This window comes from Hibiscus syriacus, unplaced genomic scaffold, assembly GCF_006381635.1.
Source record: "Hibiscus syriacus cultivar Baekdansim isolate YM2019G1 unplaced genomic scaffold, ASM638163v2 tig00002942_pilon, whole genome shotgun sequence".
Lineage (NCBI taxonomy): Eukaryota > Viridiplantae > Streptophyta > Magnoliopsida > Malvales > Malvaceae > Hibiscus > Hibiscus syriacus.
This window is the reverse complement of record NW_024061958.1, coordinates 134,045-206,133: the sequence shown is the minus strand read 5'-3', so window position 1 is coordinate 206,133 and position 72,089 is coordinate 134,045. Positions and strand designations below refer to the sequence as shown.

At 33.7% G+C, this 72,089-nt stretch overlaps 7 protein-coding genes across 8 annotated transcripts in view; 4 read left to right on the top strand and 3 right to left on the bottom strand.

Moving 5' to 3' along the window:
- Positions 1–4,698: 4,698 nt before the first annotated feature.
- Positions 4,699–5,760, bottom strand: LOC120166070 (dof zinc finger protein DOF5.1-like). 2 transcript variants are annotated; one of them, XM_039175455.1, is made up of 2 exons: positions 4,917–5,760; positions 4,699–4,883 (listed from the first exon to the last, which is right to left on the bottom strand). In XM_039175455.1, the coding sequence occupies exons 1-2, from the start codon at positions 5,752–5,754 to the stop codon at positions 4,723–4,725; spliced, it is 999 nt and encodes a 332-aa protein (XP_039031386.1). In that variant the 5' UTR covers positions 5,755–5,760; the 3' UTR covers positions 4,699–4,722. The 2 variants fall into 2 exon arrangements, with proteins under 2 accessions (XP_039031386.1, XP_039031381.1); XM_039175450.1 differs by having other exon boundaries at positions 4,699–5,760.
- A 24,358-nt stretch (positions 5,761–30,118) lies between these two features.
- Positions 30,119–31,927, top strand: LOC120166299. The gene has a single exon (XM_039175591.1). It carries the CDS (start codon positions 30,178–30,180, stop codon positions 31,642–31,644), a length of 1,467 nt encoding a protein of 488 aa, XP_039031522.1. The 5' UTR covers positions 30,119–30,177; the 3' UTR covers positions 31,645–31,927.
- A 6,444-nt stretch (positions 31,928–38,371) lies between these two features.
- LOC120166308 lies at positions 38,372–38,858 on the bottom strand. The gene has a single exon (XM_039175594.1). The coding sequence runs from the start codon at positions 38,761–38,763 to the stop codon at positions 38,401–38,403; it is 363 nt and encodes a 120-aa protein (XP_039031525.1). The 5' UTR covers positions 38,764–38,858; the 3' UTR covers positions 38,372–38,400.
- A 3,561-nt stretch (positions 38,859–42,419) lies between these two features.
- LOC120166290 (actin-depolymerizing factor 2-like) lies at positions 42,420–44,352 on the bottom strand. Its single transcript, XM_039175585.1, has 3 exons — positions 44,205–44,352; positions 42,950–43,215; positions 42,420–42,859 (listed from the first exon to the last, which is right to left on the bottom strand). Exons 1-3 carry the CDS (start codon positions 44,343–44,345, stop codon positions 42,709–42,711), a joined length of 558 nt encoding a protein of 185 aa, XP_039031516.1. The 5' UTR covers positions 44,346–44,352; the 3' UTR covers positions 42,420–42,708.
- A 15,324-nt stretch (positions 44,353–59,676) lies between these two features.
- Positions 59,677–63,223, top strand: LOC120166280 (ras-related protein RABE1a). The gene is made up of 9 exons (XM_039175580.1): positions 59,677–59,722; positions 60,328–60,437; positions 61,054–61,126; positions 61,241–61,341; positions 61,996–62,061; positions 62,275–62,372; positions 62,519–62,581; positions 62,668–62,760; positions 62,901–63,223. The coding sequence occupies exons 2-9, from the start codon at positions 60,365–60,367 to the stop codon at positions 62,982–62,984; spliced, it is 651 nt and encodes a 216-aa protein (XP_039031511.1). The 5' UTR covers positions 59,677–59,722; positions 60,328–60,364; the 3' UTR covers positions 62,985–63,223.
- A 3,497-nt stretch (positions 63,224–66,720) lies between these two features.
- On the top strand, positions 66,721–68,637 carry LOC120166059 (WAT1-related protein At2g37460-like). The gene is made up of 7 exons (XM_039175447.1): positions 66,721–67,015; positions 67,111–67,173; positions 67,261–67,377; positions 67,465–67,708; positions 67,784–67,945; positions 68,101–68,252; positions 68,360–68,637. Exons 1-7 carry the CDS (start codon positions 66,816–66,818, stop codon positions 68,550–68,552), a joined length of 1,131 nt encoding a protein of 376 aa, XP_039031378.1. The 5' UTR covers positions 66,721–66,815; the 3' UTR covers positions 68,553–68,637.
- Positions 68,638–71,753: 3,116 nt separating this feature from the next.
- Positions 71,754–72,089, top strand: part of LOC120166106 — a 2,726-nt gene continuing 2,390 nt past the window's right edge. Inside the window, exon 1 of the mRNA XM_039175471.1 lies at positions 71,754–72,089. This exon is cut by the window's right edge and continues 257 nt beyond it. Coding sequence (XP_039031402.1) covers positions 71,754–72,089 — 336 coding nt within the window.

The following is a 72,089-nucleotide window of genomic DNA, read 5'->3' as shown; positions in this document are numbered from 1 at the left end:
TTGAAAGTGGATCTCTGAGGCTTTTTTGAAATGGTTTCTTTTTTCTATTGATTTCTGGTTGATTTCCGTTTTTCCTATTTGCTGTTCTTCCCTGTTGCCGATGACTGAGAGTCCCCTCTCCTCCCATTTTCTTTCCTTATTTCTAGTTGATCTCCTCCTCTCTAGTTTTGTTTTCGTCTGTTTCTGCTCTCGTTTGGTGTGTTTGCAGGGTCACATGGAGGGAGCAGGTCACGGGCGGCAGCAGTGGGTAGCTGAGCCATTGCTCGGTTGGTCGTGCGCGATCTGGAAACGCGGTGGTGGCTTCACGTGAGTCTGCAGTTGGCTCGGGAATCACAGAGGGCTGGGAACCGTTGGATCGTGGAGCCAGATCCAACGGCCTTCCCGCTGCGGCGCTAGAGGCTGGTGACAAGGAAACCCTAATGGGTTAGGGTTTCTTCAGTTGGGCTGAAGAACTGGGTTGTTGGGAACTGGGCTCGTTTGGTCCAGCCTGTTGTAATCTTAGTTTAATTAGAATCTGTAAAAGACCAAAATAAAACATTAATTAGTATTTAGTTACTTACTTATTTATATATATAAATACTATAATATTTATAAGTACCCAATGTATATACTCGTATGCATCACTAATATAGAACACGTAACCACTATGAAATCCCACATATCATTAATGATAACCCTAACTAATGTGTCCTACGAACTTAGTAATAACCAGAAATTAATCATAAGGATACACATAAGACGTCCCGGACAAAATGAACATCTACATCATTAATCATTGAGGTCACTTGGTTCCTGCCTAAAATTATACTTTACATATAAATCAGACGATTTTGATGAGTAAAGAAATGATAGTTAACTCTAGGAAGATCAACATTCCCTTTTATTAATGACTTGATAAGTTCAATTTATATAAGAAATTGAGAATAAAAAATATGACATTTTATAATTGAGTATACTTAATGTATCAGAGGTAGTATTTAATCCTTTTAAATTTAATGTATAATTTTGTAATGTAATACATAATCTTTGTTTTTTTAAACAATATGTAAACTTTAATTTGGTGTAATTAGGCACATAAATTTTTTATTTTTGTTTAATTGTACACGTAAATTTTTATTTTGATTTAATTATACATATGTTTTTATATTATATGAAAATAATTATTTATATTTGTAATAAGTATTCATAAAATGTAAGCTCATCTCAAAAGATGTATAGACTACGTACTACTTTTTAAAATGAGGTTTCTAAAATATTTCGTAATAAAATAAAATTGTGAAATATCAAAATTTATCATATTACGATTGTGTCTTACGAAATAAAAATAATCAAACATATCAAACTAAAACAATGTCACAAAATAAATCTATAATCATAACGTTTTATTTAAAAAATGTCATCCTTCGAACGTTCTTAGAAGTAAAATCGTGACATTTTTTCAAAATGTGGAGACCTAAATTTTGGTTTCATATGTGTATCTCATATCACACTTATAGATAGACTATGCTGATAAATTGATAGTAATTTATGAAAATTAATTCAAATTAAAATTTCATTCATACAATTGCACAAAATTAAAGTACATGTATAACATTGCACATTCAACAAAAGTTAATGTATAATTTTAAAATTTATTTCTTATTTGGTAAATTTATATTTATTAACATTGTATAAATAAAAACATTGTAGTAAATAAAATGATAATAAATTATAAAAATATAAAACAAAAAACTTAATTTTCTATAAATGCCATCTAATTCGTTATTAGTTTATAATTTCGTACGTCATTAGTATATCAATTGTATTTTTATAATTTTAAATTTTGTTATTTGGCCTAGTGGCTAACAAGAGCTGACCTCTCAACTTAAGGTCTTGAGTATGTGGACGTATGAGTTTGTAAAAAAAATTTATTGGTAAATTAGTTTTGATTTTTTTTATAAATAAATACTAATTAAATCCATTATTTTTCATATTTAATTAAGTTATTGAATAGCTATCAATCTATTTCGTCTCGTTTATATTCCTAGCTCACAAATATAAGAAGCTTTTAAATTTTAAACAAAAAGTTAACTAAATTTTTATTTTGTTTACACTTAATTAAATTTTCATTTACTTAAAGTTTAGGTTCGAGTTTAAGTTTCAATCGAGCTATACCTAATAATATTTTGAGTATTTAATTTTTTATTTCAAGTCAAGTTTCATTTTTTTTTTCATCAGCCTAGTGAGAGCCGACGAATATGTAATTTTGTTTCTTTCTACTTATTAATATATGAGATAGGATTCAGTTACATAATATTTTTTTAATTTTACATATATATAAGACTGTTTGATGAGTGAAAACATGTAGTTGATATTAAAAATTGAAAATATGAAGATATCTACCGTTTTATATGTTACTTTTAACAAAGTGTCGATCAACATGTTCATAAGAACTGGTGAGATAAACATTGGATTCTTGAGGTTGAAGCTAAGGATACAGCCGTATTTGGTAAAAGGGGAAGTCAAGCTCAAGCTCAAGCCAAGCCCTAGAATAAGGATACTCTCACGTGGGCATCCTTAATATACGACTAAAGAAAAATATTATCGATTTTATTATTATTTTTAACAAAACTGATAAAAAATTATCAGAAACATTATTATTTCTATCGGTTTTTATTATTGAGAGCTTTACCGATTTTGTTAATATATCCGTTAAAACGTTATCAGTTTTATTATTTTTTCTAACAATTTTATTATTATAGAACACTTTATCGGATATGTTAAAAACATTAAAGAACTTCCCCTAGAATAATAAAACTAGTATTCTAGTGAGTGAGGGTATTTGTTGTGTCAGTAAACTGATCAAATGGGAACAGCACATGAATAGAAGTCATAGGTTTTCTTTTAAGGAAAAATAGCCATGAAGCGCGTGCTTTTTAAGATCCAATCACGGACACCAAGACAAAGCACTCAGGTCCACAAGCTGACAACTCCCCCCCCCTCTCCCCCAAAAAAAAACACTACCTTGTTGTCTCACGCGCATCAGTTTTAGGAATTGGGTCGGACATTCCATTCTCTTGTCCTAATCCCACTCCTACAATGCTTGATCTTTTGGTTGTATAGATTTGAGTGAGATTTTGGAGTCTTTTGAGACGGGGAAATGGTTGAAATAATGTATCTGAAAAAACAATTATTAAAGTAATCCACTTCTAACATTCTTTCCTAGATTAGGCCAAACGATATAGTATTTTAGAAGATTTTAAGACTGCATGGAGCCTTCACATTAAGACTAGTGTTGGCAAAATTGAAAATGCATAAATTATTATGCGTTTTTAGCTTTGATAAAATTGAAAACGCATATTTATTATTATGCGTCTTTCACTTAAAAATTAAAATCGCACGATGTTCCTGACGTCCTCCACTGTTCTACACGAGCAAGGAAGCCCTTTTGAGACTCTTGTCTTTGCATTCATTTAAACCCATTATTTACAACCAACACCCAGTTATTTTAGTGGGATAAACCACTAGATTTCTTAAATAATGTCAAGAGGTCGAATTCACGTATGAAACAAACTTGGTTAGAAGAGTCATCCCTATATAGGCCTCTATAAAATCCAACCTGGATTAATCAGTTAATAGTTCATATATAATGATTAATTTAAAAAACCCATTATTTACAAATTATTAACTTCAAATCTTGCTTCTCTCACCTATGATTTCGTTTCTCTCTCTTTTTTTCTAATCATCATCATGCCTCAAATTATTACGTATTTACAATGGAACCTAATTCATAGTGGGGTCTTCCTCTTCTAGATATCATCATTACATATGGAATAAAATTTGATTACATGTTGTCAACTTTTCAAAAATTTAATACAAATTTAAGATCGTCGAATGAGTGGGAATAATTGAGATTAACAGTGAAAAATTGAAATATAACGAGTTAATCTCAAACTTTTATTTTCACTCATCCAACTGTCTTAAATGTATGTAAAACTAAGAAGCTTTTACACTATATAAGTAAATGTTAATCATATGTAAACACAAGAAGAAAATATAAGACTAAGCTTTTCCTTTATATGAGAGGGAAAGATTCGAATGAAAAAAAAACCCCAGAAGATTGCAATAACATCAAAGACATTGTAAATGAAAAATCATGGTGTAAGTAATCATTGAAAGAAAATTTCTTCTTTCGTTCATCGGTCAAAAAACCAATAGTACGTTATTATATAAAGAGATTCTACTTTTGATGAAGTAGAAGGATGTGGTCATATATGGAAATAATCAGATAAGAACCTTCTTCTCTCATAAAATAAGTGAAAAAAGGACTGTAAATGATATCCAAATCAACTGAAAGAGATTTGAATTCATTGCGAAGAGGACGAAATAATACTTTGGATATTGGTGCAATAAGTAAAGTTACACTGTATAATAAAAACAATATTCCTTAATAAAGCTCCACTCCCTTTAACTTGAGAACAAAGCCAAAGTTTTAAAAGGTAAAACAAGTCCTTACAGGTTTTGATGTGCTCAAATTGTTGATTTCAAATGATTAATAATCCAAATGCGAAATTATACAACTAAGAACACTCTCTATGGAAAACGAACTCATACATTGAAAATCTACCAATTTTAGTGGGGGGAAAAGCCTACCAAATTCTAGGGTTTGATCATATTGGTGGCATTTGGAGTTGGGAAGTAAGTAAAACCGTGTTCATGATGGATGTAGATGAAGAGCTGAAGCTATGCAGTTCCACCCCAGTAATTATCATACCCTTGAAGCCCCAAATATTGCCTTGACAAATTGATGAGTTCTTGCTGATTATTATTATTATTGTTACTATGGTCCTCCATTTTCACTGAAGCCATTTGCGTCGCTATTGAGCTCGATATCTTTGGCCTAACTTGATGATGATGATGATGAAGGCCAGCAGCAACTTCACTTCCATAGCCCGATGGCTCGACACCGGATCCACTTTCGTAATGGTACATCGACGAAGAAGATTCCAGGCCACTTAAGTAAGGGAACTGCGGCGGTTGTTGCAGCCGCCATTGATCCAAACCGGCCATTGCCAAGAGAGAATTACCGGGAGTAGCACCGCTACCGCCGCTGCCTATAGCTAAAGCACTTCCCATTTCAAAGCTTAAGTCGCTCACTCCACGGAGTGGGGCGGACATAGTCCCATAATTCAACCCAATATGATCACTGCCGCCGAATTCAGTAAGATGATGCAAAGGAGTCAAGAACCTCGGCGGACGAACTTGAGGTCCGAGGCCTAAAATATCGGTGTTCCCGGTACTGTTCGAAGAAATCGTACTCGAAGAACCCGATGCTGTTTGCCGGTCACCTCTTACCGAGGATTTCGAGCCGCTTCCTTTGCTTCTATTGTTCCTACGATATCCGCCTCCGACCGGAACATTCCTCAAGGCACCCCCTCTGGTCCAGTACCTTCTACAAGTCTTGCAAAAGTGTCGAGGCTGAGTGAGATTGTAGTTGTTGAAGTAACAAAACTTGGTGTTTGTGGAGTCACATCTTGGGCATTTTAATGCTGCCTCCGGCATCGGTATGTTGGCCAATCGAGCTCGATCGGACATCGAACCCGGCCGGATCGAGCCCGCTCCTCCACCACCATTAGACTGTGGAGCCGGCACTGCTGGTGGAGGAGGAGAAAGCTGCTGGGCGTTTCTGCCACTACCATCACCACCTTGATGATTTGGATTCTGCGGAAAACGCAAAGAAACAAACAACAACAATGAAAGAAAATAACAATGCATGGTATATTCAACAAAAGTAATAGGAATATAACAGAAGTAATTGGAACAAATTCGAACAAAACAAAAGAAGAAGAAAAGAAAAGAAAAGAGAAAAAACCCGTACTTGTTGCCAGTTGGGTGGATCAAGATAAGCTGGGGTGGAGGGAAAAACCATGGTTTGGTGAAGTTTCTTTTCCTTTTGTAAAGATCCAAGTAATAATGGAGAGAATCACGTAAAAGAAACCAAGTGATTATTAGTGATGTGGGTGGAAATGAAGGAGAGAAGCAAAAAACAAATTAAAAGGAAGGTCCTTTATATATACCTATATTTAATTTATATGCTAATTAACTTCTTGTTCCTTCTCTCTTAGTTCCCTTTTGTTTTACTGCTTTTTAGGGTTTGGAGAAGATGACGTTTCTTAACCTATAAGCTTCTCTTTTTTTAATCATTTCTTTTCCTATGCTCCACATAGCGAAGTGTAGTGAATCCACAGTACTTAGGAAGGACGAAATGAGATCATTTTTTTTCTCGAGAAAATTGTTGTAGATTGATCGTAAACAGTGACAGATGCATCTGGCTCTCTAGGCAACCACTTGTATACCCATTATTTTGAATTTGTTTTTAAATTTATTTCATTTGTTAATAGAAATAGGAAAAATAAGTAAATTTGCACACTCAAAATTTTTTAGAAGAGAGTATTATAATTTTGGATACTCATCTTTTAATTTCTAGATCCGTCATTGATCGTAAATATTAAAAATAAACGATTAAATTTAAAATATTATCATTTAATTTATTGACATTAAAATTTTTAACGGTATAAAAGAATGAATATTATTTCTTTTTTAAAAAATATTCAATCTTTTATACCATTAAAAATCTTAATGTCAATAAATTAAAATATTAGCATTTTATACAATATTTAAATATTATATTTGGAATTAAAATACTCTATTAATAACGCATCAAATATTATTTCTTTTAAAAAATAATATTCATTCTTTTATTAGTTTGTGCAGAGATTTATTGGTCGATGTGTTAAGAGAGTCATGGAGGACGAACAAAATGATAAAGAGGTTGTTAGGGTCTCAGCCCTTTCTTTGATTGTATTGAGGAGTATTGTAATACCCTAGACCAGTTCGACACACAGTCGAGTGACCAGAATGCCACACGGAATCACCGGAGTGGCTAACCAATTTTTTTTTTAAATTTCTCCATAAAAAACGACCATTTGTAAACAATCACGCTAAAATGAATCAACCACAATTTAGATAAAATGGTTTACATCAGGATCTCACAAAAATACTATTTCAAATGATACAAACCATCGCTTAAAATAAGTTACGACCCATACAAAAATATACAAAGGGTCCACAAGTATATATGCCCTTTATAAAGATGACATGAGACGTACTCTGCACTAACTGGGTCTGGATCACTGCTGGCCCAAAAAGTCCTCGGACTGCACCTCATCTAACCTGCTTAAGAAAACAAATTCCAAACGCTGAGCTCACTAGCCCAGTGCCACACTGACAACTAAGCCATACTAAAAGTGTTCATGTCATGCTCAAGGTAACTGATAAACTGAAATAGTGAGTATACTCGTATACTGCACTCTCTACTCTATGGTAGACATCATGGTGTGGCTGAGGGTTCTGCATCTCGGAGCTCACACACCCCTCTAGTCTACCGAGGTTGGTTGCTCGGAATCTCTGCATCAGTCAACCCCCTCGATTAGCCCACTCCTTGAGTGTCGGACCTTGCACCCAAGCTAGTTAGCTTAAAGTGCCTCGCTTACTCCCTAAAGATATTCAGACTGAAACTATACTTTTCGACTCTGCTAGTTTCTCAAGGATAATTTTATGTCAACCTAATTGATTTTATTTCTAAATGTAATTAACATTATTTTTGTTATTACTTATTGTTTTATTTGGGAGATTACCAAATTTGAAGCAAATTACAAGTTTACAACCATCTATGTACTATTCTAGGCTGATTTGGCCCAATTCAAGCAAGGGTTTCAAAACCAATCTCAGAGGTTTCGAAACCTCACATACGTTTTTACAATTTTCCAGAGAGGTTTCGAAACCTCCCCTAGGGGTTTCAAAACCTCTAGAAATTTTTTACATTATGGACTAATGGTTTCGAAACTAGCCATAGGGGTTTCAAAACCTCTGTTAAAATTTCCAGTTTTCTGTATGATAAACCTCTTTTAACCCTTCCCAAACCACTTCAACCCATCCAAATGGCACAAATAAGTTTACACACTATAAAGTAGATCAAATAGGAGCTTTAACCATGTTAAAAAACATCAAAAATCAAAATCTATCATGAATGTTCATACAAGCTTCCCAACTAAAATTTCTTGCTTGAAATGCATTCTAAGACTCAAAATTGATATGACAAGGTTGTAAATGTGTTACCTTGCTTCTTTGGTGGCTAGAACTCTCTTCAACTCAACCAATGTTAAACTTTTCTTTGCTTTTTGATTTGGAACTCTCTCTCACTTCCTTCACTAAACAAGGTAAGAAAATGGATTACTAATCCATCTAGAGGTGGGATACATTCTAAATAACTACTTATAACCCAAAACATAGCTGGAATCCATAGATTTTCACAAACCTCTCAAAACCCATTTTTTCTCTATGGATAAAAACTAGTGAAATGGAGCTTAAAATGAAGCTTGAAGGGTGAGGGTTAATAATTTACCTTTGCTTGACCCAAACTAAACTTGAAGTCCTAAATCCTTCAACTTGAAGATGGGAGAAGAAAAGGGAAAAGATGGAAGAAGAATATGAGTATTTTGTGGGAAATAGGGAGTTGTTCACGTAAACCTCATAAAATATGGGAGTTTTTAGCTTTTGAAATAAGAATTGGGTAAATTACACTTTTAGTCCCCTTATTTTCTATTTCATAAGGCATTCATCTCTTACCAACTAACTCTTTGGCCCATACTCAAGCCCAATAACACTAAATTTGGTCCAACTATCTTATAAGGTCCAATTGGGCTCAACATTAGGTTTCGGGTTGACCCGAACTATTAACTTGAGATTCAGGATATTACAAGTATTTATAGTGATTCTACCTAACAATGTTAGTTATAGAGTTATTATGACTATTCGTAAGTCAACAAGTTAAAAATATCTAACAGTTAGATCTTAGATTTTACTTTAATAGACCATGTGAGCCTTTTAGTGATCTTCTTTATAGGTCTTGTCTATGTGTTGAAGCCTATTTGAAGGTTAATTAGTCCTTATTCTCAGAGATTATGAATCTATTAATAACTTTAATGGTGGAAGGAATATGTTTAGGACTCTCAATTGACAGAGAGATAATAGTTTATGAGGTCACCTTAAGAGGTATAATAGAATTATGTTTATAATTTTTAGAACATTATTAATATAATGTCATAATTCAATAAATAGGGTTCAAATAATATCAAAGATCTCATTTTTTTGTTTTCTAAATTTTAAATATATTTCAAAAATATATTTGATATAATCTAAATGTTCCTAAATTTTTAAGGGGAAATTTATCAAAATATTAACTTGTTTACATATATTTAATTGTCATTTTTAAAATTAAATAAATTAAATGCACGGAAAATATTATCTTACTTATAATTTTTTATTATTATTAATATATTAAATTAATATATTTTTTGATAAATTAATATATTTTAAATATATAATTTGATAAAGTAAAAATTAGATTATATTAAGTAATGAAAAGAAGTTAGTTAATGTTTGATGGCATATAATAAATATTTTATATAATAAAAAGGTGTAAGTGGTCAAGTAAAATAATTTATCTATTTTTCAAAAAGAATGTATTTATTAGGGTGATATATAAGATAAGTGTAATTAGTTAAGAATTAAGGAATAATTAAATTAAGCAATATATAAAGTTGCTTCGTAGGTAGGGGAGCTTTTGTGGTGTGCAATAATCGAAAGTGTACCGACCGAATAAAACCTTTTATTTCCAGGTCCGGTCTGTTTACCTGGGAAGTTTTACAGTGCGACAGGCTTAAAAACGATTAAAATAAAGTGTTATCGGTTTTGTTATCGTTTAAATAATAAAATCGGTAAAAATGACCTAAATTTTTTCGGTAATTACCTAAAATATTATGTTAATCCAGTCATTTTTTAAGTCTAATAATGTTTTCGGTATTTTTTTTGAAAATCCAGTAAAAACATTTAATAATAACAAAACCAATAACGTCTAATAATATTTTTGATAATTTTTACTAATTTTATTATTTAATACAATAACAAAATCAATAACGCCTTATTTTAGGCGTTTTTTAATCTAGCGCACCTGAGCTATCCCCTGTTTACCTTCCCCCACTGCTTTCCTTTATTTGTGCATGGGAATATATAAATTTCAGTGCTGTTCCACACGCTCCTTTTGGGGTGCGTTGTTTCACGCTCTAAGAATACATAAAATTCATGGACAAATTATACAAATAGTCGTTCCACTATAGAACATTCTTTATTATATATTTTAATTATGAATTATTTAATTTGAAAAAAATAATAAGTTGATTTGTTATGTTAAAGATGTGACAATACATACATGACAATTAGAATTAGGGATGTTCGTGGTCGATTAATTGTACCGTTTAATCTAAACAGCTTGGTTAACCACTATAAAGGCTATTGAATTTTACTAATCATAACCTAACCATTAAAAAATAGTTAATCACTAACGATTAACTATTACTAATGGTTTGATTACACGTGTTAGCTTGTAACCTATTACAATTTGTTTTCATATTTTAAAAAATACATATTAATACTACATACTAGTACTTAATACATCTACATGTGGCATTTGTTTACTGTTGTATTATTTTAAAGTTCCAATACACACAAAATACATCATTAATCATATTATAAATTTAAGCACATAACAATTAACAATAGTCTAAAACACCATCAAAATTTTAAAGATAAATATTTAGTAAATATAAAACAAACATGACAACTCAAACTCTCCAATGACTCCAACATAAGGTAAATGAAACTTCTATGATGTAGAACTGCAAACCATAGAAAATTAATTCTAAGATCAAATCACCAACACCTAAGATTTTCATTGACTTCCTCAAAAATAGAATTTATCTCATCAATCATAATTATTTAATGTTATATCATTCATTCCTATATTTCAAAACATGGAACAAGTCAATATAAAAAAGTATAATGTAATCCTAACAAATAAAAGTAACAAAAAATTATAAATTAGATTATAAAAATTAACCATTCTCCAAATCTTCTAACTTGAGAAGGTTGTCCTATATTATAAGTGTATCTCGAAATTTATGTATCCAATCTTATGAATAAATAAGAGCTTCCACCATTCCTGAAGTTAAAGAAGTGCGAAAAGAATCCAGAACTCCACCTCTTGTGCTAAAAGCATACTTGAAAGTGATAATAAAAAATGAAATAGCTAACACATCTTGAGTCATTTTAGAAAGAACGAGATATCTCCTTTATGACTCACTCCTCCATCCTAAAATATCAAAATTAGGATCATTTAGTTGAACTTTTCACTCAAGTATTTCTCCATCTCTATTTTTCATCACAAGTTACTAAAGTTCATTTTACTATTCTATACCTATTATAGTAATATTATTACACATAGATCTTTTTATCACTACTCCATATGCTAAGTGTTGTTGTAGTTGAAGTAGGAGTACTACTACTTGATTATTTCTCTGTTTTTTTCTCTTGGAGTGCAACATTGTATCACCTTAAAATTCAATTAAAATTTTTAGAATAACTCTAATGGTGGAGAGTAACACATTAGCATTTTCAATATCATATGTATCACTTAAAACTGACTCAACAAAACCCTATTAATATCTTGGATCAAGTAGTAAAATAAAAAAAATAAAAAAATATTGATGTTACCAACATTTTCCCGATATATATCATGTTTGGCCTCCATTTGATGAGCTACCCTTCTAACACTAAATAGAAATTAAGTCTGTAACTCCAAAAAATTCGAGGTACATAAAAGTTACCTTTCACATGAAGACACCAAACATCTTCAATGTTGATATGATCTCGATTATGTGTTCCGAGTCATATATGAGATTGTCCGATCGTGATTCTAGTAAGAATTCCGCAATGCTTTGAATGTAATATGAAATTATGCAAATAACATTGTAGAATATACATAGATAAGTAAAAAATATAAATGATAGGATGAAGGATATGTTGAAATGGTTTAGTAGTATAAGAAGAGTGATAGATGTGGTTAAGGGAAAATAAAGAATGAAAATGTTGGTGAAGATGGTAGGGAGTTGGCATGTAGTAGGAAGAACTTCAAAAGATAATGGATTGTGACCCTCTAACTATATAAGAGTTAAGAACCAACAATATATTAAAGGTGGAAATGAAGTGGTAGGATATGGAACGCGACCCACTAGCTATAGATGAGCTACGAACCAACGCTATAACAAAATGGAATTGATAAAGACTACAAGACTATCTTGAAGCCGATAAAGTTTTAATCCAAGAACTAGAATGAAAGCAACCTTTCAAAGAGTTTATTATGCAAAAAGTTCTAAGTACAAATGCCATGGAGGTACTTATTTATAGTGTTGATAGGCACCATATGAAGAGTTTTTACTATTAAAATAAAACAATCACCTAAATGCAATTGAATTTAATTAAATGACTTGTCATTCTTCTTATCCTTTGATGGCTGGCCATTTAGATTGAAAATGGATGACTTAAGCTTTAATTTGATATAATTCTAGCCTTAAATTCGTCCAAAAAAAGAGGGTGACTCTTAGGCTGCCTTGCTTTGCTTGCAAATAGAAGGAAAAAGGATAAATCATCTATGAAGCATGAATATGCTAAACCCAACATAGGTTAATCAAGCTATCAGACACATCTATTCTGATTTGACTCTTGAAACACTTCACAAGAAGAATTTATCCTAATTCCTTTCATGTCTCCATATCTAATCAGATCTCGAACAAGATTATTCAAACCATAACCTATCGTTTAATCTTAGTTGGCTCCACTAGTTTCTTCTTGTTAAAGTTCCAACATTCTTTCGTGGAAAGAAATCTTCATCATTTCTTCTCTAACTCTTGGAGTGTGAAGACAAACTTTAACCACATGATTATAACATTGGTTCAACACCATAATTACTGGTTCGTAAAACATTTGACAACATATTCATCTTTTCCTGTGGTTTCTGCCTAGATCTCTCCACCAAGGAATTCTTTGCATGATGTTCAGAGCTTTTTGCATAATGCCATAAGTGGGATGCTTTAACTTGTTAGCATCACATCAGGAACATTTGACAACACATTAATCCTTTCTTGTGTCTCATGTGGGGATAATATGATCGTATAATAGATAAAACAATGATGTATAATCAATTATATTGTCATGGTTTCACCATTTTCATTCTTCATACCTTTTTGTTTCAGAGGAATGATTTTTTCCTTAGAAAGATAAGGGTCCAGTATGCCCCAACATTTGCTTCTTTGTTGATGTGATCCTTCAAAATGTGCTCAACATTGTTTCTTATGATATGAACCTTTAAAAATGATCCAAAATTGACGTGAACATTCAAAATATCCTACTTGGATCATTTTTATCTGAAATGGGCCTTCAACATGCCCCCACATAGATTATTTCTGACTAAAATGGGCCTTCAGTATGCCCCAACCTTTTATGTGAATATGATCCTTCAAGATATCCAAACATGCTAAGTTGTAAGGGTTATTCTCAATGTCCATTTGATTTGAATCTCATGATCCTCTCAAGGTCCAATTTTAATACTGCCCCCTTTGTGGGTATTCCTGGCTCTATTCGTGCCAAATCTCTTGATCTTGAATGCTCTCATTCCAGTGTAACTAAACAAAAATGTTGTTTAAGTAACTTGAGGGATTATTTTCTTGTTGTCACAAACTTAAGAAGTGACCAATTCTTCTGACAAAAATGTTTGAGATATGTACCTCTTCCAAATGAGGTAATCATTTTCTTATTGACTGTTTGCCCCAAAGGATCATTATAAGTCCAATTCCCCAGACTTTGGTTTCTCAAGCTTCTTGCTTTCAAGAATGTGAAAAGCTTTCATCATTCTGGCTTTTCTTATTGACTTGCTTCAGGAGCCTTTTTCATTTGAGACCGTCATGTTTTAAAATGTTCTTCCTCTTTTCTTATCAAAAAATAAAAGAATTTTGTAAAATATTGCCCCTTGCAGGTTCATAATAAAATCAAATCATAAGCATGAATTCAAAGAAAATCAAAAGAATCAATAACTTTTACCGTTTCAGAGTTATAGTTCTTTGACAAGTATCAAGATTGAGAGGTTAGTTTCAGGTTGACTTTCCTATTTTACATGATTACATCTTGTGAAGATATCACTCCTCTCTCACTCTTTTGTGAACATTGTCACATGTCTCACTTTCTTGACTTGGTATATTTAACCAGATGCGTACAAAATGACACAATCTAGTGTAACAGTTACTAGACCTTCTAAAGTACCTCCATTTTAATTCTCTGAAATCTTTGATTCTATTCAAAGCAGTGTGAAAACATCGATCTAATAACGAAATTTCTATGGTACGTGTGTGAAATAGACTATAACAGACATTTATTTCACTTTCTTTACAATAACTTATTTTCCTATTTTGGCTAGTTGAATTCAACTTTATTGAAATTAGCCTTCATTGGGCTAGCTGAAGGGTTCATCTCATCACAAAGTCTTCGACTTGACAATCACAGTGGATCAAACACCGAACTGCCGAGTACCCGAACAATGTCATATTTTGAACATAATCTATTCATAAAGCCGGGGCTTTTGAGTTTCCTCTAGAACCAATTGCCTTAGTGGAATAGCTCAGCTTTTATTGAATATATGACCTTTACTTTTTACAGGGAACCTGCTATAGTCTATGTGTCAGGTGAAATTCAGAAAATTTCATTACCAAATTTCAATTTACAAGCAACTGACTTAGACTAGATTTATCAATGTTTCATCGTCGAACCTCATCAATAGAAACGTATTCTAATAAGCTTCGCAATGTTACAAAAGATGCCCCACGTTGTATGCTTCTAAATATCAATACCAAGCCTTTTGTCTAATTCCTTACATTTGAGAAAACTCTCTCATTTTTTTGGAAATATAGTATTTTGGGATGCATTTCTTCTGAAGTAAGGTCAGAGTCCCTTTTTTCTGGTATTCAATCTTGATACTTTGTCAAAAATGTATAACTCTAATTGTAAAGAGCTTTTAATTTAATGATACTCAAAGAACTTCAAGATTGCAAAATTGATTCAATGTTCATAACCTTAAAAGTAACACATTTTATTACAAAAGAGGCGGAGAAAGGAACAAAGACATGTTCAAACAAGATGCTACAAAATGAAAGGTACAATAGTGGTAGATAAAAACTTCCACTGCCTCATTTTTCCTTGGAAGTTGGATGTATAATCAGACCAGGATCTTTGTCTATATTTTCCCCCCATTCTTGATCATTTCTTGAGTAGCTTCTTTGAATGAGCTTTTAGATACACAAATCTCAGCTCTTTTTAAGCTATTTTTTGATCAAATCCCATCATCATCTTTCCTGACTGGCAGTTTGGCTCAGTTTGAATTTTAGAACCAATCTCTTTAGCGACGATTGTTGTATCCTGGTTTTGGATGTTTCTTGCAGCTATACTTGGAGTAACATTTTCTTTTCTCTTTAAATTGCCCTCTACTTCTCTTGATTTTAGAAGATCTGATATAGGTGTCTCCAAGGTTGTATCTACATTATTTCTTTTTAAACCTGTAGGCCAGTTTCGAATTACCTTTCCTTTTATTTTTTTCATTTCTCATGTTTGCATCATCTTTTAGCTTAAGAGAAGTATCGAGAGTTAAATCTCCATACATTTTCCTTGAATTTGCCTTGTTCTCCATTTGTTTTGACACTATCAACTTTATTTCTAAATTTGACTCCCAAATGTTTTATCAAAATGGATTGACTATTAGCATTCATTTCTATAACTCCATGAGTCAGAAGATCTTGAACTCGTCGTTTGAAGTTGCCATAATTTTCAGTGGAATGTCCTCGGATTCCAGCATGATACTCACAAAAGAACTTTTTATTATACCATCTTGGGTAAGGAGGTACCAAAGGTTTAGCTAGACACGAGGTAATAAGTTGGGCTTCATGTAATTTGGCATATAACTTGCTGCATGAGACCGAAGGAAAATAGGGTAGAGATTCCCTTGATATAACCGTTTCTTTACTATTGCTTTTCCTGAAAATGTTTACTTCGAATGTCTAACTTTTGATTATCGTCTTGAGAGAGATGATGACTTGAAAATTTCTCTTTTTCAACCAGCTTTGGTTTCCTACCTTCAAAACATAACAACCCTCTTGCCATAAGGTCTTAGACTTTTAATTTCAACATTATGCAATTTTCTATAGAATGACCAAAATCTCCAGAGTGATAATTGTATGGATTCTTGATATTTTTCCAATTTGGATGCAAATAAGTACTAGGAGGAATGATTGTCACAAGAGCACTTTCAAAGAGAAAGGGTAACAACTCTGAATATAAAATTGGAATTAGAAAGAGACATGCCATCTTTTTTTCTTTCTTGCCATTTTTATCAATTTTCAATGAGACTTGTTCCATGTTTCTCTTTTTTGAACCATCTTCAATGTCCATGTCTTCTGTCATATTTCTCGATTCATAAAGCTGAGTTGGATTTCTACATTCCACAATAGACTCTTGGTTATTTGTCATCATATCAATAACTACATTGTTGAGATCCAGACTTTTTCCTGATGCTTTCATCTTTTCCTGCTCAACAGGGTCTTCTAATATTTTCTCCCCATATAGTAGAGTAACCATCATACCCATCATTTTGGTCATCTGTTCCCTAGACTCATCTTGGAACATTCTTTTTTCTTCAAGCATTTCTCGTTGAATCTCTACAAGTTGTTCATGGATTTTCTCAATCTTTCCAACTCGAGCTAATATTCCATTCATGGCTTTGAACCTTTTTAAAGATCTGCCCCTGATTTTTAGAACTCCTGATTCCAAAATCCTTTACTGATTACTCCCATGTTTTCATGATTGATACATGTTATGCATAATCATGAATGTAAATGCAAATGTGAATGTAAATGCATGTATGAAAGAGTGTAATTCAAAAATGATAATTTTAAAACAACTTTCATTGAACACAAAAAAGGTTTTTCAATACATCCAAAAGATCATTATATATAAGTGATTGATTTTCCCCCTAATTTCTCTATTTCCTTAAAAGCCAAGTTAATTTCCATTTATGCTCCAGAATCAGATCATCATCCCGCTTCAGTTCCCTTATAAAACCAACTAATTCCACCAGCTTGTGGGCCACCTTGCTTGCTAGAGCAACAACTTTCTTCATGTCATTATTTTTTTCTTGAATCTTGTCTGCCATTTCCTAAAGTTGTATACAATATTGCTCATTTTCCTTTATCAGAGAACTTTATGTTCAAGAAGTTCTTGTGCTAGATCTCCATAGTCATCCTCTGAGCTCTAGTGGGTTTTAATTCAACATTAATCTCACATTGATAGATCATATATGAAGCTTCTATGTTGGCTATATCCTTTTTCAATATATGGTTTTCAGCTTTACATTTCTCCAAATTGGTGATGGTTGCATTGTATATTTCTTCAGCAATTTGAAAGTCATAGGATAATTTCTTTGCTTGATCCTCATGTATATTTTTCCAGAAACCAACATCAGTCTTCAGTTTAATGATTTCTGTCACACATTCTTCAGGGGTATTTCCTAGTCCAACATCTTTGAAGGTTTGATTGACTTTACGAAAATAATTAAGCATGGCTTCGACCTCTATGCTCAATTTCTTGTTTTCGTCTTTCCAAAAACGGGCTTGAGCTTCATAAAAATTATATCCCTTGTGGTTGTTTCTATGGTTGCTCTTACCATAAAAAGCTTTCGGTACCAATCTAACATGATTTTTGTACGCATAACCCTCCATTATTTTAAAAGCTTCATCGAGATATCCTTCTTTGGCTGTTTCATAATTTACTTGATTATGAAACCCTTTGTCCATAATGAAAATCCTTGATTTTGTAATCACTCTTGAATCAACACCCTTGAGCATATCATGTTTATGCAAATGCAAACATAACAATTAATATATGCATTTCCAGAATATATACAAAAACTGATTAGTAAGGAAAATCATATTCTAACCTCATGCTTTGTTTGGAAAAATAACCTAACCGCATGATTTCTAGTTCGCATGCATTTAATTAGAAAATAATAATAAATAAAAGACTCAACATGCTTTCCCTTGTGTACTTAATCTTTACGAGTGTAGTTTAACCATGTAAAAATTACAAAGATACCCTCCCCAAAACGACGTCGCATGAGGGAGGGTATAAATGCCTAAAAACCGGTCCTAAGGCCTTTATTCTTCTCATTTCTCTCTTTTTCCTCTCTCTAGACGAGAGAGCCTCTCAGTTCTCTCTAAATTTCCTCGCTTGAGGTAGACTGGTCAGCAGCCATGCACTGTCATATTCCACCATCGTCGGTCATCACTCGCGGTGGCCGGAAAACAAGAAACTTACCCAAAGTAAATATCTGAACACCCTCGTCCCAAATCCAACCTGCTTTTCACCTAAAACCCTCTTAATAACCCTAGATCTAAATAAAATCGAGAGTTTTACCTCGTTTTAACTTGAACCTCCGACGTCTTGGCTTCCGGCAAAGTAAGTGCTCTCGACTTCTTCTATTTATTTGATGTTTGGTCGTGTTTAGCACTCGTTATCTCTTCTGTTTCTCGTTGATGTTGTTGTTGTCTCTCTATTTCTTACCGTTCGTAGTGCTTGCCCTTGGTATTGGTTCTTTGCAAGTGATGGTCGCCTTTTATAGGCCACCACAATGCTTCCCTCAGACCGGTCACAAGGGTGCCCTTCGGTGAGTCACCGAAGCTATGGTGGTGACTCACCCTAGGGTTGCAACGTATGCAGCTATTGTTACTCTTCTGGAGTGTTCTATTGGATTGGGATGAGATTTGATGGTGACAGCGGCAGTGGTGAAGTTCACTGGAGGCGGCAGAATGATAACCCTAGGGTTTTTAGGGTTTCTGTAGGCTTGATCTGGACCCTTGATCTAAGTTTCGATCGAACGGCTGAGAGCTTCTGGCGACGTTGGAGTTGAGATGAAACCCTAGCAGATGATTTTGGGCTTCTTGGGCTTGGATTGGATCTGTTGGGCGCCTTCGGGTCGGATCTGTTGGGCCTTTTGGTAGGATCTAGATCTTTAATTGTAAATGGGCCTCCAGGCTATAATTGTAATATTGAGTCTCAACTTTGTAATATTTGTAAATACAAATATAATATAATAATATATTATATATAATAAATATGTAATATAATAATAATAACAATAATAATAATAATATAATTAATAATAGTAATATATAAAAAAAAGGACAAAAATTAGTGTCAACAACATTCTTTATCAAATGATTTAGAATCTTTAGAATATATACCACATTATAATAACTTCAGTTTAATGAAAAAAGGTTATATTGTTAATGTATACGTTAATCCTCAAAAATAATTTTACATATGATACTAATGTCACGCCCTTAGAACTTCGACGCCTCGGAACGTGTGGCCTTAGTCGTCTTCTTAGTGATTGCAGCTAAGTAAGCCTGAAAATATCCCAAGCAAGGATGCTTAGAACCTCGACGGAAGCTAGACAAGAGAACTAGCACAAGAAGGAAGATAATAAAGCTTTGAGAGAAGAATGCTCTTATGATTTCTCAAAGTGAAGGAGTGATTACAAATGAGGAGGGGAGACCTCTATTTATAGCTAAAGCTCCCTTCAATGAACGGCTAAGATCTAATTACATTGACGGTCGAGATTGAATCATACCTACCAAAAACAAGTGGGCATTATCTATACATATTTAAATGCCACCCAAGTCTTTGTGGCTTCTAGAAGGTCTAAACCCCTATTTGGGCTACTTCTCATGGGCTAACCACGGTGGTGGGCTTTGGTCCGTGACATTCTCCCCTACTGGTTCCGGTGACGCCCTCGTCACTCGTTTGGCATGATATTGGTCTATTCTGTTTTTGAATTGCCAAAGTCCCTTGGCATGTTCCCAACTCCCTTCGCACTCGGGTTGTCCCTTCCATAAGACAAAGTACTCATGCCTCGGGCGGTGTCCTGGCCGTCGAATAACCCTCTCCGCTTGTATGTCTTGGATCTCCTTGTCATATGAGACTGCTAGTATCCTGATGGTACGGCTTGAGCAGACTAACATGGATAACGGGATACGCTCGGATGGTTGGAGGCAACTCTAATTTGTAGGCCATGGTGCCTACCCGTTTCACGATTCGGAACGGACCCTCGTATCTTCGCACAAGCCCCTTGTACACATCCGTATGGCGCAAAACATTGACCAACTTTGTAAGGACAAGGTCGTCAACTTCAAAGTTCACGTCCCTTCGTTTTCGGTCTGCCCACTTCTTGGTCCGCTTTCCCGCCTTGTGCAAACAAGCTCGGGCTAAGTCGTGCTGCTCGTGCCACTCATTGGCAACGTTGTGTGCTGATGGATTGGGTCCTTCATACTTGGTAACAACCGTGTTGGGTGTCAACGGTTGTTGCCTGGTCATGATCTCGAACGGACTTTGGTTTGTCGCCTCACTCCGTTGCAAGTTGTAGGAAAATTGGGCCACATCCAATAGCTTTGGCCAGTCTCGTTGGTTGGCACTCACGTAGTGCCTCAGATAGATCTCTAACAGAGCATTCACTCGCTCAGTTTGCCCATCGGTTTGTGGATGAATTGCGGTGGAAAAGTTCAAGTTTTATCCCATCAGTTTGAACAACTCCGTCCAGAACCTCCCGGTGAACCGCGTGTCCCAGTCACTAATGATGGTTTTCTCCATTCTCCAATATTTTACCATGTGCTTAAGGAAACGTCGAGCGGCCTCTGCAGCTAGACACACCTTAGATGCGGGTATGAATGTCGCATACTTCAAAAACCTGTCAACCACAACCATTATACTTGAAAGTCCATCAGTTTTGGGAAAACCAATTATAAAATCCATGGAAATACTCTCCCATGCGCGCTCAGGAATGGGCAACGGTTGTAGCAGTCCCGCTGGTTTCTTTGCCTCGATTTTATCTTGGTTGCATACTAGACAAGTCTTCACATAGGCCTGCACATCTTCAGCCATGTGCGGCCAATAGTATTGCTCTGAGAGTAATGCCAATGTTCGATCAACTCCCGGATGTCCCGCCCACTTGGAATCATGGCATTCCTTCATGAGCTCCTTGCGTAACTTCCTATATTGAGGCACAAAGAGACGATGGCCTCGGTGGTAAAGTAATTCTCCTTCGAGCTAAAACTCTCGGGTTCGCCTCTCTTTGGCTCCCTCAATGATTCGTTCAGCCACAGGATCATGGGGTAATCATTCTTTGATCCTCTCGAGGAGAGTACCTTCCACAGTTTCAATGGAATACCTCCGGCTTAAGCCATCTGCTACACAGTTCACCTTCCCCGGCTTGTACTCCAAGGAAAAGTCAAACTCAGCAAGAAACTCTTGCCAACGAGCTTGCTTGGGAGAAAGCTTCTTATGGGTGAGGAAGTAACTGTTGGCAACATTGTCCGTGAACACCACGAACTTGGACCAGAACAAGTAATGTCGCCATGTGCGCAAGCAGTGTACAACTGCTGTCATCTCCTTTTCATGAACCGAGTACCTCCTCTCGGTCTCATTGAGCTTCCGGCTCTCGTATGCAACCGAATGTCCCTCTTGCATGAGAACTCCACCAATGGCAACATCGGATGCATCGGTGAAAACTACAAAAGGCTTGGTGTAGTCTGGCAGCACCAACACAGGTTCACTCACCATGGCTTCTTTGATCTTTTCAAAAGCCTCTTGGAACTTCGTGCTCCATTCCCACACCTTATCATTCTTGAGTAGCTCGGTCAAAGGTGTGACAATCTTGGAATAACCCTTCACGAATCGTCTGTAATAGTTGGATAATCCCAAGAATGCTCGTAACTTGGTCACCTTGGTGGGTGGATTCCACTCGTCAATTGCCCGAATCTTGTCCTTGTCCATCTGGAGCTTGCCTCCTCCAACGATATGGCCTAGGAACGACACTTCCTTCTGATCGAACGAGCACTTTTCCTCTTTAACATAGAGCTCGTTCTCTCGTAAGACTTGGAACACCCTTCTCAAGTGTTCAATGTGTTCCTCTAAGGTCTTATTGTACACCACAATATCGTCAAGGTAAACTACAACGAAATGATCTAGAAAGGGTTATAGTACCTTGTTCATCAACGTGCAGATGGTGATTGGAGCATTCGTGAGACCAAAGGGCATCACAAGGTATTCGTAAGAACCGTACCTGGTCACACAAGCTGTCTTTGGTTCATCTCCCTCGGCTATCCTGACTTGGTAATAGCCCGATCGTAAATCTATCTTGGTGAACCACCTTGCACTACCAAGCTGATCGAACAAGTCCCCAATGAGGGGAATGGGATACTTATTCTTTACTGTGACCTTATTTAAAACTCGATAATCTATGCACATCCGTAAAGAACCATCGTGCTTCTTTTGAAATAGCACCGGTGCACCATAGAGGGACTTGGATGGTTGGATGTATCCGGCATCGAGGAGATCCTTCAATTGTCTGCGCATCTCCTCTAATTCGGGCGGAGCCATTCGGTAAGGGGCCCGAACGGGTGGCTTCGTATTTTCCACAAGCTCAATATTGTGATCCACCTTTCTCTTTGGAGGCAACTTCTTAGGTAACTCGGCAGGCATCGCATCTTTGAATTCTGCCAAGACATGACTTACCATATCGGGAACTTCCTTGGTCGTGGTTGGTTCGTCACACACCAAGGTAGCTAAGAAGGTCGTTTCCTCCTTACGTACCGTTTTCAAGAATTAGATTGCGGATAAAATTTTGGCCCCTACTCCGGGTCCTCGGCTTACTGGAACAATGCATTGTTGCTTTGGATCCAGGATGCACAAGCAATCGGCAAAAGGCACTGGGAAAGCATTTATTCGGTCCAAGAAACTTAACCCAAGAACAAAATCGAAGTCATCGAGAGGGATTACCTTGATGGCTTCCTTTCCGGACCAACCTCTAACGGTTAGCTCGATTTCTTTTGCGACCCCTACAATCGGAATTTCTTCGGCATTCACAGTTTTGATGGAACCACTTACCTTCTCCACACGAAGGCCAAGTTTCTTGGCAATTTGTACATAAACAACTCTGAGGCACCGGTGTCCACTAGAGCACTCATCTTTTGGCCTGCCACGGTGATGTCTACATACATCAGTCCCTACTTCTTGTGCCCCTTCTTGACCTCCATGGTGCTAACGATGGAGCCAAGCTTGAGAGTCTCACTCTCCACCCCATCATTCTCCTTGATGGCAGCAACTTTCACAAGTTGAGGGTAATCTCGTTTCATGTGATTTTCTCCACAAGAAAATCACGATAATTCCCCCTTTCTTCTCTTAATGATTGAAGAGCTTTTTGGGTCGATCATTTGGCTTTCCATGATTTCCTGTTGGCTTGTGAAAGCTTCCTTTGGCCTTCTCTCCCCCACTATTACCTTTGGGTTTCGGCTTAGATTGGAGAGAGTCGGTCTTCTTTACTTCAAACGGGGCAATGGCCTCGACTGCATCCAAGGCCTTTGAGAGTTTGGTCACTCCCCTCCTCTGGATCTCCATGTTGGCCCAACGTTGTAGTCCATCCATGAATGCAAAGTACCCTTCTGACTCGCCCAAGTCTGGGATTTACATCTTGATCTCTGTGAAGTTTTTGACATACTCCAAGATAGAACGATCGTGCCTCAATTGCTTTAGTTTTGCTCGAGCCTCGAGCACAGCATTTTTCGGATAGAAATGCTCCGTGAGTTCTCCCACGAACTCTTCCTACGTTCCGATTGGATTTGTACTCTCGGAACACCTACGACGCCACCATAACATAGCAACATCGTTAAGATAATTGGAAGCAATATTTACCTTGGTGGTATCATCCCCGATACCCATGTCACGGAAGAATTACTCCATGCCCCAAATAAAATTCTCCACATCTTGGGCATTTCGACTCCCCTTGTACTCCTTCGGCTTAGGGACGTTGATCCTGGGTCTTGGTGCTTGCGCTTCCCCAGTCACTCCATTCAACACGGCAGCCTTGTAGACAAGCAGCTCGCTCTTGAGCTCCTTTACCTCCTGCATTATTTTGGCCCTCATGGCCAAGTACATGCTCTCGAGGCCTCTGGTACGCTCATCTACGTTCTCCGTTAACTCGCTGATGAGTGCTTGGGTTTCCTCACGGAGTACATCCTCTACGGACTCCACCTTCTCCAAGCGAGATTCAACCGAGTCTTGAGTCTCTTGGACTTCATTATATCGGTCTTTCAACCTGCCGACCCTTTGCTCGAACGAGGCCACCATATCTTTCGAGTTCCCTCGCTTTTTTGGTACGACAACGCGAGTCACTTCGCTTATCGGGACCTCGTCTTGGTTTTATTGTACCATTTCTCATAAACTAGCTCTGATACCACTTGTCACGCCCTTAGAACTTCGATGCCTCGGAACGTGCAGCCTTAGTCGACTTCTTAGTGATTGCGGCTTAGTAAGCCTGAAAATATCCCAAGCAAAGATGCTTAGAACCTCGACGGAAGCTAGACAAGAGAACTAGCACAAGAAGGAAGATAAGAAAGTTTTGAGAGAATAATGCTCTTATGATTTCTCAAAGTGAATGAATGAATGAGGAGGGGAGGCCTCTATTTATAGTTAAAGCTCCCCTCAATGAACGGCTAAGATCTAATTATATTGACGGTCGAGATTGAATTATACCTACCAAAAACAAGTGGGCATTATCTATACATATTTAAATGCCACCCAAGTCTTTGTGGCTTCTAGAAGGTCCAAACCCCTATATGGGCTACTTCTCATAGGCTAACCTCGGTGGTGGGCTTTGGTCTGTGACACTAATCATAAACCATGCCGCAAATCATTTCTTGTTCTTCCGAAGTTCCTTACAAATAATTTGTAATTTTGGTCATTGAAAATCGTACTCGAACCTTTAATCCAATTAACCATGGGTGTTCGCTTGAAAATGAATGTCACAGGTTTAACTTAAAATCATGCTGGTTCTTTTACATGTATAAGATGTGATATGTCATATGGTCCAAAAATTTTAGGGGCACCAAATTTTAAAAAAATATGGTAATGAAAAATTAATTTCCCAAAAAATTTGCTATTATTCCTTTATTAATTTTCATGATAAGATTTAAAAAAAATCTTTTAATTTACTCCTTTATTATCTCAATAAATGAATTGTGATTATTTCTTTCAAAAAATCCTACTAAAATCATGATTTTTAATTGAAAAAATTATTGTTTATATTAATCCTAATTTCATTTAGAGTTAACTACTTCTTATATATTGTTGATCAAGCTATTGGGGGTGTTTGGTAAACAACTTTTTGAAGAGCTTTTAGCTTATTTGAGCATAAATAGCTAATTGATAGTCAAACCCCCTATTTTTAGTGTTTTGTAAACACCTTTTGAAAGAGTTGATTGTCCAAAATAAGTTGAAAATGAAAACATTGAAAAACCCAACGGTTTGGGAGAGTTGATTTCAAAATAAGATGTTAAATGACATATTTGATATATTATTTCCATAATTACATCATTGTCATAAAACCTAATCTAATGAAATAACCTCCATCATAATCCACTTGATGATCATATCCTTATATATTTGTAGTGTTGATATTTTATACAATGTTAATAGTATGTATAAATATTTCAATTTGTAAATATTAAATTTTAAAAATATATTCAAAATTTTCAAAAATATTCATTAATTTTCTTAAGGAAATTTTAATTCTTTGTCAAAAGCATTTTATCTGAATAATTTCACCCCAACTAAGACTAAAGTATTATAAAACATATATGTACTTTACAACTAAATGTATCCCCTTATTTGTCATTTTACTCATATCAACTATCAGCTAAATTTTACTCTCTTAATAAGAGATTTGAACAATATCAAGAATATGATTTTTTTTTATTTACTTCTCATAAGTTACAGTCACTAGATAACGCGAGTCTAAAGTCTCATTGTTCTTATTTAAATCTATCCTTAAGAATAAAGGAAAATGTGATGTTAATGGAAATGAATTGTATGTTGAGTTACGGTTATTAAGAGAGTTCTTGCTTGCCGTAAAAATGGGATCATTGGAGATTTTAAAATTTTTTAAAGATAATATTTTTCTTAATGCTATTATTGCATATAGAATTTTAATAAGGGTAAATTATACGCTTACTCACTGAACTTTACTCTCTCTTATTTCACTCATTGGACTTTCAATTTTTTCAACTTACACACTAAACTTTAGATATTGAATTTTTTTTGTACTTCACCGTTTTATTTTTAACTTAGTGATAAAGTGGCAATTTTTATTAATTTTTTACTACCACGTATGCATTCATTAATATTTTATTATTTTTTTATTAATATTTTTAACTCTTATCTTCATAGTTCTCATTTCTCTAAAACAGAGAAGTGAAGCTTTGGGGAGAGCAGCAACCGACAAAGCATCTTTCCGACTACCCACTCTCCGATCTCCTCCGTTCATCGTCAGATTGGTCCTAAATGGAAGTATGTTAGTCCCCTTGTCATTGGCAATCTCTTCACCATCTGGATCTAGAAGGTAACCCCCAAACATCAGTGATTATCTCTAGCCAAACATGGGTGTTGGAGAGCTCCATCCATGGTGAAAATAGATTCAAACAGTTGACCACTTCAACAAGAAATTCAAATTGAGATGGGCTGATCTTGAAAGAGCTCTATGCATGGTGGGATTTGGATGAAGGGTGTCATCATCAATAACCTGGGCATTTTCCCTCCACTGTTCAAGATGATAAAATGATGGGTTGTTTTTTTTGTTTGTTTCACTTAATGCATAGTGGATTGCTTTCCTTTTCTTGGGTTTATTGTATGATACATGGGTAACTTGTAACATATAAGATTTTAGAGATAACATTGATCGATCATCAAACCCATAGTCATTTCATTATCGAATTTGAGCAGGGAAGTTTCCCATCTCATCCGCTATGCTTTACAAGTTTTTGAAAGTATTTTCGACATTTGAGTGAATGAGGTTAATGTGAAGATAATGAAGTTTATTTGGGATTGTATTGGGGTCTTCGATAGCCCCTTTATTCTGTGATTTATTCCTTTTTTATCCATTTTTCTTCTTTTCGTTTGGCCAACGATGGTCACAACTGGCGATGGTCAGAACGATGATGGGCGTGGTGGTCAAAATCTGGGTTCATATAAGTTGAGGAGAGAAATGAAGAGAAAAAGGAAGAAAAGAAAGAAGAAAAAAGAAAGAAAGAGGAGAAAATGAAGGGGAAGGGAAAAACTTTTTTCTTACATATATTTTAACATTAAAATATTATTTAACTATGCCACATCATAATGTCATTATAAAATAAACGACAGAGTGATAAAAAAATTTAATGCCTAAAGTTTAATGAGTAAATTAAAAAAATTAAAAGTACGATGAATGAAATAAAAAAGAGAGTAAAATTCAGTGAGTAAACATGTAATTTACTCTTATAATAACTATTCATGTGACAATTTCATATGCAGAAAGAAATTGTTTCAAATTAAAATTGTAGAATACCCATATGTGTTTTACGATGTCACAAGAAAAACTTAAAGGGTTAGCATTAATAGCAATTGATAATAATATTTTAGAAAAAATATATTTTCTCTAAAAAAATAGCACATGATCTCAACATCTTTTGAGACGAGTTTACTTAAAATAAGACGTAATTGCATGACCGTTATTTACTCTTATAAAAAATCAATGAGTTGCACCAACAATTTGACGAAAAAAGGTTTAGCTTGGTGAAAAAATAGCATTGGTTTCTTAGAAAGTAAGGTACATTTAGGGTCCTTTTGTTTCCTTGATTTTTCGATTTTTTTAGTGTTTGGTTGGTGAAAAATAGATGATCAATATAATTCATTTTCCTGGTCAATTAAATTTACTTTGCATCTTCTGAAAAATGACTTACCATTTGATTTTTCATAAGTCATTTTACGAACTTTTTAGTTCAAAACATGAACACTCAAAATATTATTATTTTATATACATAATATTAATAAATTATTTTAATATCATTTTAATGAAAATATTAATTATTAAATTATTATTTATTGATAATTTTGATAATATAATATAATATAATATTTATTTATTGTTATAATTATATTATTATAATATATAATATTATACTTTTATTTTAATAATATATAATAAATTAATATTAAAATTAATATTATTAATTAATTTCATAAAATAATATTATTGAATTATTGAATATTGAATATATACTTTTTAAAATATAATATAATATTCTTATTTTAATATTATAATTTTTAATATTTTAATAATATTATTATTTTAATAAATAATTAATATAATTTACAATACTTTTATTTTAATAAAATATAATAATCATAATATTTTTATTTATAAAATTATGGATATGCTATTTTAATAATAATATTGACATAAATAATATTAAATAAATTATTCTAATATTTTAAAAATATTATTATTATTTTGTTAATAAATAATATTATTCGTTGTATTTAATGTTTATAATAAAGAATTATTAAAAAAATTACCAACCAGTAGAAAATGAATTATACAACATATCCAAACATCGTAAAATAATTTCTAAAAAATATTTTTCAGGAAATATAATTCCATTTCTATGATTGTTTTCTGTGAAACGAACAAATCCTTAATTTTTAATAGTTTATTGTCAACAAAAGCAACTGAATATGGTAAATACACATGTGAATCAACTTGGAGCACAGCAAGGATGTATGGGTGTTCCAACCAACCCATTTGATTTTGACTATGTATCTATGATTTTGTTATTCATATGTTAAAATAGATGTCGATAAAGTGTAACGAACTTAGATTTAGTTGGTGCGGTTATTAATATGTGCTACACATAATAGGGATGTTTCCCTACTAAATTAGCTTTAATCTCGAACATCTAATCAAAATATAAGCATATAATAAATTACATGTTTGTCATAACATGACCTTTAGGACTGAGGATCGAGATCGTTGGATAGAGTGAAGTCATATGATTGACTCAAAATCTTCGAAGAGAAAACGTATATTATTAATGAAAATAGCATTGTGTTACAAAGACTCGTCTAAATCATCAATAAACCGTAAGGGTAATCATCCATGATGTTCACAAGACACGTAATTTTATTTGTGAACCAATCTAACAACTTGTCAATTGTCCACTCTTTTAACAATTAAAATACAGTTGGACACCATCCAATTGTGGAGGCCAATCTTTTGAGAATTAAAATACAATTGGGCTACATCCAATTCTAAGTTGAGAAGATTATTTTTATCTTTACAGTACCTGATTTAGATTAATCGATTAATAGATTAGATATAGGTGGTTATAAAAAAAACTCTAATTATTTATATATTAATATCTTATATTTAAATTGAAACTAAAATCAAAATTAATATAAATCCTGAAATTTATTTTGTTTAAACCGGAATATAATTGAAAAAGTGCATCGTCACCGTTAAGTAACGGCGAGTTCAATCGGTTTTATCTAGTGTAGGCTTTTACCAAAGATACCCCTCTCTAGTCTCTACTCTACAGCGAGTCGGTGCGTTACGTTCGTGTCTCTCTTGTTAAGCGTAAAAGGGAAAATGGTTGGGTATCTGTTGTTGATAATTTGGTGGAGATAAGCATCATTATCGCTCATGGAGCTCTATCTGCATATCCATTCATCGATGCTTATCCCATAAGGTACTGTTTAAAGATCCCTTCTTTTCTCCTCTACAAATATTTCCTCCGTTTATATATGCGTATGTTCAAAGTTATCTTCTTTCCCTTCATTTCTCTTGAAATTCTCTCTTATCCATTCATATTAAGAAATTTAAAGATTTGGGTTTTCGTTTTTTTGATGTGTTTGGAGGATTTCCAGGGATTTTGGGGCTGGGTTTTGACATTATTGTCTTTCTTTAGCAGCTTTGGTTTGAAATTTCTCTTGAGATTTTCCTTTTTTTTTTTTTACTTTTTAGGTAGTCTTTTTTTCATTACTATATTGTTTTCTTTTCGTTGATCTATTAAGAAAGGGAAAAGTGTAGTCTTCTTTTTTCTAATGCTCTTTCTGTGGTAGCATTGTTTAGTTTTCTGATCGATGAATTCTGGGTTTTGAAGAATGTGTTCATAAGATTTGTCATTTTATTGAATTCTTCAAATTTTTTTAGTGTGGAAATGGAAAAAATCAATCCACCGTCACCAATAATATGAAGTGGGAGATTATAATATAGTGGCAGCCTTGTCAATGGAGAATCATCACCCTTCAACTCTCTTATCAATGGATTCAAGTGCTTCTTCCCATGAAGAATTGGATTTAGAAATGAGCAGACAAATTGTTCTTTCTCGTCCACCTGATATCAATTTGCCTCTCTCTGCTGAGCCTAGCCCTCCTCAGCTGCCATGGAACTCTGACCACTGTGATATTTTAGATGTTGGGCTTAATTCACAAGCTTATGATACCGAGTGCTGCCTAACAGCCCCCAAAACTGGACGCAGATGTTCCAAAAGGGTTGATAGTATATGGGGTGCTTGGTTTTTCTTTAGTTTTTACTTCAAACCTGTCGTGATCGACAAATCGAAAGCCAAGATAACTCGTGATGCGAATGGAGTTGTTTCCGGTATCGGTAAATCCGATCTCAATTTGGATGTTTTCATGGTTCAACATGATATGGAGAATATGTATATGTGGGTTTTCAAGGAGAGGCCCGATAATGCATTGGGTAAAATGCAGCTTAGAAGTTACATGAATGGACATTCTCGCCAAGGGGAGCGGCCGTTTCCATTCAGCGTCGATAAGGGTTTCGTCCGTTCACACCGGATGCAGCGGAAGCATTACAGAGGATTGTCGAACCCTCAATGTGTCCACGGGATCGAGGTTGTTCCGTCACCGAATCTCATGGCTATCGACGAGGAAGAACAGAAAAGATGGATGGAGCTTACGGGAAGGGACTTGAATTTCTCAATTCCACCTGATGCTAGTGATTTCAGTTCATGGAGAAACCTTCCAATTAATGATTTCGAGCTCGAACGAGCAGTGATAAAAAGTGTTTCGAATTCTCAGTCCAAGAAGCTGTTAAATGGTTCCGGACTCAATCTGTCTACTCAGCCATCTAGCCACAGCAATGGCGAAGGGATCAACGGGATGGACTTATCACTTATGAGCAACAAAAAGAGGAAAGACTTTTTCCCACGGGGAAACGAAGACGATAACTATTTGGCTGCCATTCCGGATACGGAAGTTCACCCCAATGAACCACACTGGTTAAACGAATTCAGTGGTGTAATGAAGAATGTTTATGGTCCTGTTACAGCTGCAAAGACCATCTACGAAGACGAATCAAGTTATTTGATCATTATAAGCATGCCTTTTGTTGATCTTCAAAGGGTCAAGGTTTCATGGAGGAATACTCTCAGTCATGGCATCATTAAGGTATCATGTGTGAGCACGTCTCGGGCGCCTTTCATCAAGAGACACGACAGAACTTTCAAGCTCACAGATCAGGCCTCCGAGCATTGCCCTCCTGGGGAATTCGTTAGAGAAATACCGCTGTCGACTCGAATCCCCGAAGATGCTAACATCGAAGCATATCATGATGGCCCGGGTTCCGTGCTCGAGATCATGGTTCCAAAACTGCCCGTGGTGCCGGAAGAACACGAAGTCCGGGTCTGCCTGCGACCGAAGCTTGTAGGGAGTGATCTCATGCTGACATGAAAGTACAGAGCATCGTTGTTTTACTGACCTTTTCTCTTTTAGGTGTTATTAATTTTTTTGGTTATGTCATGGTATTGTATTTTGATGACCCTCTACGGTCATGGTTAGCATTTGATTGTAACTGTAATTGATTTTCATTTGATGTTATTCTTCTTTAAATTGAAGCAAAAAGCCGTTGACTCTGTCTTTGTTTCTTGAGTTGGAAAAGCTTTGCTTGCCGACACAATGCAATCCCATCACGCGGTTTTTGTAGTTAAACGTGTCACACTGATTTTCAATCGAATTTTCTTCGATTTAATTATTTATTTTACTGATGATGTTTATTTTAAAAGTTTATCTTAAAATTTAAATTTTATTCGATTAATTATATATTTTATAAACGGTGTTTATATGAACTTTTTTTTACTCATATCATTTAAAAAAAATCATACTATCAATATATATATAATTACCCTAAAAAAATATTTCTAAATATGTTATTATCGGACCTCTTTTCGTTTCATATTGACTCGTTATTTCTTTGTTTAATATATCACGCAACCCTTCTCTTCCCTTTGTTTATTCTATTTTGTTCAATATGAACCGAGCGCGATGCAGCGGCCAGAGGGACCACCTGCCTTCCTATCATATGAATCTGGGTGAAGCACTATCGATAACTGGGGAATACCAAACGGGCTGTTTAGATTAGATTTAGGTCGGTTCACATTCTGTTTATGTTGATTTGGATTGGATTGAGTCTAGGGATGGCAACGGGCCGGGTTCGGGCCGGGTATTGGTCCCCCGCCTCCGTCCTCGTTTAAAAAACTCGTACTCATTCCCGCTTAAAAAATCGCGGGAATTTAAACGGGGATCCTCATCGGGTAATCGGGGAAAATCACGGGAAAACGGGTATCCCCGTTTACCATAAATTATTATTTAAACGGGTATCGGGCCGGATATATATATTTAAATTAAATATATAAATATTATATATATATATATATTAAATTAAATTAAATTTATTAATATTATATATATATAATAATTATTTTTAATATTTATCGGGCCGGGTAATCGGGTAATGGGGGAGAGGATTATCAAATCCGTTCTCGTCCCCGTTTAGCATAAACGGTTTCCCATCCCCGTTTATCATCCCGAACCCGACCCGTTTAATTCGGTTTTCGATTTTCTCCGTTGGGTTCGGGTTTTTTTGCCATCTCTAATTGAGTCTGATTTCAATTTAATTTGAGTCTACAGTAAATCAAGTTAAATTAATATGATAGGTTGATTTTCAATTCAGGTCAATATCAGAGCAATTCATTTTTGGGTGGGTTCAATGTTAAATCGATCGATGTTCGAGACGAATAAACTTTGAATCTTCGAGTCAATTCGGGTTGAACTTGGGTATAACTCTAATATGTTAGAAATATGATTATTGATATATTCTTATAAAAATTATGTCTTTTTGCTTTTCAATTTTATTATATAGGTTCAATTCCATACGAATTCAATTATTATATAGTGATGATAATTTAACTTAAACCTGACCTATAAGACATGTTAAAGTTTGTGATTTTTTTTCGTATTGATCAAGTTTAAAAAGTTTACGATGTGATTTATTTGATGAAAAAAATATTTTTTAGAATTATAAATTTTACTATCAATTAAAATTTTATTTAAAATGATTTAGAGATTAATTTAATGTTTTTAGATCAATAATTAATAAATAGTTATTAAATTAATAAAAAAAAAAAATATATCAAATAAAGTCTACGTAAATTTTAAGATTATACTTATTACAATTTTACGTAATTAGAGCAAGATTATACAAAAATTATTGAATCGAGAAAAAATCATTATTAATTATTTAATTAAGTATACATTACAATTAATTTGAGTTTATTTTAATTATTAGGTATTTAATTGGATATTTAAATTTTAGACTTAATGATGAGTGAATCGGTCTATGAATGTGGACAAGAGGGAGTGAATTGATAAGAAAAAGATTTGTTGGAAATAAATTAGAAAATGACACAAGTTATTTTATAGTAATTCAACTTTCTCAACGAAACTTACATCCACTATATTAGTTTTCACACTAAGAATTTTAATAAATTATCAAACTTGTTCTAACCTTTTTCGATACATTTTGTTCTTTGATTGTTGAAATAATTTTCTTGTATTTTCTTGGTTGTTTGAAGATCCTTTTTATTTTTATAAGTTTCCATTGATTTTTAGTTGTTTGAGGTTGTTAGGGGAAGTTTTGAGCCGTTTGAATCATTAAATGCACATATTAAATGATTGTTTACATAGTGATTTCGAAATTACTAGAGAGTTTTGAAACCCTCATATAAAAATATGGTCGTTGCTTTAAGAGGTTTAAAAATCATGTATGGTTTAGGGTACGAACTGTCCATCATGTTATGATATGAAAAGTTGGATATGTTGAGATATTGATATCTTTGATAATTCTATAACATATAATAATTAATGGAAAATCTCATTGTATGTTGCATTGAGAGTCGTATGTACAATTGGCATGCCATGAGGTGAAGTGATTATGATCTGGTACATTCGTGTACATTATGTATGACAACGTTTGGTGCAAACAATATGGTTACACTTGGAGTGCATCTTATGATAAGTTATGATTAGCACCGTGAAGTGCTTATTATGCACACTCGTCTGATTGTCTTACTCACGTACCTTGCATTCTTGTAAATATGCACTGGGCTATGAATTTGAAAATAAACTATAAATTTGAAATTAATTTATGAATCTAAAAATAAGTTATGAACCTGTAAGTGAATTCTGAATATGAGAATGAATGAATTCTGAACTGTGGGAGTACTGATTATGAAAATGAAATGTGAAAAGAAATGTAAATGAGAAAGATGAAAATGAAATATGAAAAATTCTGAAATGTATATGAATGAAAAAGAATATGATATGATTATTATGTATGATATTGTTTATCACGGTTTTGACAAAATCATGAGATGATTTTCAAGTTTTTGATGAGAAAAAAAAGGTTCGAATAAACCGGTTTTGATATTTAATGATTTAATTTGAATACAAGCTTAATATTTTAGATTGTTATGATATTTTTAAGTTGTTTTATGTTTTATATCACATTAGTTTATTTATAATGTCTCACTAAGTTTATATTTAGGTTGAGATGATTTTTACGTGTAGTTAAAGAAGAGCAAGTAAAGTAAGGAGCTAAGTTTGGCATCAATTATCGACTAATTATATGTATCAGTAATGACATCCTACTATTTTAAATTTACTTGATAGCTTGTATACGATTAAGAAATGTCTAAGATATGTCATTATAGATATAAATATGAATTTAAGTTTCGTGTTTTAGATAAAGCTTATATTTTATTAGAGTATAGAAATATTTTAAATTAAACAATTTATTTTATGTTATGAAAAAGTATATAACTGTTTATTTGATGCATGAATCCATTATTGATTTGACGTTTAACTATTATACGATGATTTTACATGATTATATTATTTTATTTAAGTGATTAAATTTGGATAAATTTTAAAAATTAAACTTTGTATTAGTTTGTAGCGATAGAATTTATGTAAAACTATATGACATATTTAACTCATGTTTGGGTAATTAAAGGTGTTACAAGAAACGCCTCCTATTCATGGTGGGCACAGCTGTAAACAACAAATCAATAAGGAGTTAAGTGTGGCATCAATCATCAAAGACTAATTACATGTATTAATAATAACATCCTACTATTTTAAATTTACAAGATGTCATGTATACGATTAAGAAATGTCTAAGATATAAATATGAATTTAAGTTCTGTGCTTTAGATAAACCTTATATTTTATTAGAGTATAAAAATATTTTAAATTAAATAATTTATTTTATGATATGAAAAAGTATAGAACTGTTTATTTGATGCATGAATCTATTATTGATTTTATGTTTATATATTATAGTACGGTTTTACATGATTATATTATTTTATTTAAGTAATTAAATTTGGATGAGTTTTAAAAGTTTAAATTTGTACTGAGTTTTTAACCATAAAATGCATGTAAAATTATATAACATCTTTGACTTGTGTTTGGGTATGTATAGGAATTAAAGGTGTTACAAGAAACACCTCCTATTCATGGTGGTCACAGCTGTAAACAACAAATGCAATAAATGAAAAAACTAAACCTAAATATCCAACAAGTAAAACAACAGTGGTTGGCCTTTCTTCTTCTGCTGATCCTAGAAAGTCTTCGGTGATGTGCCTGCAACATGGAGTTAAACAAGCACTAAATTGAGCCTGGGAAACGAATGATATCAATGACAATTGAGTCCTACGAGGGATCAATCCATCTTATATCCTTTGTGGCTTGGATCACTCTACTTGGCGCTTCCTCAACCTAGAAGCAGTCCATTTGGTCAAGATCGATGCCTGCTGCCAGAGGTGTGTTGTTGAGTTACCCGATCTCTGTGTATGTTGGAATTGACATGACAGAAGAGCTTCTCCCGTCCGTCGAGCGTCTCATGTGAGTGCACTAATTTCAAAAAATATTAATTTCCTATGACATTAATTTGCCGATCACCATCTGAGAGTCACCTTTCACAATAATCTCTTGAAAACCCATGTTTGTCGCAAATTGAATCACATGCACAACAACCATTGCTTCTGGCATAAACACCGAGGTAATTCCTTTGCTTAATCTACGACTTGTACCCCAGATTTGGCCTTCGCTACCTTTGATTAAGACCCCTGGCAATGCTTCTTTTTTGTTATCCATAAATCGAGCGTCAAAAGTTAACCTTGACAATCGGGAAAGTGGGCAGTTTCCATCTAACTCCGAAGTCATCTGTTCATCTTGGAGACTTAAATATGCTTAGGAGAAATCCAGGCACTATGCTTGTATAATGGTAACTAGTTCCACCTTCCGTGTTGTTAAGCCCTATAAGTACCATTTGTTTCGAGCAAGCCATAGGTCCCATATGGTAACTAAAATCTCAGAATGCTTGTTGGTGCATTGTGTCTAAACAATCACGATAACCATTCTGCAAAATCAACAGTAGATAGTTGAAGGGGCCAATGATACCCCAAATCTTGCCATGCCAATTGGGGTAATTGACAATCTCTCGCAACATGCACTCCATTTTCAGTCTCCACAACACAGTTTAAACAATAAGAGTTATTTGCGATGCACTTTGTGAACAAGTTTTGCTTTGTTGGTATGTAATTTAACGTGAACTTCTAGATTTTGTAACTTGATTTTTCTTTGGCATGTATTTGCCCATATGTTCTTGAACATAGGTTTCTCTGTTGGAGAGACGTTCGCTTTCAAAGTAAACGATATGCACTTCGCATACTAAATTGTCTGTTTTATTTGAGACATCATTTATGTCGTAGCTTCGTCAAACATAAGGTCGTCATTTGCGAACAAAAGATATCTTCACTCCTTTAAAAGCGCCCAACACCGTAGCCCTCGTAACTAGTACATGTAATCCCTCACTGCAAATTAAGAATAGGTAAGGACTTAATGGATCTCCCTGACGAAGTCCATGGTCGAGGACAAACCTCTCGCCTGTCACTTCATTTATTATCACCGAATAGGTTACCGAACAAATACAACATTTTAGCACTTCAATACAAAAAAGGAGGGAAACCCATTTTTGTCATAACAAGTCAAAGAAAATGCAATTTTTGTCGTAACCTTATCATACACTTTACTCATGCTGAGTTTTAAGGCCAAATAACCTCCTAGCAGCATCCGTACTAATGTGTATTTTTAATCTTTTAACATTGGTACAGTATCGATATCACATGAATAGTCTCGGAATTGTTATTGCACTATTGGTATTGTTGAGCTTAAAAATAATTTTTGAAAAAATTGTTTCAAAATCATTTCTAGTAGATGACTAAAATTTTCAATAAAATAAGGAGTAAAATGAAATTTTTTACTTAAATAAATGAATATAATTTTAAAATTTATTTGAAATGTTAATTATTTTTTTATATAAAAATATTAAAATATGTTAACACACAACAATTGTAATCCTATAAATAATTAACTTTGTAAAGCTTATAATACACAGACTATTCTCTTTCTCTCTCTCATCTTATTATTTTTCTCTTTTTTACTATAAATAATAAATCCTAATATTATAACATTACTCTAATTGTACTATTATATTTAATTATAACATTGTTTCCGCATTCAATATATACATACACTGTTATTTCCACATTCAATAAATATACATATACTATTATTTTATTATATATAAGATAATTCTTTAAACTGTAAATTAAATTTTATAATATAAACTGTAATATGATACTAAAACTAAATTTAATTGTTTTATAAACTATTAACATTATTATTGATATAATACCACTATTTTAACATATTATATACAATAATTATATTTATCAGACATGAAGGTGAAATATCTTGAATATCACTTCCTAGCAATGAAATATCCGTTAATTAATTACAATTCAATTCATTTATTATATTCTATTGTTTTAACATGAGTTAATTTATCTCAGTGATTACAAGAGTTATTGTTATTCTTAGATGTCGCAGATTCAAGCTCAACGACTGTAGCAGGATGATCAAACGTTCATTTTTAATGATTGAAAGTATTTAAAACGGATACTACTTTATAATCACTTTAACTTAATAAAAAATATACTCTATTGTTTCTATTAATTATAAATAAGTGTAGTAAAAATAAGAGAAAAAATACATTAAAACAAAACTATGAATTTCAGCAGAAAATCAATTGGCCTCGTCGAATTCCCACAAGCCCATGCCACGGACCACCCAAGCCGACCCAGTAACAACTACAGCGGCGAAAACCGGCGGAATAATCCAATCAATCTTGGACTTACCGAAGAGATGAACCGGCAAGCACAATCTCTCTCCCGCCACGTCCATCGGAACTCTAAGCATCCCCTCAATCCCGCAAGCTTTAGAGAAGGAAGACGACTGAGATATGGCGGAGACGAAGGCCACTTCCGGGGAGAACGACGCCACCGCCACCATCGCCGTTAGAATAACAGTCCACGTGGCGGCGTAGAGGAGCACCGGCCACCGTAAGGTGAGGCTATGAAGCAGTGATGTGAGAAAAGATGGGATCATTTTTATTGGGATCGTGGGAAGACTAAGAGAGGTTATGGAAATGGGAGGGTTCTTTTATGAGAGTAAAAAAGGCAGGGGACCTAATTTCAACTACTTTTTGGTTGGGATTGGCGGGGTTTCGTTGAGCTGAAACCTCAGAGGAGAAGATGGAGTGAAAGAGACCAACTCCAAGAATGTTTGGACTTTTTTAGTTTTGATTTAGTTGGACCCCAAGAAACTACTCCATCAATCCAAGAGATTTTGTTGGGTTGTTTTTTAATTTATTCGATTTGGGTCATTGGTTAAAAAATTCGATTTTGATCTCTTGTGTTATTCCAATTATAGAAGTCTGGTTTGACATTAAAAAATATAATCCAACTTTTGCACTTATATATAATACCTTTTGGGATTAAAAGTCCAAAAACTCATTTCAATAACAAGAAAAACATTGTAACCCCAAAATCTATAAATAAAAAGAAGAAGAAACATTGAAACACCAAATCATGCTTTAAATTTTATGTATGATAAAGTGATGATTGATCTGTTTTGGGTTGTTGTTGTAGTTCAAGATTGGGTTTTACTAATTGTCGGTAGCACGGGATAAAGAGAGAAACACAAAAAATGCTCACAAGGCCATTGAGAAGGTTGCTCAAATGGGTGTATGTCTATGCAACTGCAATACCTGTATTTTTTATATTCAGATAAATTTTGAGGACAGAATTTCATTTTAAGATGGTAGAGTTGTAATACTCTGAATATCAGGATAGTAGTTTTAGATTGAACTGAGTGGGCTTTGAGTGAATATAATATACCATCATTAAGAGTTGGGCTTGATTTGGACTTTGTTTAAGCCCAAAAGATATTAAAAGGGGTGTTTTTGATTTGTGACTAGATGAAGAGGGACTAAAGAGGTAAACAACCCTTGTTTGCAAAAAAAAGTTAATCTCCATTTTATTTGAGTGAGGTCACACGTTGGAAAGGGCATGCTTCCCTTGTTTTCTTCCTCTTGTAAGTTTCAAAAGGTGAAAACTTTGTTGTCAACGTTGCTAGACCAGATTTGTGAAGGTAAGGACGATAATCTCCTCCCCTAAAACATCCTTTCAAGTCCACCATTTCAAGGTATGGTCATGGTAGGGGTTTAGAAAAGTTTAGGATTTTAGGGCTCTAAGATGATTCCAATCTGTTTATAGGGGTTAAGAATCATGTTTATACTCCTTTTAAGTTTTTAGGTGAGTTAGTAATAGATTTCCTTGCTTTTGATTAGTGAAAGAAGTTGGAAAGAACTCCAAAAGCAAGAGTAAGAAGAAGTTTGTTCTTGGGTGATCTTGAGGTGTCTTCTAACAACTAGAGTCGAAGTAACACACTCCTAACTCCTTTATAACGCTTGCAGATCACTATGTGTAATTTCTTGCTGGTACGAGTACATGAAGCATAATTAGTATATTTGTGTTCATGAGGGAAATAGGGTGTCTTTATGTTACTCATGCATGGAAATAACATATTATAACCCCCTTAAACTCTCATAAACTTTAAATAACGTCTGAGGGCCTTAGGAAGACTTTGGGTATGAGTTGAAGTGACTTGTGCATAAAAAACAGAGTTTTTTGGGTTTAGAATATAGATATTAGATGAATAGTCCTCTATTCTTCGTTTGAAAGGTCAAAGTCACGGGATTTTGGTCAAGTGGTATCAATACCCTATTCATAGGGTATCAATATTATTCTTAGGGCATCGATACAAAAGGCATGGTATCAATAACAAGGGTTAGTTTCAAATTCCAAAATTTAAAATTAGTACTGATACTAGGACAATATTGATACCCTAGGTAAGTGTATCAATACTGGATGGAGATTTTTAAACATCGAATTCGAATTTGGAACCAATATTCATAGGGGTGTCATACCCTTAAGGAAGAAGTATCGATACTCCATACAGGGGTATTGATACTAAAAGTCAATTTAAAAATATCAAATGTGATTTGCGTACCGATACGTGGGGTAGTATCGATACCATAAATGAGTAGTACTGATACTACAAGTTGAGTATCAATACCATCATGACTAAAAAGGGGTCAAATTTTTGGTTACTTAAAGGTTTCGAATGAGACGTCTAAGGGCTTGAAACCCAAAATTAAAAGCTTACAAGTGAAAATATTAAATAATTGTGGGTTAGCATAAGAACATTATATTCCATAGGACTTATGCCTTGTTTGACACTAGAAAAAAGATTAGAACACCAGAGCCAATTGTATGTAAGACGATCATATAATATACATATATGTGACAATATTCGGATGTACTCGAATCAATGTTGAGACACTTTAGTAGCAATGCTAATGCACTTTCGTATCAGTTCCAAGACACTTTAGTATTAGTGCCAAGGAACTTTAGTACTAGTGCTAAGGCACTTTAGCTATATGTCGATATTACTACAATATTATGAAACTCCGAACTACCCCTACGATTTTTGATACATTTCGTTGGTTCATGACTATACTTACTAGCATACTCATTTGGTGAACATATGTAGTATAGTAGAGTTATTTGTGTGGCACTATGCTCATAAGCTTAGCGTTCAGAAATTGTTTCTATTAACAAGTTCTTAGGTGCCAATTCGAGGGGCTTATCGCCAAATTGAGGGAGTCTAAAAAATTCAGTCGAGCTTTAGAGTACTTCTAAATTATTTTAGAGAGTATGTATCTCATAAACCGTGTATATATAATCAAGTCATAACAATCTTTTGTTAAATTGTAATGAAACACATTTTACCATGGACATTCAAAGAAGGATATTGTGAATGATGTGCATATCCATTATGACTAATCCTTTCACATTTCATCTCCCTGATCCAATAAATTTCATCTTCCTCGTATGCCAATTAAAATCTTATAAATTGTGATTATACACAGGTACACTTGATAAAATTTGTGACTATATACAAGTACACTTGATAAGCAATGGAAAAGTTTGTTCCCTCTCATGTTGTGTTTTATATCTCTCTCTTAAGTTCACAATTTTATAACAATAATTTAATATTTTACAAATGTTTAAGAATATCATAATTGAATTTTAATATTAACTTAAATGAATAAAATCAAATTCCTCAAATTTTATTTATAAATAAAAAATAAAACTAAATTCCTCGAAACTAAAGCAAAAAAAAAGAGGTTCCAAAATGCAGTCATTTCAAATGTGCGAGAATTGATAGTAAAATTTGATTTTATCTACAAAAAGCAAAATTAGTGACGTAAACACTTATGCATATTAATACCAACTCTATTACATAATCAATGTTAAATTCAAGAATTCACAGTACTAGCGGGGCATCTACCGGGAAATGATGAAGGTCCTAAAGGATAGACGTAGAATTTTAAATTAGAGATGCGAACTTTTAAAATTTTAAGGAAAAAATATACTTAAAAATTTTTAAGACAGATTTTCAATAGAAAATGCATAAAAAAATCTAAAATATACAGTGATTTTAAATTTTCAGAAGACGACCATCCGTCCCTCGATCCATCCCCGTACCCACTTGATGATTGAGTATAAGTTTGATAGCATAAAATGCAGGAATTGAGCGAAAGAACAGTAATCGACTCCCTAAACACGTAATGTAATGGCAAAAACCCAGTGACTTGGACACCATGAAAGCACAACCTAAAACACCCCAAAACAATAGGCAAGGAAGGGCCAATATTTAAAGTACTTATAAATGAAATGAAGTGTTTGCATACCCCCTACCAAACAGTTGCATATTAGCTTGAAGAGAATACATTACACAAAAACACCCAACTTTTAGGTTCTATAGAAAACAAAACACATACCCAGGAAGCACAGGTTCATCTTGAAAAACTCAGAAATTGACAATCCTAATTATCCGAGTTCACCAGTCCACAACTTATAAACATTTCAATCAAGTAAAGATAGCTAGAGGAAGCCCCCATTGCACAGCCTGAAAGATCGATATTCAGCTAGCGCGGCTTTTGATTACATCAAGACCCATCTCAGTCGGGTCTGTTGCTTGCAGTTCCACTTGAATTCCATCCAATTCTCTCTTGAATCTGTCCTTGGAGCTTGCGTATATCATCTTGTTCCTCACCCTTGATGTATCAGGAGACCTTTGAAAGACAACATAATAAGTATGGAAGGCAAACATAAAATATACCCGTCAGTAGAGATAATTCAGGTGATCAAGAAGCTTGTATTACCATGCAATGAAAAATATCCTGCTCTTTGGGACACCCTCTGGGGTTAGAAATTCAAAATCATACACGGCATATCGACATTCATCAGCAGGAAGACTGTTAGTAAAATCCTCATAGTTCTCAGTTGGCTCACCAAGCTTCTCCACAATAACTTGCTTCTGCTTCTCCTCAATTTTGTAAACAATGAAGCGGTAGGTTCTTTTTGCCTTGAGCTCCAAAAACTTCAATTTGCAGTCATCGTGCACAGCCATTCCTGATGCGGCGTTGGCCTGAACTTACGACAATATCACATGAAAAGAACATCAAATATCTGAGGCAAGCCCAATGTTTCATTATATAAAGAAGATAGAGGATGGAGAACCCCATACCAAGTGCTAATCAACTACTCCCATACCCTTTACCATCATAGTATAGCCCTACCAAAGCAGAGGATGACAAAAAAGAACAAAACCCGTATTCAGATACCCTTTACAGAAGGTTCTAACTTCTAACCAGATCTATTTCAGCTGCCACCTATGTTGGCAAACAAAACTATGCGCTGAGAACATCGTCCTGGTAAATAGCTATGGGAAATCATTAAATTATAAGTGAAACTACATTTTGCACCCCAACCCCCAAAAACCAATTTAGACCCCCTAAATAGTTTGATGGCGTCTCCCCCGGATATAGCAGTATTAATTATTACACTACTTCGAAAACACTCAAAAATAAAATACACAGGGGCTTGGCAATGAAGCGTCAATGTTAAAAAGACAATGGCCGAGAAAATAACAGTCGAAAAATCCAAATTAAAGGTTTAAGAAATTGGATGAACATATCAATACATCAAAAAGAAAAAAAACAGTTGAAAATCAACTAACCAAAGAATAAATATCAGAACGTACTAGATTAAAATCAAATCCAGCAGAATCAAGCTGCAAACCAGACTAGAATCAAGATCAGCTACATTTCATCTAATTCCATTAACATAAAATCGGGCCAAGAAAAACCGCATCATCAAAGCACAAACTACAGATTTGAAACCCTAGGATTTAGAAACCGGAAAAAAAAACTACCAGATAAATCAGTCGAAGGAAGAAAATTTTCCTCCAAACATTTCAAGTGAGAAAGCTTGAAGAAGGAGATCATCAATCAACCGATAAAACACACAATGAGTGAAGATCCAAGATCATCAGTAATAAACTACAGATTCAAAGATTTAAATTCAATTAAAAGATGAACTAGAAATACAAAAAAAAATAGGCGGCTGAAATATTACCATCTTGCGAGGATAACGATCGAGATCGACGGAGAAGGAAATGGGTGATAAAATATAGAGAAAGAAAATTCCTCCGATGATGAGATGTGAGGTTAAGGGTCCTTTTATTTCGGCGACCCTGCTGCCGCAGCGGAAATTCATTTTCTGCTTTTATTCCACGCTAAGTAATCGTGCGCGACATCCCATCCTCTAATTATATGCTGCCACGTCACGATCATTAAAGATTTACAAATTCGGCGGCTTCTTCGATTGACTGTCTGAATTTTGTAGTTTTTCGCTGTTTCTTCTCTCTTTTTTATACAATTTAATAAAAGGCTTAATATCAAAATAAGTGCACAACTATACTGTTTTTCCCAAATAGGTACCTACACTATTTTTTGACTCATTCAGGTGCCTAACGTTACCCATTTAGGTGTCCAGGCCGTCAATGACGTTAATTTCTCCGTTAAGCAACACATGTCATAATCGAGTAATTTTGAAATTTATTTTTAAAAAATTAAAACTATTATGATATTTACAAAAAAAATAATTTTTCTTATATTATAAAAGAACCCTAAAATCCCAAATCCTAACTTTAATCCGCCGCCGCCGCCCTTTTCAGCTACAACCACCGCCACCGTATAGTCCTTATCATCCTCCTACTCATATGTCATCATAGTTCCTTCAATTAGCCGTCGGAATCGCTTATGATCGTGATTTTCATTATAGGGTTTATGAAGTGTAAAATGTTGATTCATTTTTGATCGACCATCGATCGATGACGATTTCATAGGGGTTTTGGTCCTCGGGGGAGGGGAGGTCGGGTGGAGCTTCGTCGACGGTAAAAGGCGATGATCGGCTTGGGTTTAGGGGTTGAAATGAATGTTTTCAAAGTTTTAAATTTATTTCAAAATTTGTGTTTTCTTATATATATATATAATTTTAATATTTTTTAGTTTTAAATAAAATTCTTAAAATTACCAGGTTATGACACATGTCACTTAACGAATGAATTAACACTGTTGACGGCCTGGGGACTTAAATGGGTAATGTTTGTAACGTTAGGCACCAGAATGAGTCAAAAAATAGTTTAGGCACCTATTTAGGAAAAGAGGTATAGTTTGGGTACTTATTTTGGTTTTAAGCCTTAATAAAATAAATAAGGTTTAATGTTAAAATAAGTGACCAAACTATACATTTTTTCTCGAATAGGTGTCTAACGTTTTCTCCGTTGCCATTTTAGGTGTCTAACATTTACTTTGTTGCCATTTTAGGTGCTCGATCGTTAATCGTTGTTAAAAACCCCGTTAAATGACACGTGTAATGTTCTGATAATTCTGAGAATTTTTTTAAATTTTTTTAAATTAAAAAAAACTATAAAATTCCAACACCCCACCCCACTGCATTCTCCCTCCTTTTCATCGGTGCTCTCCCTATCATTCCCTTATTATGTGCTCTTCCCATCATCTTGATGCTTCAATTAATTATATTTTGTTGAGTTAATCGATTGACGGAATCAGCCAAGAGGGGGTGAATTGGCAATTAAAAATTTGGTGGAAGCTTTTGCAGAAAATTCAAAGTAATTGCATAACGATTTAGAGTGGTTCGACTTTCTCAAACAAAGTCTACGTCCACTACCTTAGCTATCCACACTAAGGATTTTCCACAAGTTCACTAATTTGTCTTTCTTTTGAGGACAAAGAGTAATCTTACAAACCCTCAAGAATTATACCCCAAATTCTTGAGAACACTCTCTCCCAAAGAGAACAATACAAATTTGCAAACTTACAAGGAAATCCTCACAAGGTAGATTGTTTGCACAATTCTAGAACAAGAAAAGAACACTCAAAAATAAATACAAATGAGCACAAATGGTGTTCTTGAAAGCAAAATGAATATTGAAAGAAAAATTGGCTTGATTTGCACAAACTTGGTGTTTGATGCTTTCTCTCTTGTTTCTCTATATATATATTTTTTGATCAAAGGCTTCAGAACTTGTTTAAATACACCTTGAATAACTTCTGAACATTGGGGATCATTAATGAAGTTATTGGAGCCGTTTAAGTGTGAAAACAATTAATATTTCTGCTTGGAGCGTGGGGGGAATCGGTTCCCTAAGTGTAAAATTTAAATATTTCGATCGTTAAACAGGGGGGAATCGGTACCCCCTGGGGGGAATCAGTTCCCTCCGAGCATACTGGAATTCTCGGAGCCAAACCATTCAGGGGGAATCGGTACCCCCTTGGGGGGGAATCGGTTCCCTCCGAGCAATCTGGAATTTTTGGCTTTGAAATTGTTCGAAATATTTTGTAAAATTATTTTGAAATTATTTTAAGTTTAAATCTTAATTTTACACTTGAGTAAGGATTAAAAATGACATTTGAAAGATTTGGAGTAATATTTTGATATTCGAATAATTATATCGAATATACTTAGAAAATCTTTTTGGAAAATCTTAAAATTCATTTATCTTAATTTGTTATATCGAAATATCAAAATGTTTTCAACAATCTCCCCCTTTTTGATATAACAAAACATTTTAGTAATTTTAAGATTTTGAAATCAAGTTTTGAAATTACTCCCCCTTACTCTAACTCTTCTCCCCTTTAAAACACTTTAATATTTCTCCCCCTTTTTGTTAAATCAAAAAGACTTTTAAAACAAGGTTTTGAAATCATTTAGCCAATTGATGATAAATATATATAGCTTAAGCTGCTAAGATCACAATCAAGAGAAACGTTAGCCATTAGTTCCATAATTCAATATTCATAAATAATGTGAAATGACAAAAATTGGTCATAATGCAACTAATATGTAAATGATGCAAAAATAAACATTAAGCTCAAAATGAAAGTTAAAACCAAACCAAATATATAAGCATGTAAGTTCAAATATCCAATTATCCATCAAATTCAAACATCCAAAATAAAACAATCCATGAACATCAAAATGTTTCACAATTCAAAGTTTTGAGTTCGGGATGATAAATCCATTGGCCCGTTTCCTTATCCTTTTTCCATCTTGCTTTCGTCAAGGAAATAAGATTGATTTGGTTTTGAAGAGTGATAGGAATATCAGAAGAGACCCTAAGACCGAGTTTGATAAACAAATTACTAAGGAGACGACCATAAACCAAGGTTTCTATATTCTTGGAAGGAATAATGTTTATGGAAACTCACTAAAGATGATATGTGGCAGATTAATTCTTCTTTTTATGTTGGATACAATATATCCACCATATATCTATGTTCCTAAGAGAGGAGTACCTACCTTCGGATGGTCTAAACCACCAAGAGATCATGTAATGAAGGAATCTATCACGATAAGTTCTTAGGGTACTCTCATTATCCTTAGACTTATAGGGTGAATCCATAGTCTCTTTTCATTAAACCTGAGTTATCTAGTCCAAAATGGGTAGCGATTATACCGGAGTCAATAAAAATGAATTGTCCTAAAAGATAGGATCGAATTCCTATAATTTCATATCGACGCTCGTTTTGAACACATACCCCATTAGAATAGAAAAATGCGGACTAATTGATGATAAACCAAAGGTTTGAGTTTAAAAAGTTTATAAAACTTATAGGATTTAAGAGTAAGAAGATATTGGAATTCCATATCTTCTATAGCTTGAATCGAAGGGATACGTTCTTCCCGGATTTTATATGACTCAAAACAAGTATGGTACCTATGATATAGATCTTGTCTACGACCAGGTACGTGAAACAATAGTTCAGAATGGTCATATTTGGGTTATTTGGATTGGGTGGAGGAATAAGAGGTCGGTTTTGACTTGAGTGACTAGACAATGTCTTAGGTCGTTTAGGATTCGACATAGTTTAAGAATCGGAATAGAATATGTAACCTGCAAATTTAAACACATGTATGCAATATAATCAAACCCAAAACTCAAATGAGTCCTCAATATTTCAAGTTTCTCTAAAACGAATTCTAAAGGGCAATGTTTTGAAAAACTATTGTGAAAATATTGGTTGTAAAATCATCATATAACCAATGCCCGATGTAATGTTCATCTTAGAACTAATCAAAACTAGTCCTAGGTTCAAAAATCAATGAAATAGAGGATTTTGAAATATTACCTTGAAAATTTGGATTTTATGAGAATGTGATGTTGTTTGCAAGGATTAGAAGTTGAAGAAAGATCTAATTCCGACTTGTATTTGAAGATTTTGGCAAAAATGGAAATTTAGAGAGAAAGAGAGGATGAACGACGTTTAAGAAAGAAGATAGGGTTTGAGCAAATATTGGGTTCTGCCCGTGTTAAAACCAGAACCCTATGGGGGTATCAATTCCCCTACAGGGGGAATCGATTCCCATTCAAAGGGGGAATCGGTTCCCTTATGGGGGTAGAATCGGTTCCCATTCAAAGGGGGAATCGGTTCCCTTATAGGGGTATCGATTCCCTCTGCCAAATATTTAAAAAATATGTATTTTAAACATCCAATAGTGCTAAAATAATTAATCCTACTGGTATTGGCAACTCATATTTCAAAAATTAATTATGTTCAAACAATCAAATTTGTCATTAAACATCATTTGAACAAACAAATAATTTTCACTAATAATCATAAACTCCCCCTAACTAATAGCAATGAATGCAATAAAAAATTACCATTATAAGCATTTTTTATTTATTCTTAAAAGTGCTAAAAAATATTTTAAACACTAAGTGAAGATAGGTCTGTTAAACCTAATTCTCTCCTAAGTGTCCAAAATCTTTCATTATCTAAAGGTTTTGTAAAGATATCCGCTAATTGGTGCAAAGTATCAACAAATTCTAAAACTACATCATCCTTAGCGACATGGTCTCTAATGAAGTGATGTCTTATTTCAATGTGCTTAGTTCTAGAGTGTTGGATGGGATTTTTAGTGAGACAAATAGCACTAGTATTGTCATACTTGATAGGAATAGTACCTACTTCAATTCCATAATAAAAAAATTGTTGTTTCATCCATAAAACTTGTGCATAACAACTACTAGCTGAAATGTATTCGGCTTCAGTGGTAGATAATGTAATAAAATTTTGTTTCTTTGAAAACCAAGAAATCAGTATATTTCCAAGGAATTGGCAAGTACCGGAGGTGTTTTTCCTATCTAATTTACATCCTCCATAATCCGCATCAGAAAAGGCATGCAAGCTAAAGCTAGAGTCTCTAGGATACCAAAGTCCTAAACTAGGAGTGTCCTTAAGGTATCTAAAGATTCTCTTAACAGCTAGTAAATGTGATTCCTTAGGACATGATTGAAATCTAGCACATAAGCAAACACTAAACATAATGTCTGGTCTACTTGCAACTAGATAGAGCAAATAACCAATCATTGACCTATATAATTTAACATCCACACATTTACCTCCTTCATCCAAGTCAAGCTTTGTAGAAGAGCTCATTGGAGTGTAATGAGGTTTCCCATTTTCCAGTCCAAACTTTTTGAACATATCTTTGACGTACTTAGCTTGATTGATGAAGATGCCATCTTTTCTTTGCTTGATTTGGAGTCCCAAGAAAAATGAGAGCTTCCACATCATACTCATCTCAAATTCACTTTGCATTAGCTTGGAAAATTCTTGGCAAAGAACATCATTAGTAAAACCAAATATTATATCATCAATATAAATTTGAACTACTAATAAATCTTTACCTTTATGCTTTAAAAACAATTTAGTGTCAACCTTCCATTTTGAAAAACCTTTTTCAATTAAAAAGTTTGACAATCTTTCATACCAAGCTCTAGGAGCTTATTTTAAACATAAAGCGCTTTTGTCAATTTAAGAACATGATTTGGAAATTTTGAATCTTCAAAACCTGGAGGTTGTTCCACATACACTTCTTCTTTTATAAAACCATTTAAAAATGCACTTTTAACATCCATTTGATATAATTTAAATTCATGAAAACATGCAAATGCTAATAACGTTCTAATTGCTTCCATACTAGCTACGGGAGCGTATGTTTCATCATAGTCTATTCCTTCTTCTTGAGTATAGCCTTGAGCAACAAGTCTAGCCGTGTTTCTCATTATATTACCACTTTCATCAAGCTTATTCCTAAATACCCATCTAGTACCTACAGTAGATTTATTACTAGGCCTTTCAACTAATGTCCATACTTTACTTCTCTCAAATTGATTTAATTTTTCTTGCATAGCCATAATTCAATGTTCATCATTTAATGCTTCTTTAATATTATTAGGCTCTATGCATGAGATAAATGCAACATAATTACAAATATTTCTAAGAGAAGATCTAGTTGTTACCCCTTTAGATGGATCACCTATAATCTCATCATCGTTGGCATAGTTGTACTCTCTTGGATAAGATATTTCCCTTTCTTCAATGATTAGATTCTCGAGAGGATCATGAGTTTTCTCATTTTTCGTTTCTTCCTTTGATGATGATTCTCCAACGTCATGTCTAACGTCATTTGTATTTATAATACCTATATCATCATTAGCACAAGAATCCTTCATCGGAAGGAGATTATCATCGAAAAGAACATGTATAGACTCTTCTAGAACTAAAGTTCTTTTATTAAATACTCAATAAGCTTTAGAATTTAAGGAATAACCCAGAAAAATTCCTTCATCACTTTTAGCATCAAATTTGCCAAGGTTTTCTTTACCGTTTTTTAAAACAAAACATTTACATCCAAAAGGATGAAAATAGCTAATGTTAGGCTTTTTATTTTTGAAAATTTCATATGGAGTTTTCTTTAAAATTGACGTAATCATTACTCAATTTACAACATAACAAGCGGTATTTGTGGCTTCCGCCCAAAAATATTTTGGCAAATTATTTTCACAAAGCATGGTTCTAGCCATTTCTTCTAAAGTTCGATTTTTCCTCTCAACAACTCCATTTTGTTGCGGGGTTCTAGGTGCTGAAAAATTATGGCTAATACCATTAGAATTACAAAACTCATTAAATCCAAGATTTTCAAATTCAGTGACATGATCACTTCTAACACTAGTGATAGAGTAACCTTTTTCGTTTTGGATTACTTTTGAAAATGTGATGAAATTTTCTAATGCTTCATCTTTAGTACTTAAGAATAGAACCCAAGCATATCTAGAATAGTCATCTACCAAGACAAATGCATATTGTTTTCCACCCAAGCTAGTAGTCCTAGTTAGTCCTAGTTGGCCCAAAAAGATTTATATGGATCAATTGTAATACTCTACTAGTTGATACGTCATTAATGGATTTAAAAGAAACTTGCTTTTGTTTTCCTTTAGCACAAGCATCATAGATTTTATCATTATCAAATTTTAGTTTAGGCAACCCTCTTACTAAGTCTCCTTGAATTAACCGTTGCAAAACACTCATACTAGCATGTCCTAGTCTCCTATGCCATAACCAACTATCATGTTCATCCTTAGCAACTAGGCATAAATTAGTCATATTGATAGAATCTAAATGCACCATGTAAATGTTTCCTATTCTATGACCAACAAGCATAATCAAAGTAGATGCAATGTCAATCAATTTTGCAAACACTTAATTTAAAAATAAGACATTGTATCTTTTGTCAAATTCATCTAATCAGATTATGCTTTAATCCATTCACATACAAAACATTATGCAATGCTGATAATCGAGATTAAGAGCACATGCATAAAGTTTTTGAAAATGTTATGCATTAAAACTTTATAATATTTTAAAAAAAATCTATACATAATCATTAAGAAAAATTTAAGGTCAAAATTTTACAAAACCAAAGTTCTTGAAAAATCGATATCAATTGTTAAAGAGATATCAATTACATTTTAAAAACAATTTTGACCAAGAATTAATATGATGAACTAGAGTTTATAAAACATTACAAAAAATTATTATGTTCATCATACAATATTTTTCAACATACATGAGACAAAACATAATCATTTAGAATTATTAAACATTTAAAACCTCATGCATGCATAAACTAAATGAGCAACCAAATAAAATAAAAAACATTAAGTTTAGAGGTTACCCATTCCTTTTTCATGTGTGGCTAGAGCATCTTGAATATCATCATCTTCATCAACATTGCTCCCACACACCTACAAGAGACATTTAAGTAGATTTTGGTATCCAAATTGCTTTGGATCCTTGAACATTAGTTTCAATGCCTCTTGTTCCTTTTGGAACCCATACTTGTCTAATTTCAAATCGTTTTACTTTCTTTAAAGGACAAGTATGTTCCTTATGACCATGATAATGACAATGTGAACATATTGTCATTATTGAACTAGATGAATTATTTAAAATGATATCTTTTTCTTTTGTTAAATATTCAAGCTTAACTTTCAAATCGAAATTTTCTTTTTCAATACTTTCAAATTTCATTTTTGAAAGCTCTAAATCCTTCTTCAAGATTTCATTTTGATTTTCAAAATCCATTTTTGTTTCTAGAAGAAGTTTGTTTAATTTGAAAATTTCTTTTTCAAAGTTTTCAGATTTTATTTTTGAAAGCTCTAACTCCTTTCTCAACATTTCATTTTGATTTTTCAAGTCTGTTTTAGCTTTCAAAAGAATATCATTTTTAGCAATAAATTTAGAAATCAATTTATTGTATTTGGAATTCATGGTCTCAAACTCTGAAAATAATTCATCATAAGCATATTGTATCTCATTAAAAGATTTTGAATTTAATCTATTTGAGTTAGAAGATACCTTTGGCTCTGTGAGAGCTAATAGAGACATCACATTTATTGGTTCTTCTTCTTCCTTGTCTCCATAGATCTCCTCAAGCTTATCCCACATCTCATTGGTATTTGAACAAGAAGAAACTCCTTTATATACATTAGGATCAATTGCACAACACAACATGTGCATAGCTTTTGTATTTTGTTGAGCTTTCTTCCGTTCTTGATCACTCCACTTCTTTGCCTTATTTGTAGGAGAAGAATATCCTTTATCGATCATCATCCAAGCTTCCATATCAAATGCTTGGATAAATATCATCATAAGCTTCTTCCAACGACGATAATTTGTTCCATTGAAGTGTGGAGGCACGCCAATTGGTCTGGATTCTTCCATGGAGAATGAACCGGAAGTGGACGCCATCTTTATCGATTTAACTCTTCCCGGATCTACTCAAGAGGCAGTTAAACCTTCAAATGAGTCAAGCTCTGATACCAATTGTTGAGTTAATTGATTGACGGAATCGGCCAAGAGGGGGTAAATTGGCAGTTAAAAATTTGGTGTAAGTTTTTGCAGAAAATTGAAAGTGATTGCACAGCGATTTAGAGTGGTTCGACTTTCTCAAACAAAGTCTACGTCCATTACCTTAGCTATCAACACTAAGGATTTTCCACAAATTCATTAATTTGTCTTTCTTTTGAGGATAAAAAGTAACCTTACAAACCCTTAAGAATTATACCCCAAATTCTTGATAACACTCTCTCCCAAAGAGAACAATACAAATTTGCAAACTTACAAGGAAATCCTCACAAAGGTAGATTGTTTGCACAATTCTAGAACGAGAAAAGAACACTAAAAAATAATTACAAATGAGCACAAATGGTGTTCTTGAAAGTAAAGTGAATATTGAAAGGAAAATTGACTTGATTTGCATAAACTTGGTGTTTGATGCTTTCTCTCTTGTTTCTCTATATATATTTTTTGATCAAAGGCTTCAGAACTTGTTTAAATACACCTTGAATCACTTCTGAACGTTGGGGATCATTAATGAAGTTATTGGAGCCGTTTAAGTGTGAAAACAATTAATATTTCTGCTTGGAGCGTGGGGGGAATCGGTACCCCCTCATGGGGAATCGGTTCCCTAAGTGTAAAATTCAAATATTTCGACCGTTAAACAGGGGGAATCGGTACCCCTTGAGGGGAATCGATTCCCTCCGAGCATACTGGAATTCTCGGAACCAAACCATTCAGGGGGAATTGGTTCCCTCTGAGCAATCTGGAATTTTTGGCTTTGAAATGGTTCGAAATATTTTGTAAAATTATTTTGAAATTATTTTAAGTTTAAATCTTAATTTTACACTTGAGTAAGGATTAAAAATGACATTTGAAAGATTTGGATTAATATTTTTGATATTCGAATAATTATATCAAATATACTTAGAAAATCTTTTTGGAAAATCTTAAAATTCATTTATCTTAATTTGTTATATCGAAATATCAAAATGTTTTCAACATATTTTAGATTGAATTTAACAATAAATTTGGGATTATGGTTAGAGACTTGGGTATTAGGTTTAATGATTTATGTTTAGGAATTTATAAATTTAAGGGGATTTGATGTTTTGATCGGTCAGTCACATGTCGTTGGGTGTTTAGTCAATTGACAGTGTTGATGGTGCTGACAGTGATAAAGAGATTAAAATCAAGGGTTTAAAAGTTTTAGGTTTTATTTTAAGATTTGAAATTTTTTAGGGTTTTTTTTAAAAGATTATATTTTTTATTTTAAATAAAAAATTACAAATTTATCAGAACGTGATACATGTCATTTAACAGAATTTTTAATGACGCTTAACATGTAGGTACCTAAAATAGTAACGGAGAAAATGTTTGACACCAGATTGAGTAAAAAAATATTTTAGGTATCTATTTAAGAAAAATAGATAGTTTGAGCACTTATTTTGATATTAATCCCATAAATAAATATCAATACCAAAAGTTGATAGATTCCCTTATTATATCGGTGATGAGTCTATTCGACATAAAAACGTTTTGTGCTTTGTCAATATATAAATGTAGCAATCGTGCATCCGGTTAAAAACTATCATTATTATTATAAATTATCAAATTGATATAATGTATAAATTTTAAAGACTTTCGTTATTATTATATCGAATCATGTTATTATTTCTGTTAAATTTTTAAAAATCAATGATTTAATTAACTACGAAATGAAATGTTGATGATTTAATTGACAAAACAATTTGTTTAATGTTTGTTCATAATAAAATTAACACTACAACTTAATGGCGAAATAATTAGTTTAACTGATAAGACTAAATATGGTAGTTTTATCTAAAAATCACCCTAACAGTTAAATATTACTTGTCAGACACTCTTTCTCTAAATATTATCGATCTAGCACTCTTTTTGACAAAGTGCGGATCATGAGGTGCGCCTTTGCAGGGTTCTATCTGAACTGGTACCACGGTGGTAAAGTACGGATCATGAAGCGGGTCTTTGCTTTAAATCCCAAATGTCCCACCTTAAATATCACCCAACCCCGTCCCCCTCCCCTATAAATACCCCCTCATCCAACACTCATAACACACACAAAAACACTATATTTCTTCCTTGTTTATATCATTCTATTAAGTTTTAAGTAAGTACAATTATTATTTTTAGAAGCTAAATTTTTATTATATTATAATCATTTAATAATTTATTATTTATTGTACTAATTTTTTATTACTTTTTGCAGTTATAAAATGACAGGCATGTTGATGTTTTTAGATGAGAAGTATATATCGAGTCATTTTGTTGATACGGTAATAATTTTAAATTATGTTATTTTATTTATTGTGAATGTTTTATTAATTTATTTTTTTGTATAAGTTTATATTTTAATTTGTATATTATTTATTTAATTAAGTGAACGACCGTTTATTAGATCCATTTACTCGTAACGCTAAATTAGAGATACTGAATTATGTTTGGTCGTATTTAGCTCAGGCTAGATTCGGTTACATAGTGAAATATGAAGGGCATTGTAACCTTGAATCCAACCTTATTTCTGCACTGATTGAGAGGTGGAGACCAAAGACACACACATTCAATCTTCTGTATGGGGAGTGCACTATTACGCTTGAGGATGTTTCCTTACATTTGGGGCTTTTGGTAGATGGGGATGTTATTTCTGGTATGGAGGATGGTGATTAGCATTCCTTGTGCGAGGAGTATCATGGAGGTATTCTGCATAATTTCAACGGTGGTTGAATACCGTTATCATGGTTGGTTAGAAATTTTCGACAGTTGAGTGACTACTGTTACGAGGAACATGCCCAAATATTTGCTTGGGCTTGCATATTGCAACTCATATGAGGGATCTTGATGCCTGATAAATCTCGCAACCAAGTTCATTGTATGTGGTTGAGTAATCTCGTAGATTTTTGAGATGTCAGCTCATTCAGTTGGGGCTTCGTGGTTTTGGCATCTCTGTATAGAGAAATATGTCGAAAAAACTTATTATTGAAAAAATGTTATCTGTGGATGTCTCATTCTTCTGCAATTATGGGAGTGATACCGCATGCCCTTTTTTATGTCCGGTCGTGAAAAACCTGTTAGTTTTCCCATTATTGTTGATGTAATTTCAATACCAAGTTTGTATATAAATGATTTTTTTGAGTGTATAATGAATTTTTTTACACTGAATAGGTGATCATATATAATACAAGACCACCGTGATATATCAGACGAATTGGAAAAATTCGACTGCTCGTTGATCAAAAGGCTGGTACATAGGTATGAATTTAAATTTTATTATTTACCTTTAATTATCGTTATATAATTAGAATATTATTTTGATAAGAATTATATATATTTGTTTTAGTTTCAATGGGCTCCTTATTTTACTGAAGATATGAGGCGTTGCATCCCACCTCATTTGAGTGACTCATTAAATGTATGGATAACCATGGTCTCTCTGATATGTTATGATATTGATCGAGAGTTCTGTCAATTTGGTTTCGTACAATCTATTCGTGATGCACCTATGAATCTCGACAATATGCATAACATCGATAAACGGGGTAAAAAAAGTCAATTGGTTGATGAGGCACATCGAGTGGGTAATGATCTGGGAGGATCGACATGGATGCATTCCTCATAAGGAGCCAATCTATATGGATCATTATTTGATTGCGGATGACTATTATCAGTGGTTCAACACGAACGGAAAATCGTTCTTACTTTTCGAGAAAGCACGAGGCAGGAGCATTTATTGGCGTCGAGAAAAATGTCCACCGTAACAACATCATCATCCCCCGACTCTTGGACTGAGAGCAGACGCTTCCGACTCGTCCTCAGCTGCAGCACCAGAAGCATCACAACATATACTGGTTTATATTTCGCAGCCGTTTCAGATGTCACCACAGTCATTTCATATGGCACCACATCCATTTATGATGCCACTGCATCCATTTCAGGTGCCACCACCGTAGGGTTTTATGACACCTCTTAACTGATATACTCCCATACTTATAGATCTAGCATAGTCTTCATATACTACTTATTTGACGGGTGATGCTTCACCAGAGACGTAGACACCTTCGACTAAGTTTTCAAATTCATCGATGTCAATGTTTTCGCAGTTTTCACAAATTTTTATGAGCGATGGGATGATTAGTCATATACCTCAAGGGTCTTTATTCTATGGAGGTGCCACATCGTTATCCGTCCCTCATCAACAAAATGTAGTTGCTATTGCTGCTGCTGCTGCTGCTGATGATGAGAGTGAGGAGGAATAGCAATTTATACAAAGAAATCCTCATCGAAGTTTACAACCACAGCCATGTGGAATACATTCAAGACGCAGACATCGATATATTTGTTTTTATTTATTTTTTTAATATTTTTAAACCACATCTATTGAAAAATAAACTAAGTTACATGTTAGAATGATATAGTTATTACAATTTTAAGAAGACGATTGATATTATTTGTCCCAAAATTTAAAAGTACAATACTTTCGAAATTGTATGTAATAATTCTTGTTAATGAAAACGAGCATGAAATGTCATCGTACTTGTTTTTATATTAAGTTTGATGTCTTAATGTGTCACTATAGACATGAGATTAAGTTAATCTAATCTGTTTTAATAAGTATAGTACCTTATTTTACTTTTTCGATTATGCGATTCTATGTTCATAGGTGACACTGTTTTTTGATCCAAAGACAAAAATAACAGTTCAAACATCTTTCGAGATTCACAAAATTGGTTGAATGGGAATACATGAGTAAGCATAAATATATTATATACTGTGGGGAGAAATTAATTCTTTTATCAAAGTATATTTTCTTTTTTTAAAAAACAACACATGCAAATTAATTTCTTAATTAATATAATTCAATTTAAGGGCAATATATGTTTTTTTTTCCTCTTTTTTTGTTGTCTATCGTATTTATCGTCGACGTTTGAGTAACATCCAATGTTTTTAAAACCGGACCGGACATTGAACCGGTGAAAGTATTGGTTCACTGATTCAACCGGGTTCAACCGCGGTTGAACCGGATTTTATATAAATTTTTTTTTTAATTTTACATAATATTCAAAGCAATATTAATATATATGTAACACTTTTTTTAAGTTTACAATATTAAAAGGTATAAAAATATCACAAGTCATAACATATATAAATTAAAAATCATAAAATCAAGTGAAACAAAATGATTCAAATCAACTACAACATAATATTTAAGGTAAAACATATTAAATAATAAATATAATTATATAACTATAATCAAAAAAATAAAATTGGGACTTAAAAAAATCATAACAAATGATGTCATTTAGTTTAATTTTTTTATAAAAAAACAATCTCACATGGTTAAGAAACATAAAAGAGCATCCCAAAAATTTAAAGAGTAAAAATATGAGAACAAAACAATTCCACATGGCTAAGAAACATAGAAGAGCATCTCAACTTACTTCTATAAATAATAAAGGTAATTTGACATTCAAAATCATGGAGCCTTTTGGTGAGCACAGAGCGAATTATTCTTTCGCTTCAATTGAGCTCAAATTTTAGCTTCAATCGAACTTCTAAATTTTTTTTAGTTCGATCCTTTTCGAGTTCAAGTTTTAATATTATATTTCGAGTTCGAGTTGAACTTGATAATTTTTAGCTCGTGAGTTTTTTAGTCGAGTTGAGCTTACTTTTAAAGTTTTCGAGTTCGAGTCGAGCTCAACAATACTCGAATTTGACTTGGCTCGTTGAACAAACGACGTCGTTTGGTTTAATTTTTTTTAAAGAAAAAAGTGAACAGGTGGTTCAAACTGGTTTTGCCGGTTTTCAGCCGGTTCTATCGGTTTTCAGCCGGTTCATTGCTAACCCAATTTTGTGAGGTAATCGGACCGAACATGCCACCGGTTCACGGTTCAACCGGTTGAACCGACCGATCCGGTCCGATTTTGATAACAATGGTAACAGCTGAAGGACGAGAAGGCCAACTCATTCTCTTCTATCCACCGTTTCTCTTTGTTGACGAATTAACAAAAGAGTAAACTACATAAATTGTTACTTATGTTTGAGTAAATTTCTTTTTTCTTCACTTATGTTTTAAAGTAACGATTTAATCGGTAATGTCAAATTATATTAATACTTATGTTTGAGTAAATTTCTTTTTTTCTTCACTTATGTTTTAAAATAACGATTTAATCGGTAATGTCAAATTATATTAATCAAACGGTTGAAACTTGGGTGTCAAATCCAATAACTTATTTCTTCAAAATTATTTTCTCTAAGAAAAAAAATGAAAAACAAAGCTTTTTTTGATAGCCATCCGGTGCTGACGTTCCATAGACACTTCACCAAATCTCACTTTTCTTCCCTTAATCAGTATTGCGTTCTTTTTAATTTTTCAAGTAAATTTTAAATGGACAAAGTACATAAATCGTCATGACTATATGATGTTACTTTATTAATTACTTCAACTATTAAAAATATAAATTGATCTTTTAATTATAGAGAATTATTTTTTTAAGTCATTTGATTATTAAAAGTTACAAAATGATCAGTCGATTATTTATTATGTTCCAAATTCATCATCTTTCGTTAAAATTTTGATGGAAGTCTAAGGTGTACGTTAACATGCTAACTGAGATATGATAAAATCTGATACCATAATTCAAACGACTATCATATCTCAGTAAACATGTTAACGTCCAATTCATATGAGCGTTAATATTTTAACGAAAAAGGACGAGTTTGGAACATAATAAATAGTTGGGTGATCATTTTGTAACTTTTAACAACCGAGGGACTCAACAAAATAACTACCTATAGTCGATGAACTATTTTATAACTTTTAATAACTAATACATTCAATAAAATAATATCTTTTAATCAGGGGACCATTTGTGTACTTTACCCAATTTAAATATTCTCTTTCTCTCTCTCGTTTTTGCAGTGCATTAATAACAGCGATTTTTTTTGGGGTGTAGGGTTTGTTGTTTGTTTCGATAAATTCCTTCTATTTCCATGGCTGCTCCACCTGCAAGAGCTCGAGCTGATTACGACTACCTCATAAAGCTTCTTTTGATCGGCGACAGCGGTAACTATTTATTTTCTTTGTGTGTGTATATATATATATATATATCTTGATTTGAGATGAGGTCTACTCTTTAATCTACACTGATTTTGGAAATGTATGGGTTCCCGAAAAGGATTTGATTTTTTGTGTTGATTTTCTAAATGCAGAAAGCTTAGATGCGATGCGAGGATGTGATGTTTATTTCGAGCTCACTAGCTTAGATTAGGCTTCGTTTTAGATTCATAGATTATCATTGTGCGTTGACTTTATTGCCATAAGTGAGGTTGAATGGGAACAATATTGTCTGTTTTAGTGATTTTATGTTGAATCTATAATATGGCATCCTTGGTATTATATTTTAGGTTGTATTTATTGAGGTACTCTTTGTTAATATAGCTCGCTAACCTAGGGGATATTTAGGTGGATATGAAGGTTGAGCCTTACTTGGTTTGTACGTTTGGATGGATAACCTTTTCTTATTTCAAGGGATTGGCTGCTGGAAATAGATTTAGTTGTTTGCAATTTGGGCTTAATGGTTGATATTGTAGTAATTCTTGAAGGAAATTTTATTGGAAATCTGCACTTTCTTTTGAATATGAGTTCCAAACAACTCTGTTATGCTATTGTGGTTGGACAGGTGTGGGCAAGAGTTGCTTACTTTTGCGTTTTTCGGATGGCTCATTTACTACAAGTTTTATCACGACAATTGGGTAGGTGTTATCCAGTAGCTGTGTAGTGGTCTTATTGTTGTTGTTGTTGTTGTTGTTATTATTATTATTTTACAAGAGGCATGTCGTTTAATAAGGTTGTGTTTCCCTTGGCAGAATTGACTTTAAGATAAGGACTATAGAGCTTGATGGGAAAAGGATCAAGTTGCAAATTTGGGATACTGCTGGACAAGAGCGGTTTCGCACAATTACAACTGGTTAGTTTTTGGGCTTTGAAGGTGTCACTAACTAGAAATGAATTGTCTAACATAATAATAACTTACCTGAAAGATTGAGTAATTCAATCGAATAAACTTGTCATTTGCAGTGTTGTCGTATGATGTGAGTTATCATTTGTTCTCACTCTAATATTCTCAAATTTAATAACATCTCTGATTCAAGGTTGTTGTTGCTTTGTCTTCTCTTTCTTTGTTTTTGGGCCTTTTGGCTCTCCTAGGAAGTTAGGAGCCAAGTTAGGACTAGGAGTTTGTATGCTTCAAGGGTTTGTTTCTCTTACGCTTTCATCTCCATCAATTTCCCTTCTTTGGAATTGTACGGCAGGACTTGGAAATTAAATTACAAAGAACAGATGTTAGAACTGAAAACTTTTTTGGTTCCCTGGATGCATATCCTTTCATATTTTCTGGATTCTTGCTGTTATTATTATTATCATTTTTAGGTGGTTATAAACATCATGTTTACATAACATGGTTGCTTGCTTCTCTCTTTTTTTAATACTTATCTAGTTTTGTCCTTTTGGGATGGTCATGGTAGCTCCAAGTTTCTACTCTCTCCATTGCATCCTGATTTTACAGTCTTTTAGAGTCTTTTCTTATTGACAGAAAATTAATTAACATTTTCTTTTTGTGCAGCTTACTACCGTGGAGCCATGGGAATTTTGCTTGTGTATGACGTGACTGATGAATCATCTTTCAATAGTAATTACCGAACTTTGATCTTTTGAACTTAGTATTTTTATACATTTGGTGTTTAATCTTTCCTACTTTGAATCTTGACAAATGTTTTCGACCTAATTTTTCCTGGAACTTTTCAGTTTCCTGTAATGTATGCTCCTTATCCAGTGATTTGAAATTTTAGTCTTTCTCCATCATAATTATCCTGTCAACACAACTAATATTCATTTTTCTCAGACATTAGAAATTGGATTCGTAATATTGAACAGCATGCTTCGGACAACGTGAACAAGATTCTGGTGGGTAATAAGGCTGACATGGATGAAAGCAAACGGGTATGTTCTTTTCTTCTCTTCCACCTTTTAGAAAAAAGTGCATATGTGTGTTTGATTGTTTGTCTTCACATGCATTTTTGTTACCCTTCTGTTTCTGATACTGGGCTTGAAATTTTTCTTAAGTTGATCCAGAACTTATTTTTCAGGCTGTTCCTACCTCAAAGGGCCAAGCTCTTGCTGACGAATATGGCATCAAGTTCTTTGAGACTGTATGTAATTTTTTGCTGATACTGTAGTTATTTTTGCTGTTTAGTTGATCTTTCCTGTACGATCATGAGTTCCTCTTATCTTGCAGAGTGCAAAAACAAACTTAAATGTGGAGGAGGTTTTCTTTTCAATAGCCAGGGACATTAAGCAAAGGCTTGTCGACACTGACTCAAAGGCTGAGGTATGGATTCTTTTGCTTGAAGTATCAACTTTTGATTATGCAAAATCCATTTCTTTAGCATATGCATGGTTGTGGTATTTATGGTAATTCATGTACGTATATTGTTTTCATTTATAGCGTCTTTTTCTTCATTTTTACAGCCACAGACAATCAAAATTAGCCAACAAGACCAGGGAGCTGGATCTGCGGCAGCTGCTCAAAAATCATCTTGCTGCGGGGCTTGAACTAAGGACGAGATCTGAAGGGTACATTTCTTCCCTAGGGTGCCATTTTGATCCGGGGAAAACCAATTTGTTACAGTTATTTTGTTTATATTCTCCCGCCTACCATTATTTGAAATCATTACATCTGCAACTCTTTGGTGTGAAATGCTAGATCCTTGATATTTTGCAAAATTAAATTATAGTAGATTATTTGTCAAAATATCACGTGCTTGAAAGCAGACGTGCCTACCATTTTGATATTTGGTATTTGGAACTAAGAACTTCCTAGGTAATTTGGTGAGCGTTATGGAAATGGTGCCAGGAATTGGTGCTTAATTGAACCGACACATCGAGTTCAAGCTAATCGTTTACCTCTCAAGGTAAAACGCTGGTTTGGATCGATTGATTACTGCCTTGAAAATATTCATTCAATAGATAGGTAAGAATATGGCTTAGACGTTGCAAGGGCTCGATTGATTTATGCATACAACCCTGGTCCCGTCTAATAGGTAAGAAAAAATGCATCCTTCCTCCTGGGACCTGTGGGGGGCATGGCTCACACTATATCCGAATCGGACTATCACCGAATGTAGAGCTTAATGGAAGACAATACTGAAATAGTAAGTCTGGCCTTACTGGAAGAAGGAAGGTCTGCTTTCCTTCACCTTTTTGCTCTGGTTTTATGAGAGATCTTTTAAGATTGCTTTACGACCACAAGTAACACGTCTAGATTATCTTTAAGCAAAACCCACATTTCATTAAAGTGCACAACGAAACACAACCATGCTCCATGAATTGAATAGTGCACGTTAGTTTGGTTTATGGTTTTTGGATGTATACATGTTATTAAAAAATACTGTATATGTTATTGTTTTTGATTTATTTGACAAGAATATAAGATTACTATAATATTTGGTTTAAGGAACATAAGACTGTTTGGAATAAACTTTGTTAAATTATATTTGTGATATATTTTCCTTTTAACAAGTTTAAGTTTTAATATTAAATTAAAATATTTATATAAATTTCATAAAATCATTTCTGATATATCATCTAAATTTTATAATAACTTTATATTTAAGATATCAACATAATTAATATGTTAAATAAATTTTAAAAAATTACATGAGTAAGTTATATATAAAAAAAATTATCTATCGATATACACACACACGAGTAATGGGAAAGTTGAAGAATTTTGTTTATTCATGAAATAAATAAAAAGAAAAGAGAATAATACAGCATGAATCAACTTACTTAGTTGTTAAAAGAATCGTTGTTATTCCTAGAGGTAACCGAGTTGGAACACCAACGACTATAACAGGTTGGTTGAGCGTTCATTGTCAAATAGTTAGTATTTAGAACATATATCACTTTATAATCACTTTTGTTTAATAAAAAAGAAAAGAGAAGGATACATATAAAATAAACATACAATTTTGGGAGCCTTCATGGGGCTCTTATGCGCTTGGGAATTACAGGAAAAACAGATTATATTGGAATTGGATAGTGTGGAGGCACTGGATCTCATTAAAGCAGCTTCGGAGGATGGTAATAGAATCATACTATTGAATTACATCGCAACAATGTTACGACGTGAATGGACGGTGCAACTACGGTATGGCTCTCGAAACGAAAATAAGGTAGCGGATTTGTTGGCAAAGATGGCGACTGACAATACTTATGATTGCTTGAAGTTCGTCAACCCCCGGTGGAGATTTATGCAGCTTTACGAGAAGATGATAGCAGTACTGTGTGTGCTTAATATGCTGTAATTTGCTCTTTCTTTACCAAAAAAATAAATAAAAAATAAAGTATTCTTCTGATCAATTGCACTTCAAGATTTTTTTTCTCACTATGAATCGATCTTTCTTCCTCTGAAAAATTCAACAAAAACAAGTGAACAAAAAAGTGGATCGGTCCTCCTTCCTTTGAAGAATTCAACAACAACAAAAAGCAAGTGAACAATAAAAGCAAGGAAAGGTATATGTAAGGATGGACCCATGGGGATGGTGGGTAGGGATGGCAACTCAACCTGAATCTGACGGGTTTCGACCCGACCCGACCCGAAAATATATATAATTTTATCTTATATATTTAGGGATAATTACAATAATATCCCTCCATATATAATTTTTTTCAATTAAGTCACTATTTTCATTGAATTAATTTTTTTTATTATTCGGGTCGGGTCGGGTCGGGTCGGGTGAAACATTAATTTTGTCGGATCGAGTCGGGTCACGGGTGGAGAACCCTTTCTTCTCGGGTCGGGTCGGGTGGCCCAAAAACCCGACCCGACCCGACCCATTGCCATCCCTAATGGTGGGGGCAGTCGTGCCACCTTCCCTCGAAATTTTAAAATTATTATGTATTTTAGTTTTTTCTATAAATTTTTATTGAAAATATATTTTCACTGGAATTTTATAAGTTTAAAAGTTTAAGATGATTCTTAATATAAATTCATGTGTCCGTCCCTCGTATATATGACAGGTTTTGAGGTTGGATCAAAAGAAAAAACAATCTCAAGTTATCTTTATTTTGATCAATAGTGGAGCATGATTTTCAGTACAAAGCAATTTCGTTCTCTTTTTCGACGAGTGGAATGTGCATAAGCGAATACCTCATAAGGATAATCATAGATTTCAAATCTGAATTATAAATTTGACATAAAATAAAGAAAAAGAAAACCCAATCTTGATAGCATATTGGAGGGGGATGTAATGTGAGAGTGGATGTCTAAAGGCACTCAACTGAGGGTGGAATCAATCAATTTAATTAATTGCAACCTACTAACTTATATCTCAGGACGGACACATGATTTTAAGTTAAGGGTAAATTTAACTTATAAAATTTTAGGAGGATGAAAATATATTTTCAATAGAAAATACATAAAAAAAATATAAAATATATAATAATTTTAGATTTTCAGGAGGGGCGAACGCCCTATCTGGCCCGCTTAGATACATCCTTGATTATATGCAATGGAGCAATGCAAATCAGTCACGAAACACTATTTAAACATAAACTTTTGGGGAAAACTTGCAAATACAACAACTCATCCACCACGCAAAGCTACGAAAGAACACATTAAAGACCAGCACTCACATCTCATCTACAAATATCACGATAAAGTTATTAAAAATTTAAGGTTACAAACTCTTAAATTTTTAAAGTGTAAAATTAGATCATTAATAAAAAAATATTTACGATTTTTAGAGACACGATTGCGTCTTTCTGTCTAAACGGCAGCCCATGACAATATTAAGTTCAAATTTAAAATCTCTGAAGATAACTTTTATCTTTTTAATCACCGAGGTAACTTGATTCGTACATTTAAGAATTTTTTAATGCAATAATTTATATTTGAAGTACCTTAATTTAATACTACTTTAATATACGTTATAGAACTTTAGGTTCGTTAAATTATATATCTATTAAAGATAGTTCTTTAATATTAGTTTTAATGTTAAAGAAGAGGCATCGATTCCCTAAGTAAGGGTATCAATACTGATTCATTTTCTTAAACATCAAATCTATAATTGGTATTGGTACTCAAGATGATATCAATACCCTAATAGAGAAGTACCGATACTCCATATAACAGTATTAATACTATTGGGCCTTTTCAGATCATATATAGAATGTTGAATTGATATCCGTACCAAAAGTGGTTACCTATATTGAAAGGTTAGTATCGATACTAAGAAATTTAGTACCAAAGGGGATCAACTTCACAATATAAATAGCAAGAAACAAATACCAGAAAATACCTCACGAGTTCATCACCTAACTAAACTTTTCTGTTTCTTGTATTACAAGAAAACTCAATCCAGACTTGTTATCATTACAAGAATGGAGAACCAAGAACATGGTTCATCATCGGGCAAGTATAAGCCATTTGTGGCTGCAGTTTTGTTGCAAGTTGGGTACGCAGGGATGGACATCTTGTCCAAGACGGCATTAAACCAGGGTATGAGCACTTACGCACTCGTCGTTTACCGACTTGCCATTGCCACCGTTGTCATGGCTCCTTTTGCGGCTTTTCTCAACAAGTATCGTTTCTTCTTTCGATCTCTCTGCGATAAGAACGTTCGTGCAAAGCATTTTTTTTAACTGACATGGAAGTTGGAACCTTTTTGTTTGATAGGAAAGTGAGGCCTAAGATGACACTATCGATCTTCATCAAAATAATGCTGCTTGGCTTTCTCGAGTAACCTATCCGAATTTCGAAATTACTTCAGTGTTCTGTTTTTGCATCGTATGGTAACGTTTAATGTTGACATATGTGCTTTGGCAGTCCGGTAATTGATCAGAACTTGTATTATCTTGGGATGAAATATACGACTGCAACGTTTGCAACTGCCATGTACAACATTCTTCCTGCCATTACTTTCGTTATGGCTTGGATCTTAAGGTACAACCAGAAATAAAAAAAAAAATCTGTAAAAATCAATGGCTTCGATCATACCATATGTGTAAAAGTTTGATCATGTGGTTTTAGGCTTGAGAAGGTGAACTTCAGATCGATCCGTAGCCATGGGAAGCTTATAGGAACGCTTGCAACGGTTGCAGGAGCGATGGTGATGACGCTGATGAAAGGACCGGCGATCGAATTGTTTTGGACGAAGGGAAGCATCAACCATGAAGCAGCGGCAAAAAACAGGACGGATCTCCACGATTCGATTAAAGGCGGCTTGATGATCACAGTTGGCTGCTTCAGTTATGCTTGTTTCGTCATTCTCCAAGTAAGTACCATATATAGAAAATTCTGCAGTGTTATATGTTCAATTATGATATGGGTAATGTGTGTTTTGTCCCAGGCAATCACTCTGGATACATATCCTGCAGACCTTTCTCTTACAGTTTGGATATGTCTAGCGGGCACCCTTGAAGGTACCATTGCAGCTTTGGTGATGGAGAAGGGAAATGCTTCCATTTGGGCTATTAAATGGGACACCAAGTTGCTCACTGCTGCATACAGTGTAAGACTAGTTTCCGATCGATTGTTTACCGCGACCCGAACCAGTAACTTAGTCCGATCAGTTCTTTCGATTTCAGACCGGAACAGCAAATGGATTATCGACATGTTTCAGAGTCCAATTAGTTCTTATTTCATTTTGCTTTTGAGTGGTTGCAGGGCATTGTATGTTCAGGACTTAGCTATTACATTCAAGGGATGATAATGAAACACAGAGGTCCAGTGTTTGTGACGGCTTTTAGTCCCCTATGCATGGTTATTGTAGCCATCATGTCCTCTTTTGTTCTGGCTGAACAAATGTTCCTGGGAAGGTATTCTCTAAATTCATATCAACCGGTCACGACCCTCAGGAAGTACTCGGTCGGTCGATAAATACCGGTAAAAAGCAAAAGAAAAGATGATAAAATGTGTTTTACAGGGTGGTTGGAGCTATCGTTATAATTGGGGGTCTGTATCTGGTGCTGTGGAGTAAAAGCAAGGATTACAAGTCGCCGCCATCGCCGTTAATCGATGGAGTAGATAAAGGTAACAAGGAGAGTTTTGATCATGAGGCCATGACCATCACAGGTGCTGAAAATTCACAAGAGAATTTTCATTCCATTATTGTATAAGACTTGTCCAGAATGGATATGATTTTCAATATTCCCATCATTTTCACTATCATCCAATGATATGATGATTTTATCCCAAGCGGATATATATGATCGACCATCTGTAATCGCTAAGCTTGAAGGAACTAATTATATATATATATATCCGAGAACCACCACACTTGCTTAAATCCTTCACCTAGGATCCTGTGGCACCTGCTGAGAGTTATCTTTGATTAGGGATGGTAAACGGATGAGGCGGGTGCGGATACCGCTTCTCCTATCCTCATACTTACCTAATATTTTTATATTCATTATTTATCCACCACTCATGATGGCAAAAATTTTAAATTTACAACCGTCCACACGGATACATTCTCAAATTCATCTACATACTTATTACCCAATTGAATACCTACCACCCATCTCATACGTGTCTGTATCTGCTTGTACCTGTCCATACCCACCAATTTGAGATAGGAGAAACAACAGTCTTCAATTCTAAAAATGTTTATACCATAACATTTGGTTAAATTATAAGTCATATCCTATAAAATCTTAAGATTTACAGAATAATCTATAGAATTATATCTAAATTCATAATGGTCTGAAATTTATACGATAAGTAGTTAGTGGGCGGGCAGGTGGATGTGGGCCGGTCAGATGCAGGGAGAGTGGATGCAGGGCGGGTAAGGTCTCAAACCAATTACCTACCTACTACCCACGACGGGTATAACTTCTTACATCTACACCATCCCGCTACCCACTAAACTTATACCCATCTTTACCCCAATTGAAGTGAGTACGGTGCGAAACCCATTAAATTATACATGGCTACCATCCCTATCTTCGATGTTACTAGTGTTGTTTTCTCCCTCTCCCTTGTATATAAATGAAATTTGGATAAATTACACAAATGGTCTCCCGATAATAGGATTTTATTTTATTAAGTCTCTCGACTATGAAAAGTTATAAAATGATCACCTGACTATAGGGAGTTGCTCTGCTGAATCCCTTGACTATTAAAAGTTACAAAATGGTTAAGCTACTATTCATTATATTCCAAACTCATCATTTATGTTAAAATTATATAGTAGTCTGAGTTGTACCTGCTGACTGAGATATGATAAAATATGATTTCATAATCTCAAACAATTATCATATTTTTAATTTTAACGTCCAACTCAAACGATCGCTAATTTTTAATGAAAAAGGACGATTTTAGAATATAATGAATAGTCGAGTGACTATTTTATAACTTTTAATAGTCGGGGGACTCATCAAAGCAACTCCCTATAGTTAGAGACCATTTTGTAACTTTTAATAGTCAAGAGACTCAATAAAGCAATATCCTATAGTCATAGGACCATTTGTGCACTTTACCCTAAATATTTTGACAAAACTTACTTTAAATATTTAAATGAAAATGGCATAATATACTTTAAATAATTATTTATAACATATGCCTAATAAATATATTCGGTTGCAGATTAGGCAGATTGTTTGTGAAAAATCCAAAGATTAAACATTTAAAAATATAACTTATTGACAAAGAAAAGGAACACTAATTATGCTATTAATTTCTGAATGAAAAAAGTTTTTTTTTTGGTACATTAAAGTTCAGGTGAGGAGTAACTCTCTCGATTTAGGGTCAAATTATATTTAAGTTTCAATTGAGATTTACATAGGACTTTATAAATTGACCTATCAAGAGTGACAGTGATGAGATTCGAACTTAGCCTTACAAACTCAAATTTTTTAAACTCAACCACTTGTTCTAAAACTCGTTGGCATTTATGAATGAATATTTTTACAACTTATTAGAAGACCATTGTTATTTTACATTTCAATACTCGCTGGTAATTCTTTTAAATTTAGATGATAAAATTAAACTCAAAATCATTCGATTTAAGCTGTATAACTAAATAAATATCCATTTACATTAAATATAAAATAATTATTTAATTCATTAACATATAAATATTTTGATTTCACAAATCCTATTAAGCAACTGACATTTTCGTTTTTTTTTGTTTTTCTTAAATACTAATAAAAAATATATAATTTATTTTTGGGTAAACTACACCAATGGTCACTAATATTTGAGTAAAAATTTGTGTTCCCACTGAAGTTTCAAAAGTAACAAATTGACAACTAACATTAGCAATTTGTAAAATATCGTCACTCTACTGTTATCTCTGTTAAATTGATGATGTGACACAGTTAATAAAATTGTTAATATTTAGTTTCACCCCTAAACTATTACTACAACATCAAATAGGTCCTTAAATAATGATTTTATATTTAATTTATCCCAAAAGTTTTCTAATTTCTAGTTTTTTTAAAACACTCCATCATCTCAATTATATTATAACCACTTTCCTTACAAAAATGAAAATCACACTTAAACAAACTCTTGTTTGTCTTTAAATATTCTAACCACTTTCTTTATAAAAACAAAAACCAATCTCAAAAGCATTATTTTTTACATTAAAATTAATTGAATATATCGCTTTAAATACTCATGTATTTGTCTTTAATGGAAAAACTCTATTTATCTATGCAGTGTGGTTTTCGTTTTGTAAGGAAGGTGGTTTGAATATAGTTGTGGTGGGGGAGTTTGAAAAAAAAACTATAAATTAGAAAACTTTTGGGATAAATTAAATAAAAAATCATTATTTAAGGTCTTATTTGATATTTTAGCAATAGTTTAGGGGTAAAACTAAATATTAACATTTTTATTAACAGTGTCATGTCATCAGTTTAACAGAGATAATAATTGAGTAACCATTTTATTACAAATCGATAACATTAGTGGCTGATTTGTTACTTTTGAACTTCGGGATAAAACGAGAATTTACTCGAACATATATAAACATTCATAAGACATATATAAACGTTAAGAAAATAATAATACATGCTTAAGATAGAAAACTTACTTTAAGTAATACGTAATTTTACAAAAACCCTCTCTCTAATTATACTAATTTTTTTAACTGCTACATAAACACCCGTTAAAAGTTTATGTCTTGTGGCTATTTTGATCCCATTTAAATAGTTCAGTGGTATTATTGTCACAAATTTAAAAATGGTGGTCATTTCACGATCTTTCCCATAGATACGTGGTTATTTATGTATTTTACCCTATTTTAATATTAAGCCACGAAATTACTGTATGTAAAATGAATTGCCCCATCGCCGTGAAGAGTGGAGTCGGAAAGGATGGAGTTATCGGAAGAGTGGAAGGCTTACATCCCCATCGGTAAATCATTGGACCCGCCACTCCTCTCTTATTCTTCGACAAATACTAAGCTTGGTCCTCTTTTCTTCATCCCTAAATCCAACACCCTTCCTAAAACCCTTTTCTCTTCTCCCTCTCTTTTCCCTTCTCTTCTTCCTCCTCCACCTCGCCTCTCTTTCTCTCGATTCCTCTCCACTTCTTCCGTACCTTACTCCACTTCTTCTTCCATCGCTTCCCGCTTCGCCCCCACTTCCTCCTACAGCCACGATGTTTCTTCCCTTCTATCACACAACCGCCTCCACCTCCTCCACTGCCCT

What these genes read in the sequence shown, in the direction of transcription:
- LOC120166308 (XM_039175594.1), bottom strand. Translation starts at nt 38,763, where the DNA reads ATGATCCCATCTTTTCTCACATCACTGCTTCATAGCCTCACCTTACGG.
- LOC120166290 (XM_039175585.1), bottom strand. Translation starts at nt 44,345, where the DNA reads ATGAATTTCCGCTGCGGCAGCAGGGTCGCCGAAATAAAAGGACCCTTA. An exon ending in ATCGTTATCCTCGCAAGATG is followed by an intron (nt 43,216 to 44,204) that starts GTAATATTTCAG and finishes TCGTAAGTTCAG; the next exon opens with GCCAACGCCGCATCAGGAAT. An exon ending in AGGATATTTTTCATTGCATG is followed by an intron (nt 42,860 to 42,949) that starts GTAATACAAGCT and finishes TGTCTTTCAAAG; the next exon opens with GTCTCCTGATACATCAAGGG.
- LOC120166280 (XM_039175580.1), top strand. Translation starts at nt 60,365, where the DNA reads ATGGCTGCTCCACCTGCAAGAGCTCGAGCTGATTACGACTACCTCATA. An exon ending in GTTTCGCACAATTACAACTG is followed by an intron (nt 61,342 to 61,995) that starts GTTAGTTTTTGG and finishes CTTTTTGTGCAG; the next exon opens with CTTACTACCGTGGAGCCATG. An exon ending in ACATGGATGAAAGCAAACGG is followed by an intron (nt 62,373 to 62,518) that starts GTATGTTCTTTT and finishes CTTATTTTTCAG; the next exon opens with GCTGTTCCTACCTCAAAGGG.
- LOC120166059 (XM_039175447.1), top strand. Translation starts at nt 66,816, where the DNA reads ATGGAGAACCAAGAACATGGTTCATCATCGGGCAAGTATAAGCCATTT. An exon ending in TTTGCGGCTTTTCTCAACAA is followed by an intron (nt 67,016 to 67,110) that starts GTATCGTTTCTT and finishes TTTGTTTGATAG; the next exon opens with GAAAGTGAGGCCTAAGATGA. An exon ending in CTTGTTTCGTCATTCTCCAA is followed by an intron (nt 67,709 to 67,783) that starts GTAAGTACCATA and finishes GTTTTGTCCCAG; the next exon opens with GCAATCACTCTGGATACATA.
- LOC120166299 (XM_039175591.1), top strand. Translation starts at nt 30,178, where the DNA reads ATGGAGAATCATCACCCTTCAACTCTCTTATCAATGGATTCAAGTGCT.
- LOC120166070 (XM_039175450.1), bottom strand. Translation starts at nt 5,754, where the DNA reads ATGCATTGTTATTTTCTTTCATTGTTGTTGTTTGTTTCTTTGCGTTTT.